The sequence below is a fragment of the Papaver somniferum genome, chromosome 10 (genome assembly GCF_003573695.1).
Source record: "Papaver somniferum cultivar HN1 chromosome 10, ASM357369v1, whole genome shotgun sequence".
In the NCBI taxonomy this organism is placed as follows: Eukaryota; Viridiplantae; Streptophyta; class Magnoliopsida; order Ranunculales; family Papaveraceae; genus Papaver; species Papaver somniferum.
In genome coordinates, this window is record NC_039367.1 from 161,860,784 (window position 1) to 161,932,872 (window position 72,089).

Consider the following 72,089-nt stretch of genomic DNA (forward strand, 5'->3'; position numbering starts at 1 on the left):
AACCGTCACACAATCCCATCGATTTAAGAACAAAGCTATCGTCATGGAGCTCAAAAGGAGCATTATTGAAATCGAAATGCACCAACTGCGTATCCTCTGAAATCTCCACCTCAACAGTCGCATGTGGACGCATCTGCACCAGAATAAAAGGCAGAGGCACACCCCCTTTACTTGCAGCAGCAGCATTCCCTGAACAACACAATTGCTTATTCTTCTGTATCAGATTCTGAAGACCTGCAAATTGCTCCCCAAGTTCTTGCAAATGTGCAGCCTTGTTTGCAATTCTATTTCTTAGGCCAAGGCGTTGAACCTTGAGCTCTTCACCGGCGCCAGCACCAGACAGTCCCCTCCATATTATCTCTTTGTTTTCATCTTTAGAAATGATATCCATTGCCATAAGAACATTCAATGCATCATACACTCTCCGTCGTATATTTTTCTCTTCAAAATTTTGTGGATTGTCAGGTGTTTGTGTTGAAAATTCAGCTACAAGCTCATCTGCAACCTCATTGTAAGTAGTTCTAACTTTGGCTTCCACTTTTTCGCACACTTTGACGCTGAATTGGCGCAGTCCTCTACCACCACCAGTGGCCTTATTATAACCACCTCCTCCTCCTGCCTGCGCTCTTTTCTTCTTCTTCCCTGAAATAGCCCCTGGAGATCCCGCATCATCAGCAGCAGCAGCTTGAATATCAAGATGATGTAACCTATTCAAGGTTTTACTGGATGGAGAAGAACCCACACTTCCGCTTGTTGACATTGATTTCCCACCTCCACCAGTTGCAGCGGCGGCGCCACCACCGGATACAGATGAACAGCCTCCTCCATTCATAAACCTCCCTTGATTTTTCCCCCAATTTTCTTGATTCGCCGCCGCTTTAATCACCATTCCTCAAATAATAACTTTATGAATCAATAATAATCTTGGATTAGGGGGAAATTGAAATTACCAAATAAACAAGTAGAAGAAGATCAAGGTAAATGAAAGATCCTAGATTGAATTTTTAGGTTTTCACTGTTCTTCATTTCTTCATTTTTGACTCTATTGAAATTGGGAAAGGACTATTGCGTTTGAGAGGAAAGAGAGAAAAAGTAAAAAGAAGAAGAGACCCCGTTTCCCCAAATTTTGACCCGTTGAAGGAGAGTGAATTCACGCCCGACCTGTCCCTTTATTTGCTGCAGTCTTTTCACAGTTTGACTCGTGATTTATAAAGAGGATACCAGTTCTACTAAGTGCTGATACCGTTTCATATAGAATAAAAAGATCTCACCGATTATGTCCGTTGGATCGATGAAATGGTATCAGCACTTAGTAGGACTGGTATCAGCACTTATAAATCATGGTTTGACTGACTGATCTATTGAGAAAAGAAATTCAATTTTCTAACCCCATTTCCTCGAGTCAAGCCCTATGTGGTTCATGATAAGGTTAAGTCTTATGGGCTAGATTGAAGGTGCTAGATTAGCAGTTAAGTGTTGCAATTAAAAAAAAAAGTGTGGCTTAAAAGGTAACAGTAGTTCAGTCTCGTACCAGTTGCTAGCATGTGAACTAGCAGTTAGATAGTTTCGCTGAATAATTCAGCCCTAAGAAAACCACCTTCTCGCGTAATGATTCAGTGCTGGGAGATTTATTTTTGAACTGACGGCTGAGATTTAAAGCGCTGACCTGAACGGTTCATCGATGGGCGGTGGTCCCAGCTGACGTGGACTGTTAATTTAGCTGTTAGATTAGCACTCCCATAAGACTTAGGCGGTTGACCTAGCTGACGTGGATTGCCAATCTAGATGCTAGATTAGCACCTCATAAGACTTAGCCTAACCCATGTGAATATCTTTGGTTTGGGGTAGTTTTTTACAGCAAGTCTGCAACCCCACCGCTTTTGGGGAGGCATACTGTTTAAAGAGTAAACAACTTTTTTTTTTTTTTTTTGACACGATTAGGTATTCGAACCTCTAACCCCTTGTTAGCAATTCAGAATTCAACATACATAAGGAACGGCAAAGCACGGGTATTATACGGATTCGTAAAAGTCTAGTTCGTTCAAAAGTGCGGGTCAACAGTTTGTAATATGTATAATTCAGAACGACATACATACGTGTATAATTTGCTTTAGAGATGTGAGTTTGGGATATAAAATTCGGCGTATATATGAAATAATATGGTTATTTGGTTTTTGGTATTCAGGTTTTGTCCAGTTTTTGAGTTTGGTCTAACATTTGTCCAGATTGGTATTTGGTACTTGGAAAAAACGTTGACCCGCGTTGACCCGTTAACTGCTGACGTGTTTAACTCTTTTGGAATTAAATTGAGCAAATACTATTTTTACTTTAACATTTGCAACATTGACTTGTTATGTCCTCCACTGTCTTCCCTACCCGGTCTTCTTCTCAAACCCCTTCTTTTCTAGCAGCAGAAACATCTCCATCATCTTCAATAATCAAATTGATGCCCGTTATAGCCACCAAATGGACCAATTTCTATACTGTTTCCTTCCCAATTTTGTTTAGTCTTCATGAACATATATGAATTATCGATTTTTCCATTTCCTTCTCATTGTCTCTTCGAGTTTAGACACAAACCAAATCCCCTTTCTCTTCTCTAATTTCAACTCGATTGAACCACAATGAAACCATAAGCTCTTGATCTCTGCAACCTTCCTGAATTCAAATCTATCATATCACTCGAAACCCCATTAGTCTTCTTTGTTCTTCTGAACTGACATCCACGGCCTTACGTCCCTCCATTTTGTTACAGCAGCTTCAGCAGAAGGACGACGAATAAATGATTGTTTCTTCCATGGTTAGATCTTTGAATGAATTTGGAAACATGGGTTTGGATGAGAACTGCTGCTGGTGATGATGGCAGAGTGATGGTGTTGAATAAAGAGCAAAAAGGGGTTTTTGTGTGGTTTGATTGAGGTGGTGGTCATGAAGTTAATTTGGCTGAGAAATACAGGTGATGGTATTCTGGGTTCAAACAAGTTAGGAGATTTGTATGGATCTACTGTGGATGAATTCAACGGGAAAAAGAAGGAGTTGGTTGAATTGCAGTTATGGACTTGATTGAGTATGATGTAGGAAATGAGTTTCGGGGGAAGAAAATCAATTAACAGTTGGGTAATTTGGGATGGGGTTTCAATTTGGGGAAGAACAATTAGGGTTCTTCTTCGACTAAACGTATTTCAGTCACGGTGTTAACTAAATAGATTTTATTTTTATTTTTCAAATATTAATTAAACAGAAGTCAAGACTTAACGGGTCAACGTGGGTCAATATTTTTTCCAAGTATCAAATACCAACCTGGACAAATGTTAGACCAAACTCAAAAATTGGACAAAACTTGAGTACCAAAAACAAAATAACCCTAAATAATAAAAACTAATTTTTAGATATATCATATAGGGGTTTTTATGATCTGAAATGAGCTAAAATTGCTATGTATAATATGTATGGAGAACATTATCAACAACTAGCGGATGGCTCAGTAGTTGAGCCTTTGCTATCGTGCTCGAGGTCGTGGGTTTAAACCCTCCCTCCTATAATATCTTTGCTTGATGAATAAGTAATGACTCAGCCTAGTCAACTGCTAACTAACTGCGTTAACTGCCAACTATCTGGCAAAATCTAAATGCCGAATTATTTGGAATCGCGAATAATTTGCAACTTATTCGGTTAGTTCAGGCGTATTACTTCGGAATGACTGGTTCGTAAAAGTTCGCGAATCATTAGCGAATAATATGCCAAGTTGTTAACTAGGCTCTAACCCGTAACTTGGGAGCTAGTCAACTGACCTACGAGAAAAAGACATTCAGTTCACTGGTTTTAACTCCACTACCCCAAGTCAAGCTCTATGTGGTTTAGGGTTCGTTTGGCATGGGTAGTAGGATGTAGTGCAGTCAACGGTGTGGTCAAGGGATGCATTCATCATAAACTTGTTTGACAGGGCTTTGAATGCATGACATACTAAGTACCGGTATTCCCTACTACCTCCAATGGGCGGAGTTGAATACCGAGGTCTAAAGGTCTGTTTTGAAAGTCGCCTTCTATTACACCATCTAACTACCTCCTTGACAAAGTTTGACTGTCATTAGAAATTTCTTCAGATATAATCATTTTCATGATTTTCTCTTTCTCGCCCCTTGTTCTTCTCTGTGAAAACTAAATCTTCTTCCTATTTCATATTCTCCCAAAATCAAGATCAATTTTATATTTATAGTTTTGTTCTTGATTGATCCAGATCCGGAAGGAGTATCTATAATTTTGCATTTTCATGTCTTCTGGAGATTAAGATCATGTCTACTGTATGTTCTTGCTTGTTATCTCTATGAAAGTTAACAATTCTTAATTCCTAGGGTTATGAATTCAGTAAAAAAAAAATGGATTTCTAGGATTTTGAATCAATACACCAGAGAGGATTTCTAAGGTTTTGAATGTATACCCAGATAGGTTTGTAGGGTTTTAAATTCAAATTAAAGATTTTCTGAGTTCTAATTTGATCTTCAACAAAATATTCCCTAAATGTAACCAACCAAAGAGTTTTGTTTTTACGAGTTGGGGATTTTCTTTTCTGATTAATTTTATTAATATTGATTAATTTGTTTTTACTGTTTTTTTTAATAATAAAGCAATAAGTGAACCTGTGTTTCATGTAACATGCCAAACAACTAAATCTACAATACCCGTGTTTCAAATGTCGTGTCATTCAATTACATGCGATTGCAACTGCACTGCATTAGCAAAAACTCGGTGCCAAACGGACCCTTATCGTAACGGAAACCCATGTAGTGGTTTATGGTAACCCACGTGATAAGTGGATATCTTTGGCTTCTGTAGTTTTCTCTGAAAAGTGATTTTCGGCTGTATATCTTCAGCTAGCCACTCAACTAGCTCTTAGGTGTCGTTACATTATTGGTTCACGGTATTCAGTCATGGACCCATCTTAGACCCTATAGGTACCCAGGGTGTAGATTTGTTGAACCAATGGTTAGAGATGGAATATTAAGAGCTAGCCAAATAGCAAGGTTGTAGTTTTTTACTATATCCCCTCGCTAATGGATGACGCCAAAAAAAACAAATCAGAATGTAAATCATCGAAACCGAATCAATTATCAAACGGCTTGGGGTGGTTTTCGTTTTAAGAAAACAATTAATTTTTAGTTTAGTTGGAGTAAAACCATAATTGCTAAAGGCTGTTACCAATTTTCTAGGGAGGGTACCAATACATATAGGACAAAACAACCTCAACCGTTGGATCCTGAATTGGTACCCGTCCCTAATAAAAGTTGTATCAGCCTTTAGCAATCGTGGAGTAAAACCTCAAACAAAACCAAAAACCATTCGTGTGAACTGTTTTGAAAAGACACTAAATATCCCTTAGATCTTGCCCTAAATATCTTACTCGATCGGTATGCAAAATCCATATTAGCATGATTGGTATTTTTGTTTTTTGTTATGCCTTTTACAACTCCGAGTTTGAGGTCTATTACTAAAATACAAAAAGGGTCATTAAAAATTATTTTCATAAAACCCCTTACCCAACTATTCTCTTACTACCCGTTTTATTTCCGATTAATTAGCGTTAATTATTCATTTTAGGTGTTAATTAACCGTGTTAGATGTGATATCAACTAATATAAATCGATCTCCAAAACATAAGATAACTGATTTTTTTTGATTTTTATTCGAAAACACTATCTAGAATCGGTTTAAGTTCATGCACTCGTAAACCGATTCTGGGCTGGTGTTTTGTATTCACGAAGGATATCAAGAATCGGTTAAAGTATGCATAGATAAAACTTGATTCTTTTAATCGGTTTTTTGGGCGTCATATATAAACCGATTGTTTCATTTTTTTAAGAAAATTTTTTCATTCATTTCAAATCTACTCCTTTTCGTAGGATTCACAAATGCAGTTAACACGTGCATCAAGACTTTAAACCCCTAGGAGACCCTAATGGACGAGTTGTAGTCTCGTGAGGGTTACATAGAGATCTACCCATAAAATCTACACAAATATTTCTAAAACTATCACCCTTCGTCGGAGGTCTGCGAGTTCAATTCACAAATGATGTGTGTTGTAGCCATAACAAATTAATCAAGATATTTCCCACTAATGAACTAGTAATATAGCGTTAGTAAGGATCGTTCCAACGACGAAACCTTCATCTCTGTTGTCTCTGGCGATGAAATCTTCATCATTAATTTATGCAGCGACAAAAACTACACTGATGATTTTTTTGACGAAGGAAACTCCATCCCTAGTTACAAGAGATTTGGGAAAATCACTTATATTTTGGAAGCACATCTTTCTAAAGAAGAACATCAAACAAAAAAGTTAGAATTTAATTCCGAGAAGAACCATTATTCCTAAAATTTAATCGAATCTAATTCATGCTTGTATTTTCCTTACTCCGTTAATCCTTCTCTTTCTCTTGTCAGATTTCTCGGTATTGTACTTTTATGGTATGATCTTGTTTCTTTGTATTCTATTTTTTTGATCTTAAACTCATTTTAACCTCGAATTACCATTAATGAAAAGGTTCCTTATTTATCAGAAAGAAAAAAAAAATATATCTGATCTCATCGCGTCAAATCCCATGAGTTACCCGACTCTGGTCATCTAGCTCTTTGCTCTCTCATACACATTAGAAATGCGCATCCTTATCCATACCCACAACACAACTAATCATTGTGTGATTCCCTAATCATTATAGATAGCAGACTAGAAAAAGATATTATAGATCATCGTTCTTTCCTCTTCTCTCTGAGAAATTTTTTCAAAGATAATTAATTACTGTTTAAAAAAAGTGTTTATAAAAAATTATTATAATTTTTTTTTTATTAAAATCATTTACCAATTTATGAATAATAATCATAAATAGAAAACCATAATTCTTATCAAACAAGACCAACTTCAGGTTTGTAGAGTTTCAGCTTACCAAAAGGGATGCAAATTGGATGACTCATGCCTTGGCAGCTTATGTTGTTGAAAACTGTGTCTCCCAAGAATGATTACTTCCCTTTTCTTCTAGTTTATTTTTCCTTTTTATTTTCTTGTTGCCAAAATAATAATCTATATTATAAAAAGAAGTGTCCTCTGTATAGTCTGTTAAATCCGACCATCTATTTCGTCGTCCCACAACTCGAATCGATCGGTTATGTTTTATATATAAAAACATATAACCATCCATCGGTTCATTTATATAAAAATATATGGATATAGCCCTCCGTGGGATCGTTGGGTATCCTGGTTTTACTAGGCTTCCGTTAATACATTGGTTTCCTAATACTCTCTGCTTGGTTTGGTGCATAAAAAGAACTTTGTGACATTCGTTTTGAATTGGGAATTTTCTCTCGGTTTCCTGCTTATGCTCCTGGTTCTATGAGAATTCTAGCCCTAGGAATTTTCTTCTTGATTTTGTCCTCATTGCGTTGTCTGATTGATTTTGTAGGTTGATGCTCGACTCTCTCGAAACTCTGGTACTGGAGATTGATCATGCAGGTATGAACCCTAGTGCTGAATCCTTTGATTGTTAACTTTGTTCAATTTTTATTACTGTATTCATCCAACAAGTTTCAGAATTCCATTATTTATACAATAATTAACTATATTTTTGAGTTTTGCGTTTAATATGAATTACCGAAATTAAGAGGATAAACCCTTATTTTAGGTTTCCCTATATTGGTACGCTTCCGTTTGTATTGAATTTCCTGCTATAAGTCTGTTTCCTAATTATAGATAAACATTAATATAGATTATTACATGAGTTCAACTAAATTCGTTACAGTATTACTCTCTCGCCCTAGAATTTTAATTTCTATGATTTTTCTTTTTTGCAGTCCTTGCGTCTCTGTTCTAATTCCTGATTACATTTTTTTTTCTTCAGGGGTTACTTTATGGTTCAGGAGGAGTTTATGCTTTTAGAGGTAATGCAGAATCACATAGATGATGAAGAGGAATAGAAGCCCTAGAATTATAATGCAGAATCACATAGATGATGAAGAGGAATGGAAGAAGGGTTTATGTATAAACCCTAGAATTATAGTCTAAGGGTTTTTTCTCTTGATTCTTCTGACTGTTCGTTTCAAGTTTATACGTTATTCATTATTTGAGGGATAAATCAATGGGCGCCTAATAAGATTCGTGAAGATTACTGTAGTTGAACATTCTACGAAAGGAGACATCAATGGTAATTTTGGTTAGCATTCAACTCCTTTCTTCATTCAATTATTTTCTTAATTCAGTTATCTTTCTGTTGGATTTTTTTTATTGCCATATGCTCTTCTGCTTGCTGGATTTTTTTTTTCTTTTTAGTATTTGGGAGCAGTTTTCCTCTCGCAATTCGAATTGATTTCACAGGTAATACATCCCCTGCTAAGAATTTAAAGAAACTTTTGATTTTTCTCTCGCATGGTCAGATTTATTATTAGGTACTTCTCTTTGTTACTTTGTTTCGTTATCCGCATAATTTACTCTTTGTTGGTCCTAGGTTCGGATCAGGCCATTACTTATAAGCGACTGACAAACTATCATTTGATTTAGAAACACCTAAAGTAGCTAAGTATCAAATCAATGCCTTCCTACCAGATTATAACAGTGAAAAAGGAACGTTAATTGATATTTCAGTGATTGCACATTTGATTGCTAAAAATACTTTTGTAGAATATAAATTGACCCATTGACCAGTTCCAAGGAATTGCATCATAAAGTACGTATTATTTGTGTTCCTCTTATCAGTTTTTCTAGTCAGCACATGCAACCACATGCCTCGCTCATGATTAAGAAAATGTTGTATACGATCCAGTAGAGATGATTAATCAAGGAAAAGGTAATATTGATGCTTACAGGTGCCACCTTGATCCCAATTTATGGAATTTATTAATTTAAATTTGTTGAAGAATTCACTTAATTGGGCAGTGCATGCGCTTTGGATTTTTTTTTTGTTTCTGCTTGACAATGTTTGTAAAGTTTTTTTCCTGTTGGTATTATGCACGTATTGTCAAGATAATTAAACCATTCATATTCAGGTGGAGTGATTGCCTTGCCCTTGGGTTGAATTTATATTCAACCAGGACAATTGCCTTGCCCTTGGGTCTCGTACTTAAATAGCTTATGTGACAATCTGGACAGTAGACCTGATCCCTTAATTACAAGATAACAGTTGTTCAAGTACAGTCACCTCTTATCGATGGAAAAGAAGAGAGAAGGTATTTTGTTCCTCTCTTGGTTATGGACATTAATAATTTTGGTTATTATTAATTAGGTTCTACGTCTGGTTCAAGGAACCGCCGATAAATTTATTACTTATTTTCAGGGATGAGTCTTGCATGGATATGACTCAGTCACATGATCTCTGATTCTCGGATCATGTAGTCAGGGTTCCTAATGTGTAGCTGATTTTTATTATTTTAAAGTTTCTAGCCATGTCTTTAACAAATTCTTCTCTTCATTCTGAACTTAGGCGAAGCAGAGACAATCGCAGTCATTGGCATGTGACAGTAAGCATTATTAAAGTGTTTCAATTTTAATTTATGCAACGGTATGTATTTTTCCTTAAAATTAATAATCATATTGAAACAGAAATTGGTGGGTATATTTGTACCAAGTACTCCACAAACAAAGAACTCCATGCGCCGTGAAAGCGCTAAAGGAAAATTCTCGCAGCCAGTCATTTATGATAGTCGTGCTTGAGGATTGGATAACTTGATTGAGAAAGCTATAGTAACAGCTCAGGAAGCATGTACTAACTACTTAGGTGTTCAGTCAGGGTCTTTCAAACTAGGCGAAGCTAGTGAGCTCCTATTCAAACCAGGTAAAGCTAATGAGCTCCTACATTGAAAGTGGAATTACCTCAATCCTTAGTCACCATAGAATACTTGCTGGAACTCCTCTCTTTATATGTTTTTGGAAATTTTGTTTCAAGGGTTTTCTCCAATATGTTAAACTGTGTATGTATATGCTTTTTCATGTTTGTAGTAGGTATATGGGTGATTATGGTTGTTCTTTGTTTTACTGCTGGGACCGATTATGGTTGCTCAATACATTGATCAACTGCTCATCTACAGAAAGTCAAATGCTCATTCTGAACATAAAAATGGAAGGTGACACAAGATGCCTGACGCCCCTGTAGTAGGAAAGGCGAAAAAACCACTCTTAACTGAACTATGTTAGTATTTGCACGTCTAATCTGTATTTCTCCTGGAAGCAGCTGTGATTGGAAATATAAATACTAACCCAGTTTAAGTTAAAAACACTGATGTAAGTGTTATATTATAGAATCATGTCATCGCTCAACTACTTCAGCTGATGTCATCTCTTCATGTACTTACAAAATTAAGTAATTTTCGGCTTAGGAAAGCAAGAAGATGACATGTTGGGGTTTTGTTGCTTTTTCTTGGTTTTTATTGCATTTTTTATACCGACTTTCTATTCTTACTTTTTTACTTACAATATTGTGGTTTTTATAATTTACTGATGGTATTGGTACGCATGGTGCTCTTTTCTTCTTTTTCTTTTACCGATTGCAGGAAAGCTCAAGGGATGTCAAATTTTTTTTACCAGAATTCGCAAAATTTGTGAAGTGGAAGAAGGAAAGAAAGTTGTTGATGATGAAGGATTCAGGGGTGCTAATGGAATTCATTGAATAATAGATTTACTCCTATCAATTCGGGCCAAAATGTGATTTACTAAATGTTGTTGTTGCTACGGAATTATGGTGCAATGCTGGAGGCAAAAACTTTCTACCTGATCGGCTAATCGAAGCAAATATATTATTGATCATGGTCGTGTGTTAGCTCTGAAAGCTAACTGCTCTATTGGATCAAGTTGTTAGGTTGTCATCTTCAGGTAAAACTCTATTTGTAGCAAAAATAAATAAATAATTGACGTGTCAATAGATAGTAGTGAAGACTTCTTATTTTGGTTAAAAGGTTAGTGTGATAGGAGGACTTAGGCCAACTCCACACCAAATCGTTTCAGAACAACGTGCAACAAATATGGAAGCCACCTCTTCCCCGGTAAAACATGTTAAAGAACCATCTTCTGGAAGGTTCAATCTTTTTATCCTTGGAACATCAACATTTCCTGTTGTAATTTATTTTCCTCGATGCCATATATAAAAAGAATTTAAGGGACCACAGTCGCGGCTGTAAGTCCAAGGCACGCTTAAGAGGCCACAACTCGGGCTGTAAGCTCCGCAATTTGACACGACCAACAAAAGGCTGTAAGCCCAACTAATTTGACAAAACCGCAAAATATTAGGGTCGCAAGCCCCATCTAACTGCAAGCCCCATCTAACTTATAGACTCGATGTTTGACGGTTCTAATCTAATCAGTTTTGTTAATAATTAAAATTTTATGGGAGAACACAAACCAGCCGACTAAAGGGCAATCATTTTGAGGCCACGACTAATTTGACACGACCAACAAAACATTAGGACAATGCTTAAGAGGTCACGGCCGAAACTTACAGCCCCGGTTAATTAGACACAACCACAAAACAGTAGGGTCGCAAGTTCCAACTAATTAACTTATAGGCATCGACCAAACAATAAAAAAAAGATTGTTTGGTAAGTCCCAACTAATTAACAAAGGGAAATCATGTTTGAAAATTCTAATCTAATCAGTTTTGTTAATGACTAAAATTTTATGGGAGAATATTGACATCGACCAAACAATAAAAAAAGATCAAAAAAAGGTTGAGCCCAGGCCGTAGGCCGGGGTGATACCTAGTATATATAAAACGAAGTGGTGTGTGTGTAGCCTTAAAAATCCGACCATCGATTTCGTAATCCCACGACGCGGATCGGTTCGTTATATGTTGTATATAGGCGTCTGTCGGATTGCGCGATTTCCGAGTTTGAATGTGTTTCCATAAGATGTAATCGCGGTTATACATCCAAAAACAAAAAAAAACAAACGTCTCTTGGGGGCTTCCTAAATCAGTCAAATCATTAAAAAATAAGTTATTTTAAAACACGGATTACCTTTTGGAATTCAAGCTCCCCGTCTTAAGAAGTTCAAAAAAACAAAAGATTCCTTATGTTTTGGTTTCCTTATTATCGGTAACAATTCCAAAAGCAACACCAGCTCATCCTATTAATAGGGCGTCTCTGATCTCAAGTTCGTCATCAGTTCTGATTTGTTCATTCATTCATCGTTTCATATCATCCGGCGGTGGGGATCGATAGTTGGGCGAGCTATATTTTTGAGCGTTGGATCCCCATAGTTTCCTGATATTGATACGGTCCCTTTGCGGACACTAATTGCGCATGGAGCGTTTCCTCATATAAATCTGTTTCCATAAGGTAGTTGTCTCCTAATTCCAATACCAAGAGATATATTAAAAGAATTTGCGACATCTCTTCTATGAGTATTCTGTTTATAACATTTGCGTATGGAGCGTTTCCTCATATAAATCTCTTTGTTGGTATACACTATTGATCTCCTTGAAATCTCAATTTACTTCTTTTTCTTACTACTGTTCTCCTACGAATCTCCGTCTCCTACCCCATACCAACGTAACCAATTGGAGTTAGAAAGCCCAAGACCTGGCCAGAGGACAAATCAGACCGCTCATTACATCTCTGTAGAATATAGCTACATTTCCAAAACTCTAACAGGAATCTGACAAACATTAATAATCTAGTTCCTTACCTAAATTTGACGAACGATTATTAACGGACAGGTCTATCCATTCATTGTATTGGTAGTAATTTGGTAACTTACCCAAATTATGGTGTTTACGATCGCAATCATAGGAACATTATGACTCCAATCGTAAAAGGAGAAGCAGAAGAGGAAAATATTAGTTATAGAAAGAATATTAATCATTCCTCCCAAATTACTGATCTTAGTATCTTACCCATAAACCAGTTGTATTATCCATGATGAAGCCTTTAAGGAAGCTGAACAACAAAATTCTTCTCTGAAATATAATTGCATCATGATAGGGAGAACGAAGATGCAGCTCAGATAATGGCCCAATGTAAGTACGTGGTCAGTCCAAACCCCTTGGAATTGTGCCAGGAGCGAATGGTCAGACAGGGTTAGCAAGTAGGCATAAAAGGGATAGAAAGAAAAAAGTGAATAAGTAAGCATCTAACTATAATGTTCCACTATTACCTGTAAGCGATGGCAATATTGTCCAATATAGCGAACTAAAAGCATAATGAGTAGTCCATCTTATATTGTGTAGGTGCTACGTTTTATAATATAATTAGTCCATCTTAATTTCCTAATCCAAGCTATATGAATTTGGCTAACTTATTTTTTAACTGATCAAGTATGAAATTTACAGTTATGGTTGAAAAGATGTACTCAAGCCAACGAGCGAGAAAACTCCGAGCAAAGTATAATTGATGAGTAAAGAAGAATTAATTGTTGAAAAGGTGTCCGAAAACGATTAATTGTTGATAAAGCGGCACCGATCAACATGGGCCACTATAATCGTTGCTCCAAAAGAATTTAAGGGCACCGATCCACCAGGACATCCATGCACCAACGAAATTATACACGCAATGTGAACTATGACTGGGTTCAAGAGTATAGCTCAGTGATATTCCATCAACATTCAGTAAGGAAGTCAGGGATTCAATCCCAGTCGCCGTGAGGATTTATAGTAGGTTAGTTGTATAGTGATTAAGCGGTGTTCGGTTTGACAGTGGGGCCAATCTAACTGGATGGGTTCATGTAGGAAACTGGGTCCGGCTTTCGCGTATAAAAAGAATGTGAACTACAACTAGGAATTGAATTTCCTTTATTATTTTATAGAGTAGGGACCTCCATGCATGATGCGTTCCAAGCTATTATGGTCCGACTAGATAAATATGTTTTGATGACTTGACTGACTAAAGACGAAACTATGACACCACTACCTAAGCATCGGGGATATAAACACCGGTTGCTACGACCTGACTAACAGAACATATGATCTGGCTAACTAAACATCAGGGTCTAAGGCCCCAACTAATTTACAGCCTGACTAAAATATTATGAGACTAAATAACAAACAAAAGTTGAAAGAAGTGATGTATGTCTAAACTGACAAATACGATCATCGGTTTCGTTATCCGACGACGGGATCGTGAGTTGGGTGAGGTGATAGACACATTTATGTGTCTATTTTCATCTCTTTTGTGTATTTTGTTAGTACCCATTTGTTCTTATTATGGTGTTTTTATGTTTGTTTAGGTGTTCTTGGAGAAAATACCCTTCTGTGGAAAGAGTTGCTCAAAAAGTGATGATTTACACCCCGGAGAAAAGTACTAAAGGCACCCCAGAAATGCACCGGAAACGTCCCAGAAATGTCCCGGAGGAACCCAGGAAAATTACTATTTCCACCCAAGAATTACTATTTCAGCCCAAATTGCTAAAGGGACACCCGTACAAGATTAGGGGGAGGCCAGTTTTCTTCCCAAATTCAAATTCCAAAATTGGCGGGAAACTTAATTATCGTCTGCATGATTTGGAGTTGAATTTTTGGACGTGTTTTTGCGAGATTCAACACCTGAAATCAATTGGGCTGGGCTTGAATTCACAGGACAGAGTTAGTACAAGCATTTTGATCGAGCAAAATGGGCAAAGTAAGCCGTGGGAGGAAATCAAAGTTAAACAGGGGAAGATATTATCGGGTGCACTGTGAGCTAAATTTATAAAGTTTGTATATGGCTTATGGAAGTATTACAAGTCATTTTCGCAGGCAGAAGAGGTGGAAAAGATCGTATCTTGGCTGACAGTGAAGAAAATAAAAAAAATATTTTCCCGAGTAAATGAGAATTATATGGAGTTATTGCGAGGGATTAAATGCTGCTGTTGGGTATAAATTAACTCCTTGGGTCGAGAAGAAGGGCTGTCGAGAGTTTTGGGAGCTAGGGAGAGCTAGAGAAGACGAAATCAGAGTTTAACAAAACTCTACTCCTGCTGCTGATGATGATGAAGAACACGAAGAACGGACCTGCCAGAGCAGTCGTTCTTCAACAGTGACAGCGACAGCGGCTCGTGGGTCGTAGTGTGGGTCTTAAAACGCTACAACGACAATTTATCTTTTTATCGTTCATCCTTTTGTAACGGTGAACAGCGCCTTTGCAACAGTTATTTCTGTTGCAATTTTTCTATTCACTTGTTTTACTCCCTTTAATCAACTTTTTGAGCTTAATACATGTATTTTGAGATTATGATTAATATGAGGAGCTAAACCCCAACACTGGGGTGATGGAGGAAGCCTTATTTCACACTTGGGTAATTATATTTAATTCTTCTCATGACTTTTGCACTAATTTTAATTAAAATTATGATTTGAAAAAATTAGTTGTCATTTGATTTGATGCGGCATGCTTAGCTTAGATGATTTGATGCCTCATGCATAACATTTACATCTAATATTTGGAGAATTTATCTTGGCAAAAATAAGAGTCAATATATTTTATATATTTACTGAGCTATAATTGTTAAAAGAATCATTATTTGAACCTTAAGAAATGAATTCGGTGGAATCCTAAACCCCAGTACCTCTTGCACCATTGTTAATATTTTTGTGTATATAATTTTTATAAATCTAAAAATCCATTACCTTCACAAGTCCGAGAGTTTGAACCTCATTACTACAACCACGAAAAATCTTTAATCATGAGGGACATTTTCGTGCGTCGGATCCCTGGTTTCCTGATTCGACTATGTTTCCGTAAATAGTTGTATTTCCTATTTCTAACCCTTAGAAGATGTATTTATAGGACGAAACCCTAAAAAATGGAACTAAACAGAGTTAGCAAAGACAATCCCGCAATGACGGCATATATATGCTAATCTATATTATCTCTCGGTCCCATGACCATCCGATCAGGTCCTCTGCTTTTGGTTACATACAAGCCAAAACAAAAAAAAATTGTTCAACAAACCTACATGTTATAAACTGGAATAAGGGACAACCATTTGGAGCATGATCTGTGCTATCCTTTGACCAACCCATATACTAAGCTCAATCTCAAGAATTTTGAATAAAATTCCATTAACAAAAACACTTCCACTTCAATTGCCATTCAAAAATTACTACACGGTGGACGTTTTTTTTTGGACGTCTGGAATTATGTTGTGGTTAAGGACAAAGCTAATCCTAAGCGCTGACTAAATTCCCTAATTTATATTAATCGTCCTTAGGCCCGACTATTTTGACTCGATCAACAAAACATTGGAATTGTTTAAGTGATCACGGCCGGGGCTTACGGCCCCGACTAATTTAGCACGACCTACAAAGCACTGGAACTGCTTAAGTGGCCATGGACGGGGCCTTAGGCCCGACTAATTTAATCGGGCCAACAAAAACTGGGAACTGCTCAAGTGGCAACAACCCCAGTTAATTTAACCGGACCAACAAAACATTGGGAACTGTTCAGGTGGCCAAAACTAATGTGACCCGACCAACAAAATACATGCACTAATTTATAGGCTAAATGGTAGATTCCAGCCAAAAATTCACAACAAATTCTAATACAAAGACTACATTGGACCGCAAATTTTTTAATCTACGGCCGAGGCCGCAGGTCGAGGACAATTTGACCCGACCAACAAAACACCAAGACAACAAGCCCAGCTAAGCACTGGGTCGTAGGTTCCGGTTATAACGACCCGGCTAACTAAACACGACATTATAACCTTGACCAACACACATGATGACTAAAATATTATGCAAGCATACAAACAGACCGACCAATCAACATAAAAAAAATCGATTGAGAGGTTGAGCCCGGGCCGTAGGCCGGAGTGATACCTAGTATATATATATATAACATGGATCGAGTATATTTGTTTACAAGAAAAAGAAAACCGTACAAACTCCATCATATAAATAGGCTTCACCTTTGGGCTTTGGGCGTATACGGCCTGGAACGAAATAGGAAAGAAAATATATATGAATGTAAGCCGTGATTGCTCACCGGTTCTCAGTTCCGGCATGTCGGTCAGGTCTGATTCTCATACCACTATACCAGTGGGACGAGCAGTCTCATACCACTGGGGCGAACAGATCTGAACAAGCTGAGACCCTAATTTTTTCTTTGTCAAAGTCTTTTCCCCCCTACCTAGATTCTGATGTTGGACGCTTGATTACTTGAAAGTAGATATATGTCGGACACAAATGCTAACCTTTCTTAGGGCCGAGTCCCATGGGTTATCCCACTTCACAAGCCCTAGTACTCACCCACACCAAAAACCAATCCCCTGCTGGTTTGGGAGGAGGAAGTCCCAGTCCTAGAGATTATTATCATACGGGATAGCCCGAGATCAGTGGGGCATATTTGTACATGGTTGTGAGGTGTTGGATATTTTCAATAACATAGATGTAGATGTAGAAAATCCTACTACTACATCCAATGGATCCCAAACAATCCAATGGATCCCAAACATACATACTGAAAATAAACAACAAAAGATGAACATGCACACAAGATATACGTGGTTCGTCATGATTATCTACGTCCACGGGGTGAAATGTTGATCTTATTACTCGATTCAAGGTATACAAGGGATGATTCTTACACACGAATTTGCTATTTTCTCACAAGGGTGTTAGTATTCTTTTCTCTCATAAAACTTGCCCCCTTTAACTCTTTACAAAGCTCTCTATTTATAAGCTCACATGATGATACACCCAAGTTACTGTGCGAATCATAGTATATCTTCTTTGATGTTCTTCTCGGGTGATGAAATGATGTTCCTCCCGAGATGTTGACCCGAGCTTGGTAAGTGTGGCTCCCGATATTTTCCTATCCGATGTGGGTTGCTTGGTATAGTATAACCCGACGTCGCCCTCTGTTCTGGTCCGATGTTATTACCCCGGGCCATACTTTGACCAGATTCTCCTCAGCTACCTTTTCAGTGCATTTATTACCCTAGCGTCCGACAGACATCTCTTCCATCACATCCGAGCTTTGTCTTTACACGTGATGGATTCACGAGTCTTTCTGGTACCTCTTTCTTTGCACCAGTCTTTAAGAAGATGATCTGGTGCCTCGCTTCTTCCTTATCATTGGTGCGACATTGCTTAAGATCACTCCACTTGGGTCTGTAGATTATTTACACCTACAATAGAAAATAAAACGGTTTTCGTTTTTGAATTACCCATATTACCCATTATCATTGGTGCGACATTGCTTAAGATCGCTTCTTAAGATCCGAGCTTTGCCATTTCGTAGATATTTTTCTCTGACTTTCACTACATATTAGAAATATTCTATGGATTCCCAAGTGGAAGCATCCATCATCAATCAGAGAGCAATCACCCATGTGTTTTTCGTCAAAAAGAAAAATTCATCTCCAAAGTCACCTTCCATGATTACTTGCTGAAAATTCATAAATTGGAAAATTCAGGCAAGTGACATGAACAACACCATCAATATAGCCAGAATATGTTCTGAAATTTCAACTAAAATATAATCATGAGAAATCATTGTTAAATATAGGAACTAGGGCTGCACATGGGACGGGACGGTACGGGTTTTTGCCTAACTCAGTACCTGTACCTCCCTATGACCGGTACTTGTACCTTGTATTTGTACCTGTACCTGTGCAGTACGGGACGGGATGGGACCTGTACCTGTTTAACTCGGTACGGGAACGGGACGGGACCGGTTCTTTACCTGTAGCATATGTAAAATTATAAGAAAAAAACGATGCAAAAAAATCTTCAAAGTTCTAAGTTCAACCACTTCAACTGTTAACACCTGAATCCATACTTAATACGCATAAGTTTAAAATGCATTTGGAATTTGACCTGAATACATATCTTCAAAGTTCTAAGTTCAATTCAAATGTTTAACACTTAAGTAGAAAAAACAGAAAGCAAAGCAATAAAACAACACTTCGGCAGTTCGGCTTTGGCACTTGACCACTTCCATAAATTTGCTTCAACAAGAAACGAACTTCATCTCCAAGCATCAAACATCCAAGACCTCTTAATGAGTCTTCGCAACCAGCTTTGAAAAATCCCTATAAATGGTCATACGACTCGGGACTTTGAATCTAGGCACCAACACTTGCATTAAGGCCCTAAACCCTTCACCTTCAACCATTCTGAATGGCACCTCATCAAGAATGATAAACATAGCAAGAGCCATTCTACACCTTTCCTGACTGTAATTATATGCATCACCGACAGTAGTTCTATCTTCAGTTGGATCTCCTTGTGCAGCTTACTGAGCGTCAGCAGAAGGTGCAGGTACAAATGTAGGGTAAATAGAGGAACCAACTTCAGTTGCAGCTCGACTTTGAGTTGTATTTGCATCCATCTGAAATGAAAAAAAGGGACAAAGGTAGTTATGTTATGCGACACAGATTTAGTTGGTCAATCGAACTATATGTGACAGAGGTAGACATGGACATAGTAAGGCACAAAAACGGATGAGAGCTCAACTGATATGCATCAACACGAATGAAATGGATTGAATTCCTACTAAATTAAACCCTATACTATAATATCATGAATCAAATGATATCATTATTTTTGTAAGATTCTTCATTGTATCTTCCATTTAAAAAAACAGTACTACACCTACTAATTGAACCGCAAATTCCTGAAAAATGCTACTACATCAAACATAATGAAATTTTACAATGAATAGAACATGGGTTGGCTCAATATATCACAATTAAAAAGATACAACCAAAATAATCTCACAACTAAGTTTAAGCATTTGTAACAACAAATTTTGATTTCTCATAACCAATCGATTTAAAAATCCAACAACAAAACCTTGAGGTCTTCTTACGAACACATGGCTATCATAATCCAAATTCTCATTCAATTCAAGAAGCCTACTCCCATAACAAGACAAAAGCAGAAACCCTAACTATTATTACCTGTTGCAGACTTGCAGTTGCAGTCTTGCAGACTTGCAGTAAATAAAAAACGAATCGATGATTAGAACTTAGTAGATGGTGATGATGAATCGATGATTAGAACTTAAAAGATGGTGATGATCAATCGATGATTAGAACTTAGAAGATGGACTGGTGCATCGACGATGGCCTCTTCTCTTCTCTTCTCTGAGAGGAAAATGAAAACCTAAGGATGAGCCGCTGAGAGAGGGAACAGGAAATGAGGAGAATACGATGGATAAAGGGTATAACCCCTACTATCAACGGCTAGGATTTAACCCTAATTTCAACGGATAGAGATCCTCGGTACTACGGGACGGGACGGGAATAGCATAGAACCGTTACTCGTACCTCCCTATGGCACGGTACCAGTTTTGGTACTTGTACCTGTCCCATCTGACCGCGGTTCCGGGACGGTACCGGTACGGTTCTTGCGGTTCCGGGACGGTTCCATGGGACGGGACGGTTCCTGTGCAGCGTTAATAGGAACCATATTTATCAATGAAAATTACAGCCTTCAAGAGATGAACACGCTTTCAAAGGCAAACAATCTGGGTTGCACAGACGCGGACGCGTAGACTCAGACACGACCCGACGCGGATGCGGACACTACAAAATTCCAAAAAACTAGTACGCAGACACTTTTATACATATTTTATTTATATATTATTTATATATATACAATTATGTATTTATACAGCAAAGTCAAGTGTTTCGATCCTACAAATTAGAAAATATTGCTACATGTGTATAAATTTCAAAAAAAAATGAGAGATTGTTTGTTTATACACGCCGAAGGTCAAGCAATCAATCACTATTAAACACATGGCACAATCAAAATGCATTGTTAGAACAACACATGCCCAACCAAGGGTATATGGGATGTCATTTCCAATTAGAAAACCCTAATAAAGACTTAAATGATTGATCTAAATGTTTGTCTTTCTTTATTTAGTTAATAATAGTAAAAATAAAGGAAGAAGTTTAAATGAAAGCGAAAAAAATGCTTTAAATCCGAGTCATCGGTGCGTCCAAACATGACGCGTGCGACATGAGTCGGACGCTGACACGACTCAAAAAACGGAGCGTCCATGCAACCCAACAAACAACACAGGAGTAATTAAAAAAGATGAACATAAGACCACATGGGGCAACTTCAATAGAAAAATAATCAATCGCCCACTACAAGAAAATGGGCATTTAGTGACAAATATTTTCTTCACAAAACCACCTTATTTTGTCGTCAAAAAGGATCTGGGGCGATTTTTTTTCGTCAGCTAATCATCGTCGTGGAAACGTTTAATGGTCATAAGAAATTATTTTAATGACGCCAAATTTTTTGTTATTGTACAACTCTTTCAACAACTACTATAATTTGTCTCCAAAAATAAAGTGAATGGCGAAAAATTATCTCATTAGAATTATTTTTGGCGAGGGAAAAACTTCCTCAATAAATTGTTTTAATGACAACTGATATTCGTTTCAATAATAAATTATGCCGACCAAATGTTTTGTTTTTATTACATACCGTAGCTACAAATATTTTCATCTCCCAAGCAACCTTTTAATGACTAATATTATTGTTTTTGAAAGTGGTTTTCGAAAAAAAAAAATTCGGCCAAAAAATAATGAATTTATGGACCAAATAATTCGCCTACAAATAAAGAAAATAGCGAGAACATATGTTGTCTTGAAATAAATGTTTTAGAGACTAATTCATTGGCCGATAGAAATAATTTCAGTCGACAAAAGTTTTCGTCTCATAACTAATGATTTTCTAAACTAAGAATTTCGATCCAAAATAAGCAGTTTTTAAGAATAATAAATTTGTCCATGAAAACAGTTTTATAAAAAAAACCTTTCGCCAGCAAATAAATTCTGAGACCAAAAAGTTTGCCTCCAAAAAAATAAAATGTAAGCGGATCTTTCGTCTCCAAATACTTTATTTATGTGAAGAGAAAAATTGTCATAATATTATGTTTATGCACACAATTATGTTCGTCTCCGAAAGATCCATTGAAAAATATTTTCATTTATACAGATAGTTTTTGTTTACAATCCAACACAACTCTCCAATCTCTTATTACATTCACAATGGATTAATAACTTCTAAGTTCTAACTGCTCACTTGTGTCGAAGCTATTGAAGTTATTGAAGAGTACTTCTAGCACCTATATATAACCGATAACATAAAACTAAGTGGCTTCAGATTTTCGAAGGTGCAGCAACAGCTGCATGAATAACCAATACTCAACAGCTGTATTCTTTGTATATCTTTCTCTGATTGTACATTTCCTATAGGTCCAGCATCCATAAGAAAATCATTATAAAATGTAGCATCAAAGACAGCAACAAGGATTTTTATGTTTGTATCCATGCTACAATTTTCAGAAAAAACAAACTATACGTAACAATAGTGTGAAGATGCAGTACTTACTTATAGGAGCACAGAGTAAAAAGCTTGTAACTCAAATTGAAAATCTGGGTGATCTTATTCGGATTATAATGCTGAACAACCATGTTCCACACTTCCACTGCATGTAGTTCATTCAATAATTGAAATTTGTGATTGGGGTCTTCACTCTCCATTAAAGTTGCAATTGAGCTTAACATGCCAGGACACATGGGCTGTGCACTGAACTAGAGGTGAAATGACATTTTTACTGGCACGACATGTAACAGCATAAGCTAAATATTTCACGGCTCCCCTGCCAGAAAAAAGACCATAAGAAATAAACACGTCAAACTCAGATGGAAAGCAATCTTAGGAAGAGTCGTGTTAAGAAAAAATGGTGCAAGGGGAGCACATATAGGAATTATCAGAGAACTTACTCGACACAGCTTGATCTTCAGCAATTTTTTTGGCACTTCTACTTCTCAAAATCAAATGAAAAAACATTAAGAATGCAACATGAAAAAAGAAAATCAATAAAAGGAAAACAAAAGAAACAAGTGTGATAATTAAACAAGTTTAATACCATCCAAAAATATAAGGAACCAGAACACAGAGGTTTCTTTTCCGCAAGAAAAAAAGTTCACTATTATAATAAAACGCTAGTTCTACGTACTGATCAATGATATTACTTCTGAACAGTTTGCTCATTTCTTGGATTTCTTTGGTGCCCTACAAACAAGATCAAGGTGAAAAGAGGACGACTATCAGTACAATGATCTTAGAATTTTTCAAAAGTAACTGAATGCAAGAGAAAAAGGAAACAAGAATAAGAAGAAACTCTTACCCGGTAGCTGCTTGAGGTGCAGGTGTGGGTGCTGCCACTTTATCGACGGGTCCCTGTTGCATATTATACCAACTTGTAGAGATCAACTCGAGGAAATAACAAGGATTCAAGACTCAACGATAGAATCTTAGTGCTTCTACTCTCTAGACTTAACTTGACCTAGAATGTCTTTTAAAATTACACTGCAGTTCTGACACAGTGCAGTAAATAATGAAATGGCAAGACTAAAATTGCTATTCCCTACATATATATCTAATATTGCTATTCCATACATGTATATCTTAATCAATTCTATGCAGAATTCACTAAAAGTCCAATTAGTTAACTACTGATTTTTATGTTCTTAACATGTATGACATGCATACATAGTTAACATTACCCAAGAAGTAATCAAGCCAGGAACAAAGATACACACATAGTGTCCGAATTTATAATAAAAATTGAAAAATGAAAATCAACAAGTTTATCAGTATCTTACCGCTTCCAAACGCTCCTCCCTCCAAGCATGCTTCCTTTCTCTGCTATCCTTGTTCTTAGCACGCTTAGCCTCAAACTGGTCAGACAAAGTCTTCTCTCTGGCCTTCTATGCCTTGGGTTTGTGAATACTTTCCATGAATACACACCTGTTCTTGAACACATTACCCTTTACCCTCAAGTACATATCATGGTACATGTGCTTGTCAATCTTCTTTGCCTCCCTGTACTTACGGAGCAACCTCCTGAGGACACGCATTCTCCTCATCCAGATAACCTTGGTAGGCAACCTAGATTCTCTGGTACCCTTCCTCTTACCTGTTCACAGAGAAACTAACAAATTGACCCATTGCTACCTCTCTACAACACATAATATGAACCAGTCATTGAATTAAAGAAATAAATAACAAAGCTAACATTTACACGATAACACCAACAATGGAATTAGATTGTTAAATTAACATAACCAGAGTGACGACCCTTGGCCTTGGCTTCATTCATACGACAAGCACGAGATCTAGAGTGAATCACTGTTGGCTTATGAATAATGTAACCATCCTTTACCAACTTTCTAATGTTTTCCCTGAACACACATACACCAAATAAAAATTTTATATGGACCATGCCTTTCCCAATGTGCATCCTCGTGCTTGGACATGAAGGTACGGCTGAAAGTTATACATAATACAATAGCCTGTCAAATTCATACATTGATTAACAATTAGATATACAAAGAGAGAAAACAAATCAACAGAAAACAAATCAACTTATCAAGTAGTTCAGTTATATACCTACGACAACCATCTGGAGTCCAATTCATAACTGTGATGGAGAGTCATGTCGAAAACGAGAACCAACTTTAGAAACAGAAGCGGAGAAATATTTTACCTGCTTGATGTAGAAAAAGAGATGGAGAAATTTGAGAAAGAGTTTCATCTTCGGGAAACCCATAATGGGAGTACGAGGGTTTTGAGGAATTTCTTGAGGCAGAACACACAACACGTTGAGACGTGTGAGAGATAAATGGGAAGATTTAGGGATTTTCTTCTAGAGCTGGCATAAAAGTAGATTTTCTGATACGTGGTGAAATTTTAGGCGGGTTGATTGGGAGGGAAGTTCGGTTTGCACAAAAATGAAGCGCCAATAGATTTTAGATGCAAAATTTAAGAGCCCATGATTAGGCCCGTCAATATTTGTCCGATATCCGGAATCCGTTTCCGAATATTCGCGATCCTATAATATTTTATCCGTTTTATCGAATATCAGATCGGATATTCTATCGGATATTTCTTCCTTAGTATATCGGAATCGGATTAGGCTCCATCAGAATTGTTAATATTAGATATCCGATAAAACAAGGACTGATTTGTAATTTACCCTAACTATATTTGATATCCAATATGAAATGTTTGACAAATTGAACTTAAATTTCAATTATGAACATGTTTTATAGAGTTTTTAACATTTTTATTGGAACCGGATATTATCGTATAAATATCCGATATTTGATAGCTTAGCATATCAGAAACGATATCTGATTTTGATATCCTATAGGATATTATCGGATATCAAATATCCGATATCTGATAGCTTAGCATATCGGAATCAATATTTGATTTTGATATGCTATAGGATATTATCGATTATCGAATATATCCAATAGCGCTTAACCTATCAAATACGGATTTCCAAATATCCGACAGATATTCTTCCATTGACATGACACCCCTACCCATAATAACCTGGCTAGTTTGGGACCTAGTCCAGTTATTTGGGGGTTGTTACTAGATGACAAAAAAGGTTTATAAGGAACAAGACTGTGACATTATATTAAGATCAGAGACTCGTATGCAGATTTTTATTTTGACCTACGTGATCTGATCTAATTTCTGATTGAGAATCCGTTTTTAAGTGAAAAAAGGTAGATTTCAATTCACTAATCAGTTTATGAGACACAAATCCAATTGTATTATAGACTATCGAGGTAATAATGCAAACTTGTGTTATGAGGAGATTATCATATTGAGCTGGACATGTGTAGGAATAATATATATGTTTTGAATAACAAGGTCGATCTGATTTTATTAGGGAATCCATTTTGAGAATGAGATTGATGAAATAGAAATAAATCTCGAGTTTCCGATTTTCTAATTCGAATTCGAAATTCCACAACGAACCAATCGATATTATTTTAGTAAGTAATAAATCTTGAGTTTCAGATAACGAAATGATAACAAACAAAATTCTGATATTCGAGGATGAACACCCGTCTGAAGATGTATTTGACATACAACAAACTGAAGATTGTCCCGTTGAATAGTAAATATAAGTTTCTGAGATCGAACTTATATCGAACAAGATTTGGATATAAGATGCATAAATATGGATTAATAAGTAATTTGCTGATCTAGCGGGGTCGATTTTATTCCTAGACGTACTCTGGTTCACATTGTTAGAGATAAACCTCTGGTGGATATTCTGATCAACCAAATATGGAAATTAGCAGATCTTGCAGTTCAATAGTATATTTAGAGATCCATTAAAGATATTTCGGGTGATCGGAGTGATGAGGAATACGATGGTTCACATTGCTAGAGATAGACCTATGGTCTACATTCTTATCAACTGTATATTAAATAAGGCAGATTTCTGGTCTAATGTTGTATTTAGGGATCCGGCATAGATATTTTTGTTAATCGGAGATCAGACGAGGCATACACTGGTTCAATTGCTAGAGATAGACCTCTGGTGTACATTTTAATCAACCAGATATAAAAAAAAAGTAGATTTTCTAATTTAATAATATATTTACAAATACAATATAGATAATTTGGCTAATCGGAGATGACACGAGGCATACAATGGTTCACAAAATAGTGGATAATCTAACAACGATCTAAATGCTTAATATGTAGACAAATTAGGAAATCTAAATGCTTAATATGTAGACAAATTAGGAAATCTAAATGCTTAATATGTAGACAAACTAGGAAATCTAAATCCACATGTTTTGCTTATTTTTTTTTCCAGAATACTATGGCATCCAAACATTTCGTATAGTGTTGCAAAGTCCGCAACTTGGTATGAGCTTTTATAGCTCCATTTGCTATGGGAATTCGAATCGGAGAAAACCCACCTATCCTAATCCTATAATTTCTCTGTCGACCACTCGATTTAAACAACAGCACCTCAATTTCATGGATGATTTCTCGCCACTAAATTAACTTGAAGTCAGACCCTCCCGGAGCTTCTTGGTTTATAGTTTCTATGTCGTTGCATCATATTTGAAGTTCGAATCGACTCAATCTATTTCGATGATGTAGCAGGCCAAGTTTAAGTCAGAACCCTGCCAAAGTTTCATGATTCATAGTTTGTTTGTCGTTATACCGAATTTGAAGTTCAAATCGATATTGAGCTTCATATTTATAGATTTCGATGATGTATCATGCAAAGTTTGAAGTCAGAACCCTCCCGGAGCTTCATGATTCATAGTTATTTAGTCGTTACAAAGAAAACACACTTTCCTTGATCCGCATGACAGTCTTAAATCAAATATCTACCGTCCAAAGATGTCCCTAATCGTTAATCTCAAGCTTCTTCGATATAATAGTCACTCGAATAGCTATAATTCGTATGTAAGTTCGGTTTCATGCAAATACGAATTCTATAGAAACATGAATGCTTATTTTATAGACTAATTAGGAAATATAAATAGACAAGCTTTTGCTTATTTATTTTTCTCCAGGATACTCTTGCATCCAGACATTTCGTATGCTCTAGTGCTGCAAAGTCGGCAACTTGGTACGAGCCTTTATAGCTCAATTCGAATCGGGGAAAACATACCTATCCTAATCCCATACACATTCTAATACTACATTTAATTTCTCCTTCGACCACTAAATTTCAACAGCCGCACCTCAATTTCATGGCTGATTTCTCGCCACCCAAATTAACTTGAACCACCTGTTAAGATCCACAGTTGCATGTGAGAAAATTCCACACATGCAATATCAATTTTGTTTTAAATGCAAAAGATAAAGCATTTATCTTGGGAGATATATGCATCAAATAGTCTGCCTACAAAAGCCAACTAAATAGTTGTACCAAAAGTCAATGGAGATGAGCTAGCTGTGACCGAAGATTATTATAGAAGACATTGATTTCAGCTATATATGTAAAAATTAGTATAGAATTTTTGTATTTTAGGGAACTAGATTATTTAGTTTTCAGCTATATATGTAAAAATTAGTATAGAATTTTTGTGTTTTAGGGAACTAGATTATTTAGTTTTTATTTCTTGACTCATCTTAAATATGTAAACATCACTGTATAAATACAAGTTCCATTTTTCTCTCCTTCTACAACGGAAGAGACAAATCCCTTTACCATCAACTTCGAGTCTTCCTCAGGTCTGTGTTGTTCTTAGTTTCTCATACTCATAAAACACCTAGCAGAACCACTAGCTTGTGATGGAATATATTCATTAACCATGAGCTAATGGATACATCCCATAGGTTGCTTCTTCTACCCCACCATAACGTGTAAAGAAAAAAAAAACTTCAGGAAGATATGGATGAACGAAAAAAATCTCTGATGCGGTTGTAACCATCAAAGAGACACTTATTTTAGTGGGTTGTTTTGAATTAGGATAACTTCTCAAATTTTGGCGGGATGCAGATCAAAAGAAAACTTCCTTTTGGCGGGATCCTTCCCGCTCAGTACTCCATTTTTCTCATCTATAAATAAAGCCCTCGGATCATTGACTTCGACTCACAAAGTTCATATACATCACCTCTGAAAGTCGGTATTGTTCTTTCCAGATTGTTGTTTAACCCTTTAATTTTCTCGATTCATTAGTAGATTCTAAAGCTTGATTGTTTATCTCAATGAGAAACAAAATTTCTCATCGTGTGATTTCTCTTTTTTACATGGATAGTTTCTTTGTGTTTGATTCAAATCTTTAAATATATATATATATGTGTGTGTGTTTTTAAGTGTTCTTATGATCTTGTATTTCTCCTTAATAATCAGGTTTACACACTACTAAGACATAATGGAACAACGTTTGGAACGTTTGGGTGCTCCAAATGATGCTGGTAAAGTTTACTAATTAGAAAAACCATATCGGCAAATGATTACAGTTGATACCGAGATGCAATTAGTTTTTTCTTGAGATGTCCGCAATGATTTCAAATATATTCATTGTTGTTTTTATAATTGGAGTATCTGCATTGGGGAAACGGAATGTCCGTGGACGATCACGTGGCATAGATCTGGATGATTGGTTCACCCAACATGGAAAAATGTCCATCAAATTCTCAGATATAGTGGGGGAACCAATCTCCACAAATAGATGCAAATTATCTACAAAATGTGGCATAATTGTTCGTGACTTTGCTCCGATGCAACATACCTCTTGGAAGAAAATTCCTGAGCAAGATAGGGTTGTTCTAATTGAACGTGCCAAGGTAGGCAGAACTCTTCCAAAAATGTGTTTTGAGATCTTTTTTTGATCCACCTGTCAAAATTTATTATGTTATTATAGGAAAAGTTCGAACTGGACACTACGCGGCCTTCTATCAAGAAATACCTAAATGATTGTATGGCTCGAAGGTACAGCAACTATAGGACTCAAATGTCAGCGCACTTCAAAAAGTGCAAAACTATTGAAGAAGCTCGCTCGAAGTCATTCGAGAACGTCTCACAAGAGAATTGGTTATGGTTATGTAATCATTTTTCTTCAATGAAATTTAAGGTTAAGCAATTGGTTCTTAATTTGTTTTCTTATTTATAAATTATAGGTTATGCATATTTATTTTAACTCTGTATTCAAATTTCAGAAGCGGTCCGCAGCAGGGACGAACAACCGGAAGCAAGTCGAGTACAACCACTGTGGGGGTTCTCGGGCGTTTCAAGTGCGCTTAGAGAAGGTATTTCTGATTAAAAATCAGTAATGTGTAAAATGTAACTATGTTGTTCTTTGTTGATATTTTCTCTTCTTCTTCCAGAAAAAACTTTTGGGTGTGCAAGCTGCCAAAATACAAACGTTTTACGATACTCACATGCATATCAAAGAGGATCAGCGTGTTTGGATATCTGAAACAGCTCACGTTCAGTATGTATGTCGAATCAACTGCGGATTACATTTCTAATTACAGATTCTTTGTGCACTTTATTTATAAATATGCAGTGGTTTAAAATGTTTTCTAAACTGTGGAGAAGGTAGTCTAGTCCAGGTTTTGAAAAAATGAATTTTTTATATTGACAAAATCAACTTACATGTTTAGGACAAAATGGTTGAGATGCATGAGCAAGGCATTGTAGCAGGAGGTACACCTGATGAAAATGAAATATACGACGAAGTTCTGCAGAGGAAATCAAAAAGACACCGTAACCGCGGGCTTTCTGATGAGGAGATGGAAGAACTCTTTGCACTCCTTGCAACCAAGGATGATAAAATCAAGCAGTGCGAAGACCAAGTTCAACAGATGAAAGAGGATGCTGCAAGTTTTCGACAAAACGTCCTTAATAAAGTACTGGCTCGTAACCCAAGTGTTGCTGCAGACTTGAATCCTATTCAGGAAGATGCTTAGTTTTTATTTTCCTAGAATCACAACCTTTGAAGTTTATTAAGAGTTTGGCTTAGGTGGATGCTTAAAAGTGTTCCTTTTCAGTTTGTTAAGTGAGTGTCTCTGGATTGTTAGTTTGTTTAGTATTTTATAAGTGTCGTGTCTTTTAAAAATTTTCAGTAATGTCAATGAATGTCTAGTTGGTTTTCAAGATATGGTGTGTTTTTTTTCCCGTAATTTCATGTTTTCCATACTTTTCTGTTTGTTAGGATTATAATTTGGTACCATGACAAGAATATTTGTTTCAAGCATGAGCTTTGGGGATTTTTTTTTTTTTTTTTTTGTAATCTGTTCATCCATCAAGTTTATCAGATACATAAGAACTGTATTTGTAATCTAGCTGTAATTTGTAATTTGAGAAGATGCCAGACACTATAATATGTTTCGAGTGATCCGATACCGGTACCCAGCTTTACATGTTTTTAGTGGACTAAAAGGTGCTTCCTTGAACTGCACTGACCAATGATAGTGACACCTCCAGTATGAAGCTCTTAGTCTTTGAATCTTGTTAAGTTTCAAATGACATGCTTCTAATGGTTCACGTCAGAACCTAAGAAACTAAATGCGTTTTTATTGTAGTTCTTATATCTTTTATTGAGATATACGAATGTTTTAGTTTGTAGTAGATTTTTTCCTGTAATGCTTTGCTCACCAATTATTATTATTTTCTCCTGTCTTGTTTTAACAACATAAGAGATACTCAATATATGAGTTACTTTATGGAGGGGACTAAAACAAAATTTCTTTAGCTATGAGGTTCTGTAGAACAAAATAAAATTTGGTAAATTTTAAGTGGATGACAGGAAAATTTGATAGCTGCCCAGTTGGAATTCAGTTTGCACTAGTGTTTCTCATAATCATAATCAATAGAGAACTTATTATTTCCTTAATGCAAGTTTAATACAAACCCAAAACATTTCCATTGATAATTTCATAAGCCTCCGTGAATTTGAATTCTCGCCCTACAGATGCAACATATCCAAAAGTTGCAGCTTCATGATCCATGTTGAATCCCCTCAATATTTTTTTATATCGTGAACAACAAAACCGTATGTCCCCGAACCTTTCTGATAGACATTGTGTCGTTCTTCCTTGATCATTACCATTTGAGCTGACAAAAAATTGAAGAACGCGATCCCAGAATACTGATGTGCTCTCTTCCATTGTAGTTTCTTCTAAGCAAACAAGATAACCCCTGCAAAGATCATTATCTTCTGTAGTTGTGAAATTCATTTCACGCTCCATTAGTTAAGAAAACAGTGTGACAAACAGGAAGATGTGTATAGAAAACATATATAAAAAGACCATACTTAAGTTTAATAGTAAACATGCTAGTTTTGGGGATCTAAGAAGGCCAAAATGTGCTGGTCTTTGGATCTATGCTACTTTGGGGGATCTATGTTAGTTTGAAAATAAAGAATGTTTCTGACACTGTACTCTCGATCCAATCTTGATTCAAATTGCGCATTATGTGCAGCAAGTTGAAGGGATAAATTCTCTGTATATCTAGAAAAACTGGTGAATGGACTCATCCTTTTTTACACCTATGCAATGGTTTATAATGTTTTCTTAACTATGGATAATGTAGTTTGGTCCAGGTTTTAAAAAAAAATGATTGTTTTCTATTGACAAAATCAACTTACATGTTCAGGACAAAATGGTCGAGATGCATGAGCAAGGCATTGTGGCAGAGGTCACACCTGATGAAATGAAATTTATGACGAAGTTCTGAAGAGGAAATTAAAAAGACAACGTAACCGCAGACTTTCTGATGAGGATAGAAGAACTCTTTGCACTCCTTGCAACGAAGGATGATAAAATCAAGCAGTGCGAAGACCAAGTTCAACATATGAAAGAGGATGCTGCAAGTTTTCCCTAAAAATCATTAAAAATATCAAGTGAAAAATCCAGAGAACAAGCTTTTAGTTCAGAAAACCCTCTTTGTGCATGGACAACTACCATGTGACGGTACTCATGAATGTTTGGCGAAGCTGAACCATATATGTGAAAAAGGCATGTATACGTTAACGACGGAATCAAGGTATATAAACATGCTACTGGGTCATTAGCTCCTAGTATATTCAGCAAGCTAAGAGGCTTGGATTATAGCGGTAAGCACTAAGCAGGAAGCAGCATATGGACATTGATAAGTCTCATGTATTCCTATAAGCATGTGTAAATTATAGGATGAGATCAAAATGAATTTATTTATGAAGATCAGGGATAGAAATATGAGGCTTATCCTCTTCTAGTATGCTGTCCAAGATGATGGTACGCGCTGAATGCTTCCGAAGCCTATTCTTATCTGGTCTCGCTGCGAGCTCTGGGGATCCTGCTGTGTGATTTAGGCTAGATAAACCTATGCGATTTCAGCAGACGTTATTCGATTGATGTGGACAGCACCATGAAGTTACCAACTCGATCTGAGATGACCTTAATCTAGTACTGGTCTGAGATGACATTTTTTTAATGATTTTCTTGATAAAAATCATTAAAAAATGTCCTTAATCTAGTACTGGCTCGCAATCCAAATGTTGAGTAGTTTCTTTCATGATTTATGTGCGAAGAAACTGATGTGAGTCACTTGGAAGAAATGGAAAAAGGTATAGTTTTGATTCTTTGTAAGTTGGAAAGAATATTTCCACCGGCATTTTTTGATGTCATCGTTCATTTGGCTATTCACTTACCCCGAGAAGCTAAACTTGTTGGTCCAGTTGGTTATAGTTGGATGTATCCTATCGAAAGGTGCTCTTAACTCTCATTACGTGTTTATTTCATATGCTTGTGTTTTCTTCTAGTGCAAGTACCTTTTTGTTGTTCATAGAAAAATCACATAGTTTTAAGAGTTGTTGTTTATATAGGTACCTTGGAACACTTAAGCGTTACGTGAAGAATAAAGCACGACCAGAGGGTTCAATAGCGGAAGCATACATTATTAATGAAGCTTTGACATTTTTCTCATTGTATTTACGTGGGATTGAAACTAAATTTAATCGCCCAGAACGAAATGATGATAATTCAGATGATAGTCAACGACGCAAGGGAAAGCTGTCTGTTTTCGCTCAGGATGTCCGTCCCTTCGGTACAAAAGCTATAAAATCACTGACTCTAGAAGAACGAGAACATATACATTGGTATATACTCAATAATTGTGACGAGGTGAAACCATATATGTAGTAAGTGCCTCATCCTATCTTGTAATAATTATTGTTATTCTGTTGTACACTAAATATTTTCATTAGCATCAAAAAGTTTTCTTATTTATCTTTGCCAATACAGTGAACATTTGAATGTGCTGAAAGCAGAATCAAATGACAACTTGCTACAGAGGCATCAAAAACTATTTCCTGTGTGGTTTCGAAATCGGGTAAGTAATTGATTTTTACAATTAATGATCCTATATAATTATTGTACTACATGTTTTAGTTGGTACTATGTGTTTTGTAGTACTCTAGTGATCAGCATACATAATTCTTGGCTAAATCCTCTTTAAGTTTTGGAACTTCCACTACAGTTTGTGCTCTGCAATGCACCAAATTCGTCTTAACTATATACTAGCGAAGTTTTTTTGGTGTTCGCAGCTTATTAATTCTTAAACATCATTTTGAATAAGATACATATTTATTCATTTCTGATTGAAACGTCCCTGCATGGGATGATCTCATTTTCTAGTTTAGTTACATTTCAAGTGGCTCTTATGTTTTAAATTGCACAATCTCGTAAGAAAAAGAAAACATATTGTTTTTAGATGCATCACTCAACAAGGAGCAACAGTGTATATGCCTTAACCCCAAGTTAAACACGAAAAAGCGAGCTAAGATGAATTCCAAGCAGAGGGCCAAATTAGGAAACATATAAAGAAAGTCCATGGCACATGTGAAAAATCAACAACACAATAAGGTTTGAATTACTAGTAAACCCCATACCAATAAAAATAAACATAAATATGAAATTATGAATGCAATCCATGCTAAAAACGTACCTTTAAGGATTCTATATCATTATTGTTTACAAATAATAATTTCATTTTCTTTATTGTTTTTTTTTTCTGAAAATGTGCAGATCGGAAAATTGTATCATGAAAAGTTTTCAGGGGTTAGTGATGAATTGCATTCGTTAGCACAGGGTGTTGAATCTCGCGCAAAATCATTTTCTGATTGTATCTATAATGGAGTTCGATTCCATACCAAACAACGCGAACTTCGTCGAACGACCCAGAATAGCGGATTGGTAGTAGATGGGGAACACAATAGTAAGCCAATTGAATTCTTCGGTAGCTTGCAAGATTTTATTGAGTTAGACTTTTTGTATGGATACCGAGTTGTGTTATTTAAATGTGATTGGTTTGACGTAACTCCTGGAAATACAAGAATTCGAAAGAAATATAGTTTGACATGTATAAATACTAATAGAATATGGTACAAGAGTGATCCTTTCGTTCTTGCATCACAATCGCAACAAGTGTTCTACCTAGATGACTATAAGCATGGAGCAAATTGGAAAGTGGTTCAGAAAATGCATCATAGACACATATGGGATGTTCCTGAAATGGATATCAATGAAGTACAACCAGAAACAGAAACAACTATCGACGAGGCATATCACCATAACAAGGAGGCTCCATTGCTATTATCCGCTGTTCAGGAAGATGATAATGAGGCAACTGTACTTTATAGAGATGTTGATGTTGAACTCGAAATCATAGATGCAGATCTTGTTCTAGCTGAGGATGTCATAGATGATGATGAGGATGAAGAGGAAGAAGACGAAACATTGTTTAACTACAACAATGATGTGGCAGAGCCTGAGGATATTGTGCCAGAAGAAGATGACTCGGATCTAGAATATTAGTTCGTTACTGTCATTTTACTTAAAACTTAATATTCATTTCTAGTTTACTTTGAAACTCACTGGATATTCATTTTATGACTAATTTTTGCTCGAACCGGTTAAGTAATTTATGGCTTTGCCTTATTATTAGTTTGATTAAATTATTCTACAATTTTGTTTGTTTTTTTAAAATATATTTTCATTGAACTGTGATTCGATTTTATTTTACAGATTGTAATATTTGTACATTAAGTCTGAAGTGATCGGTGAATGGAAAAGTATACAAAGAATTAATCATTGATGGATTATATAAAGATGTCATTGTCGATTGGGCGGAGAAGTTATATGACCTGTCTATTAATGTTGTAATAGAATGATTCAAGAATCTCTTATTAATGATAGGGAACTCGCATTAATAAGAACTGCTAAAATATTAATGAAGGGTAGGTCATGCCCTAAACTGAAATCTACCATGTTCGCCAAAACTAAACTCAAATGCTGTTGGCAACCATTTGAAACGATCATTAGGGAAGCACTCGTGTTCATGATAGATAGTAGAAATTATTTATCACTATAATGTCCAAAATTTTAGTCATTGTAAATCTATTTTCACTAGCAACTATTTTTTGTCACAAACGTATAAGTAACCCTAACAACAAGCTATTTCGTCAGCGAAAATCTTATGTTGTGTCTAAAATTCTATCACTCTAAAATATTCTTTCCAGCGATTATTCTTGTTCGTGGCAGAAAAAACACGCTAGCGTTAACATTTTGTTTTTCACCTAAAGTTTATATCGTGGCGAAGTATTTTAGATGCAAAAACAGTATGGCGACAAAATATTGTCCCGTCGCAGTTAAATGTTTTCAAGAGCCATTGGATATTGTCACCCTATATATATTTAAAGAGAAAACGAAATAGTAGTTACAAATTATTATTTTTGCGACCAACATTTATCATTGTCAGGATAAGTATAATTGGTGACTAGCGAAATTCTCCCCGAACAAATCATCAGCGACAGAGGAAATCATGACAAGTTTCGGTTGTCATCCATGCTTTCGGTGACAATTGTAAGGACAAAATATCTTTTTTTCCGCAAAAAAGATATTTATACTAACAATTCTGATATTCGTCACAAGCGAATATGTTTCATGACTAAAAAAAATTTGATGGGAAAACATTTGTCACTAAAGGCCCATTTTCTTGTAGTGGCCACACAGGAAAATGGTTGGTAACCTAGCGACAAGCTGGGCATCAACACCTTTTTGAATCGCTACACCAAGTCTATGAAAAATAAAATTGTTTATTCATAGCAGTAACATCATGACTAGTAAGACGGTTCCTCAACTTTTTTTCTTTTTTCTTTTCGTTTTTTTTTTTTTTGATAAAAAGAGAATTTCATTAGAAGAGAAAAGGGAAGGATACTAGACTTGACTAAAACATCAAGTAATACAGAAGCAAGAGCCAAATAAATACACCCAAACTGCATAATAGTACATAACATCACCCATAAGTACCTAGATACATAAACCTAACCGGCCGGTATCTCCCATAAGACATTAAGGATACCGCAATTCTCATCACAACCCTAGAACAGTGTTCCTCCACCCCGGCCTGGAACACAATTGAAGAACCAAAAAGGGCAATGATAACCATCACAACAGCTACTGAACGGCCAACAAGTTTCGCCTTCATTAGAACTTGCCTGAGCATAATCCAAAAAGACAAAGAAAAGAAAACCGTAAACAAAACCAGCACCAGATTCACGACGTTCTTCCTCTCCATCTCTTAATTGTAACTTTGGTTATTCTCTTAAGATCTTAATTTGTTGACGAATTCAAAGCTTGCAATGGCGTCCTTATATAGCACAGTTACACACCAGCGGGAATTCATTTCGAATTTCCATTTATTGTTCTACCAATTCAATAATGGTTAACGACTTTTGACTTCATTAATTGGTTTACTTTAATCACATTATTACTAATAACAGACATTATTCGCGGCACATTATCACTACGGAAAATGGGTCATTTGTCCAAATATTTTTAAATCACGGTTCAAATGGATGAGTAAAAAATAGTTTGGGTGAAATGGTCAGAAAAAAAATAGTAAGGATGAAACCAGCTTAAATTTAAAAAATAGCAAGGATGAAACTGGATACATCCTGTGTAAATTAAAAATAAGAAAAAATATTTGAAAATGGGCACAATGAAACTAGTTACATCCTGCCTATTTTTACATTTTTGTCCATTTAAACAGTATCAAAATCTAACTGTCCATTTCACCCAGAAATTATTGATTTTGACCTTTTTAACCAATTTTGTGTTATCACTAATAATACTCGCATTATTCGCGGCCTGTGATGAGGATTGATGATGCATGATTTAATTATGTATACAACACTTGGAGTCCAATTTGTGCACCCAAAAAAATATACGGGGTGCTCTTATAATTTTTCCCGACTGAAATAGCGGATGAGACCCATTTTTCACCCTAAAACTTGACTTACCGCTCGTCTTGATCGACGATGCACAACTTTGCCTAGTTTTTCTCTTCTACGTCAAATATACTTTGGTGGTGAGAAACAATTTTTCATTTTATTGAAGAGAGAAATTCAACCCCATTTCCCTGTAGTCAATGACGGACCTACAGTTGGGCTAAAGGAGGCTTTAATCCGGATAGACTTCCCAGTCCACAAGCCAATTTTTTTTTTTGTTCGACCAAGGCTTCTAGTCCGGGTCTTAAAAGAAAATTTATCTTTCCTGGATCCGTCCCTGGCTTGGACTCGTTCAAAAGGGAAACTCATGACAGTACCTCTAATTGCAGCACGTCTTTCACAGTTTGAACCATTGAAGACAGACTTCAAACCCTCTGGAATTTTTACTATCAAATCGTTGTATTCACAGTTGGTGGCGACTCACGGAATACCAAACTTCCCTTCTCATTTCACCTGGCAACATGAAATTCCTCCAAAAATTTGCTTTCTGATGTGGAGCCTGATTCATGGTAAGTTGAACACGATCGATAGGCTTCAACAAAAAGGTATGGATATTGATAACAATTGTGCTTTATGTGGAGGAGGAGAGGAATCTCAGGACCATATTTTCTTACATTGTAAAGTGGCTTATAAGATTTGGTGTAGCATAATACCAAATACAGGTTGGTGTTGGGTTGTTCCAGGTTCTATGAAAACTCTGGCGGAGATTTGGTTTACTCTCTTTTCTGGTAACTTTGTTTGGAAATTTATTCCTTCTGCAATCATCAATTCGATTTGGAGGGAAAGGAATTGTAGAAGATTTGAAGAAAACTATATTTACAAAACAGATGATGACCTTATCTATGAAACAAAAACTTCTATCCTATTATGGGCAGTGGCTGCGGGGCGCAGAGTTCATTTGAACTTCTCATATACCGTGTCTTCTAATTGGCAAGCTCTATTTCTGTAATATTTTTTTTGTTTTTTCACTTTTCGTTGTTTTTTTCTACCACTGGTAGATCTCCTGTACATTCCTTCTTCTTTTATTATTACCTCCTTTCAATCAAAAAAAAAAAAAGACAGACTTCAAACCCATTTTCCCATAGTCTGTCTCGTGTGTGACTCGTGTTGACCCACGTCACAACGTACTGGTGCAATTGCCCGAATAATAACTGCTTTCAGACGGCATTCTTCCCTGACACCATTACATCTCGTCTCGTCCCGTCAAACCCCATCAGCTGTCTCACTCTGGCCGTCTAGCTCTTTGCTCTCTCATTCACATTAGAAATGCGCACCCTTGGTCCTTAGGTTTAGTAGGGTAATTGTGGTTACCGGTGAAGGGTACGTTTTGAGAGCAGTAAGTATGCTGATTGAAATAATTAAGATTGATTGAGATGTTGGGTGCTGGGTTGCACGGACGCCCCATTTTCCGAGCCGTGTCCGCGTCGGACACGAGATGGACGTGGGACGCCGACACGCCGCGTGTCCGACGCATCAATTTGTGCGTTCTGTGCGCGTTTGATTTGGACGCACCAGTAATTCGAATTTGACACGCTTTTTCCCTTCATTTTCAGTTAAATTTCTTCCTTTATTTTTAATATTATTAACTAAATGAAGAAAGACAATCATTCAGATCAATTATTTAGGTTTTTATTAGGGTTTTGTTATTGGAAATGACATCATATATATCGGAAAAAAATTTGATCCCGGAGTGCGGGGTCATTTTTGAACTAGCAGGATTATGGCCTTCGGATTTGGTGAGATATAATGTCACTAACTAAGATTTAACCCTAGTTAATCCGTATGTTTCACAAATATTTGTTTCTTGCATTTGTCATGAACATGATATATTGTGATAATACTCCGATCGACTTATTTATCGTCGTCGTGAGAAAACCAATTACTACTGTGAAATTGTGCTAATACTATGAAATTGAATATATCGTGAGATGATGAAGACCATATGTTTTGACTTAAACATTGATCATCTTAACCTTGGCAATCTTGAGGCTGAATCGAAGAATGGTGTTCTTAGTTGGTAAACTTGGAATACATCTTCGTTCCAAATTTCATGGAATCAAGGCTATTAAAAAGGTCTACTAAAAATGGGTACTGATCATGATGATAAAAATGGAACAACCCTTTTTTTTCAGAAAATTAATCATTAACTTTTATTGATTATCACCATTGATTGATAAATCTTTTAGCCAATACGAACCAAAAATAATACGGATGATAATGCATAATATACTTAAGGAACAACAAATCAAGAGATTGTGGTCAGGTCCTTTGATTAGTTTGGCAACAAGATATTATGGCGACAAAGATTTGGGTGATTATATATTCAGCCAACAAAATCATAAGACAAAAGATTCAGTAATTAACAAGCAGAGATAATGGAGAGGAAGACGGTTATGGATGTATACACTGTGCAAAGTTTACCAATTACTCGGTGAGGTAACCAGGGTTAGTTCATAGTTAGGTGACCTCATATCTCACCAAATCCAAAGGCTATAATCCTCATAGTTCAAAAATGATCCCGCACTCCGGGATCAAAATTCTTTCCATGTATATCTTTAGTTGGGTATGTGTTCAGGATATGCATTTTGATTGTGCCATGTGTTTAATAGTGATTAATTGTTTGACCTTCGGTGTGTATTAACAAACGATATCTTTCTTTTTCTTTGAAATTTATACACATGTAGCATCATTTTCTAATTTTTAAGATCGAAACACTTGACTTTACTGTATAAATACATGATTGTATATATAAATAATATAAATAAAATATGTATATACGTGTCCGCGTCTTAGTTTTCTTAGAATTTTGTAGTGTCCACATCCCGTCGTGTCGTGTCCGCGTCGACGCGTTCGCGTCTGTGCAACCCAGGTTGGGGTAACTTTTAGTCATCTCCGAGATGAATTATTCCAGGAAAGTGAACGGTTGAGTTTTGGACCTCGGTTGTAGAGTAATAAGTAGAAATGGCGCGAGATTTCCATTCCCCCCCCCCCCCCCCAAAATCCAGTTTCAAATGAACCCGCCATAAGAAGAAATGGCGCGAAAGACCAACACCCTATTCACTGCCTTAAAAGAAAACGTTAGCATTGGGATTTTTTCTTCCATGGCAGACTAAGAACAAAGGTATAACCCAAACCCTAATTATTATTCTTTTCCATTTCTACATTAATATAGTTGATTTTGCTGGAAAATTGATTTATTATGCATGATTTTAACTTTATTTGTATTGCAGTTAGGGCTTATGGTGAGTGTTATGTATTGGGTTCTTCTTAGATTCTGGATTTTTATATGTATGAAATTCTTGTGAAAATCTATCTATGGACTAGCTCTATATTCTGTCATATCTATTCCTGGTTAATTGATGTTCTCATCAAGTAGTATTATTTGTTCTACTGGTTGCTTATGTACATATTGATGGTTTTAAGTGTAAACCTAGACATTGAAACCTGGATCAATGTATTAAGTGTGTGAACATATTAGTTGTTATTGTGTCTTCATGTCCAATTTGTTTTCGATCAATGCAATTCTTCTTTTACAGATCAAAAAAAAAAAGAAAAAAAATTCATTTGCAATCGTGTTTGGGTTTGTATGGTTCTAATGCAACATTTTTTCTGTAAGTTTGACACATTGAAATGAGAAATTCATGACTGTCCCTTTAATTGCAGGATGTTTTTCATTGTTTTGACCGACATTCATTCAATTTACTAAACCTGCTACCATTATATCTAGTCAAACCGTATCAACGGCCTCACTCTCCGGCACTTATAAGTGTAAATTGTGAACCCTTAATCAGTACCCCTACCACACACTACACAGTAGCAAAAATGGGTTCTGCAAAAGATGCGAGTGTCCTCAACATAGATAGATCAGCAAGCAAATGCAAGCCTCTTACTAAACGCAAGCGCCGTGTTCATCATCTCATTGGAAAAGTACTTTACTGTCCCAGATGCAGAGACAATGAAATTAGAGAAGCTAAGAAAGATGCTATCACAGATATTAAAGAAGCTTGGAAGGATAATATCGATACTAGCGACTTCATCATTAAGCAGCTTAAAGATGATACCTTACGTATTAGTTTTCAAGACCCATTAGATAAGCAATGGGTCATGGATGGAAAACCATGGCTACTAGGTTATCAAGGTCATCTTCTGATGCTAGATGAATGGGGTACTCTTGATAGTGACTTGTTTCAAACTTGTCCATTTTGGGTTCAGGCTCATGGTATTCCTAACAAGTTAATGTCTAAAGAATTGGGTTATGATATTGGAAAAGTTTTTGGTGCTGATCAACCATTGCAGGTTGATTTTGATGAAAATGCAAGGCCTGATTTTTTGAGGTTTAGGGTGATGGTTAATGTGCCGGAAAGAGTGAGAACTGGGTGTTGGTTAGCTCTTCCTAAGAATGATAATGATGACGATAAGCTACTGTGGGTGTGTTTTACTTACGAGGAATTACCTTATATGTGTTTCCTTTGTGGATTCATTGGTCATCATACAAATAGGTGTGATGAATATCTAGGCATGGAAGAAATCGAGGAAAAACACAACACCATCATCATCAATGGGGATGTTCTTGAGAATATAAAACCACCAGTGGTTCGTGAAGGGCAAATAATAAGAGATATGAGTATTAGAGGTTATGGGAATTGGTTGGAGGATCAATCTCAGTTTGAGGAAGGTGCAAGATACTATAATCTTGATGGTCATTTATTCTGTACTGAGGATGGATATAGAAGGGAAGGCAGAATTGTTGTGCCAAAATATAACACGAGCAAAACTTGTGGCTATGAATTAAGTGATGATGTCATTAGCGTTGTTCTCCAACCAAAGCCTTAGATTTGATGGTGTTGTTCATCAAAGTTCATGATAACTTTAATTTATTGTTTTTTTAGTCTAAAGACACATTTTGCAAAATTATGTCATGGACCAAACTTGAATATTTGTTTTCTTTTGGGGTAGTTTCTCTGCTTGATGTCATTAGGGAAGTTGGTTGGTTTAGTAATGCAAAAATGCTATCGTTAATGTAGTACTTTTGAAGGCTTTTGATTAAATGCAATCCTAGTTGATGTTTATCATTTACAAAGATGTCTTTGTTCTGTATTACTTCAATTCCATTATGGAAAATTCTTGTGTAATCTCTTGAATTTTCTATCACTAAAATGATGATTAAGCAAAAAACAAAAAAGGATTGCTGTTCAAATTAACCAATTACTCATAGATACTCATAGATTAGTGAAAATTTTTGAGTTTTCTATCAACACATAATGTACACAATAATATTATGTGAATTCTGAGTCTTATTAAGGTTTTGCTAATGATACAGAGAATTCACATGACGTTTGATTCTCAGCTTGTCCATCCTTGGTTTCCACTGTAGTAGCATTTATGTTACTTGCGAATTTATGATTTCGGTTATTACAGTCATTACAATGTATGCATTCTCTCTTTTATTCAAGTAAAAAGCTTCACTATGTTTCTTTTGCTATTCTCGTTGTTGCGCACATCTCAATTTTGGCTACAACTTGAGCATGAATTAGTTACAGGATAGCTAGGATGTCATATTGTGGGATTAATTTAGTAGTACAACAATACACTTGTGGTCCAGTCCAGTTCAACAAGAAGAAAGCTTAATTCAAACACTTGTGAAAATTTGTTACTTGAAATTTATGTTCGCTTGCTTGGCTTCTAATAATCTAATAATAAGTCTTGTATGTGAAATTTCATTGTTTTTATGCTTGTGTAGCATTCCACTGAGCTCCAACATTCGCGTTGCTAATTCTGGGCTTAGGCTGATTCCTTGTAGACTTCCGTTATCAAAGATCGACAGTAGTCCCAAAGTTGTTGATCCACATGAAGGCGCGCGGGTATAACCCATCCACAAAAATCCCGTCCAAACAAAATTGACACAAAAACCCCAAATATCCTGTCTAAACTACCCTCCCATAATTCAACCCAAAAGAACCGACAAAACCACCTCCATTCACAAAAAAACACAAAAACCTCCGCTCTCTTCCGTATCTCCTTCAAAACCAACCAGAAAATTCTCAGATCTGCTATAACTCCTTCATCCCGTAGCGAAAGTGAAAACTGATTCTCGATTTCAACTTCTTATCTTCTTCGATGATTACGTATTTCAACCATTGACGCAAAATCTGAGCTAAATCAATTCATTTTTCTGACCTAAAATTGTCTAAAAACAACAAAAATGGCGAAGGAAAAAAATCAACAGGAGAAAAAGAAAGATGATAAGGTTAGGAAAACTGCGAAACCAGCTACAAAAGGTAAGAAATCTTATCATTATTCTTCAATGGTTTATGTTTCACTTTTTTGATGTAACCAGATTTTTTGGGTTTAGGTTTCATTTGTTTTTTTGGGTTTCCAGTTTGATTTAGGTTTCATCATTTTTTGGGTTTTCAGTTTGATTTTAGGTTTCATCTGTTAGTTTTAGATTTCATTTGTTAGGTTTAGGTTTCAATTGAAAATTAATTTCAATTTTGGGTGTGTTTATTTCTTGTGTATTTTGTTGGCCTTGTTTATTTCTTATTTCTTTTTTCTTTTTGATGAAACCAAATTCGAGTTACATCATCTTCAATTAATGGTGAAAAACAGTTTTCTATTGTTGTTGGAGTAATCAGATTTTTGATGAAACCACATTTCATTTTCTGTTTCTTGATGAAACCAAAATTGGTTTCATCATATTTTTAGTTATTGGTTTACTTCTAGAGTTATTGTTTGTGGACCTAATTATTCTTATGGTTTCATCACCTATAATTGATTATGGTTTCATCATTTTTCAAGTGTATATCTTATGGTTTCATCATTACAAGTGTATATATTATGGTTTCATCATTTGTTCGTGCTTATGGTTTCATCATTACAAGTGTATATCTTATGGTTTCATCACTTTTCAATTATGCACAGTTTCATCACTTCGTTCGTGCTTATGGTTTCATCATTTGTCAAGTGTAATCTTATGGTTTCATCATTTATATTTATTATTCTCTTATGGTTTACTTTTGGTTTCACAATAGTTACAAAAAGAGATAGAGAACCGTACAGGTGTTCATTGCATCATTTGTGCGAGCTAGCAGTGGAAATTAAGGCGTTGTTAAAAAACAAGCAACTGCATTTGAAAGCTCTCAAATCATGTCCATTCTGGCGATTCTTTGAGCCGTTCTATGATGGCGTAATGAACGAAGAAGAGCTCATCAAAAAGACAAAAGCATTAATTATGTTTTTAAGTTCAATTGAAAACAGACTTGATGGTAAGCTCCCATATTGTTTCAAAATAGCAAGATCAAGGAAAATGAATCTGCGGACCATTCCCGAACACTTTGCTGTGACTTTTGGTCTACAGATGGTGAATTCTGTAGAAGCAGACGACATTGATGGAGAGCTGGTTAAAAGGGTTAACGTCTTCGTGGCCACGTATTTTCGTGTAAATAAAAAAAGACGAGAAAAACCGATACTGAAGATCGTATGCTGATAGACATATTTTTGTTTCTGATTTGTCTCGATTCTATATATTGATAGTTCTTATTCTTGTATTTATTTTGGTATTTTATCTCTTTGTAGGTGTTTTTGGAGAAATAAGCTTTTGCGGCGAAATTGGCTCAAAACGTGGCATTTGAACCTCCGTAGCAGACGTACCAGTGACATCCCAGAAATACCCCGGAGGAACCCCGAGAAAAATGTTGAAAACATCCCAAAAAAATTACTAAACGGACCCAAGGGACAAGTGTTATACGGACTCCGGAAGCGGATAAGGGGTAACCTTTCCCTTTCACGTTCAAAAACTGAAATTGGCTGGAAAAAAATGGCAGCAACGAGCGAAACTTGGTTCAAATTTCTCGCTGTTTTAGAGAGATTCAATCGCTGGAATTTGTTGGGATGGACGTGATTAAGCATAACAGGCTTGGTATGGGCACTGGAATGGATTGAATTGGGCTAGAAATTGATTTGGAGCAAAACAGGGAAAGTTTTTATACACGGGACCCTATTGAGATTATTTTTAGAAGTTCTAGAGAGACTAAAGACCTAAAAATCTTTCCAAAGATACATATCTATCTAAGGAAGAGTTTGAGACAATCGGGAAAGCTCAGAAACGCGTGGAACAATTTAGAGAAAAGATTATTGTCGTAACTGCCAAGAAAAGAAAAGAAGAGATTTCGAGAAGATTTTGGAGAGATTTAATCGGACTTTTTGATATAAATAGATTGGTTGGGTCATATAGAAGAGGATTCGAAAGTTTGGGAACCTTAGGAGAGCCATAGAAGAAGAAATCAGAGTTTGATCAAAATATTTTTCTGCTGCTGCTGCTGAAGAACACGAGGAACAAACCCTCATTGACAGTCGTTCTTCAACAGTGACAAGGACCAGCGGCTGACGGTCTTAAAACAACAACGTAGCAGCACTTTTAATTTGTCGTTCTTCTGTGACCCTTTCTGGCAGTCTTAAACTCACTGCTTTAGCACTATTTCATCTTTTAATCAAATTTTGGGCTATAACATGTATTTTGAGCAATTGATTAATATGAGGAGCTAAACCCAAATACTGGGATGACGGAGGAAGCCCTATTTCACGCATGTGGTAATTCTAATAATTCTTTTATGACTATTTGCATTGATTTTTAATCGATTTATGATTTTTATTGAATGGGTGTGATTTCGTTTGATGGTGCATGCTTGGTCTATGTATTTTTGATACATCATGCTTTTGATTTACAATCATTGCTTTTCAAAAATCTACTTTTTGGCAAAGAATAAGAGTCCATATTTTTAATATTTGATCTATAATTGATTGGAATTATTATTTGAATCACATGAATGGAATTTGGTGGAATCCTGAGTCTCAGTCTCTCTCGACATTGTGACAAACCTTTTGTATATATATTTTCTATTTTTATTTTAAGTCCAGAACCCAATCTTATCGAGTCCGAGTTGAACGAACTTTACTACCACTTTCAAAACTACATCAATTTTTGGCGCCGCCGATGCGGATTTGTATTAGGTTTTAGGTTTTAGATTTATTTTATTTATTTTAGAATTTTTGTTCTCTTTTACGCCTTTGGTATTTTTCGATTCTTTTTAGATTGGAGCGAAGCTACAAGGAAAGAAAAAAGTACTATAAAAGGAAAGCATCGCCAAAGAAGGAAAAAAGAGAGGAATCCAAAAGGAGTGAAGAAGAGGATTTTGTATATAGTTATTTTGTTTTATTTTTAGAAACTGTAAATAGGGTTTTATTTTTTGTAATTTTTCTTTTTATTTTTGGACACTTTTTGGACTTTATTTTTGGACTGGGACATTATTATTTTTAAACCCTATGGAAGGGTTGGTTTAAATAAAAACTGTGTGCAGAGAAGGACGGTGATTACGATATCGCCTCAGCCCCTCGGGTTGGTACATGACATAGGAGTCGTGGCCTGAGTCGATTTCAGCGGTTCTTCGCCCGTCTGGTACGGGAGGTAAGTTTTTCGAAACACCAGCGAATCCCCTGTCAGCGGGTTTACTGTATTCCTTCGTTTGCATATTTGCTGAGGACTTGAAAACGGCTGCTTTAATTTCCTAGTAAAGGGCAAGGACTGGCTATACAAGATAAGGGTTCGGATTTCATCACCGTTCTTTTCTTGCTCGCCTTAGGAAAACGAAACCAAACGCGAACCTAAGCCTAAAGTTTTGACTAGAACGAGACCGATAGGGTAACGAGCTTAATAGGAAAGTCGTTCGAAAAATATTGGTTACTCTTTTAAGCATACTTCGAAGTTCATGATGGTTTTTGTGAGTTGAATGCGTGACTGCGCCGCCTTGTAACCGGTGAGGCCTTGGGTATCAAAGCTCCACTGAGCTTCCCTCGCCTCGATTCAACTTACTTTGACTCGGATTGATTCCATAGGGGTTTGCTCAGATTGTAACGAGTTCCTTCTCGAAAGAATAGAAGCTGGTCTAGAAATAATCTAAGTGGAACCATCATGCTTTTCGTTTGCTAGAAAATTAGGTTTGATTTGGTTGAGTCAGCCTTATTTTGTGATTGCATAGAATCCCAAATATCTCGATAGTGCCAGCAATGGCAACTTTGAAAGCTTTGTTGAACCCAACTAGGACTACTCGTCCTTCTTGTATCAGGTTAGCCGAAACTGAAGCAACTTATGAACTTAGGCCTAGGACCCTACAGATGCTCCCAATCTTTTTAGGGAAAGAAAATGAAAACCCATACTTCCATGTTAGGGATTTTGAGGAAATTTGTAGTACCCTAAAGATTAGAGACCTTGATGATGATGCTTTGAAACTTATGTTATTTCCTTTTTCCCTGAAAGATAAAGCCAAATCGTGATAGTTTGGCTTCTGGTTCAATAGAAACATATGAACAACTTACATCTGTCTTTTTGAACAAGTTTTTCCCTAGGCACAAAACATCGTCTATTAGGACGCAAATCTGCACATTTTCTCAACAGGAGGGAGAATCGTTATATAGGTATTTGGAAAGGTTCAATGACTTCTTAGCCCAATGTCCTCATCATATTTTAGAAAAGGTTAGGCTAGTTCAAATCCTTTATGAGGGTTTAGATTATTCAACAACAACCATGGTTGAGTCTCTATGCACCGGTGGTTTTGAAAACCAAACTGTTGATGCGGCGATGGAATTTTTGAATGAAATCGCCGAAAAGACCCAGCAATGGGAATATTGTAGGGAACCCAAGAGAACCATTCTTCTAGGTGGAGGAAACGTTAATAGGGTAGAAGGAGGCTATGCATCAGATGCCAAAATTGCTGTTATAGCAAAAAGGTTAGAAGCTTTAGAATTGGGTCACACTAGTGGTAGAGTAGAGCCTTTTTGGGAATGCCAGAATAATAAAGAGCAAGCCAATGCTCTCTATAATAACACTAGGTTTTATAACCGTCAGAAGTTTGACCCATATTCAGAAACCTATAATCCTGGTTGGAGAAACCATCCGAACCTTTCATGGTCTAAGGACCAAGGTCAGTTTAGTTATTCTAATGTTCCCCCAGGTTTTGGCTATACTAAGAATACTTCAGGATCAACTCAGTTTCAGAATCAGTCTGATAAGAAAATCTTAAGTCTATAGGAAACTCTCACCTCGTTTATTCAAAATACTGAAAATATGCGTCAATTGCTTTCACAAAGCATAGAAGCTAGTAATAGGATAGGACAAGAACATAGTCAGTCCATTTCTGAATTGAAAGACCAGGTTAGTATGATCAATGAGTCACTAAGAGAAAAAGGTAAGTTCCCTAGTCAACCGATACCCAACCCTAGAGGAGTTAATGAAGTAGGTGCAAAACCATTTAATCAAGTGAATTCTGTCACAACCCTTAGGAGTGGTAAAACGGTAGACAATAAGGTAGCCATGCCTAATAGTAGACATACTGTAGATCCACCTTCTAGTTCCCAAGATGATCCCCAGAAGGAGCCAATAACTGAACAAACCGATAAAATTTCTAGTGATGCCAATGTGGTTCCAGAAAGGTCTCATTTTGTACCCAAAGCCCATATCCACAGTTGTTAGCTCCAACAAAGAGAGAGTCGACTTTCAAAGAAATACTAGAGATATTTAAGCAGGTAAACACTAACATCCCTTTATTAGAAGAAATTAGGAAAATGCCTGCTTATGCCAAGTTCCTTAAGGACCTTTGTACACGAAAGCGTAAGCTTAATGTCCATAAGAAAGCCTTTTTAGCTGGTCAGGTAAGTTCAATCCTTCTGAACCAAACAACCCCTAAGTATAAAGACCCTGGATGCCCCACCATATCTTGTGTGATCGGTAATTATTCAGTAGATAAGGCATTGCTTGACTTAGGAGCTAGTGTGAACTTACTCCCTTATCATGTATATAGCCAGCTAGGTCTTGGAAAGTTGAAACCGACTAAAATGACATTGCAATTAGCTGATAGGTATGTCAAAGTACCTCGTAGTGTCATAGAGGATATTCTGATTGAGGTTGATAAATTTATTTATCTAGTGGACTTCGTTGTTCTAGATACTCAGCCTGTTCAGGATCCTAGTGCTCAAATACCGGTGATTTTAGGTTGCCCATTTTTAGCCACAGCTAACGCTGTCATCAACTGTAGGACCGGACTTATGAACATATACTTTGGTAATATGACCACTGAACTAAATGTCTTTAATGTTAATAGACAACCTTCCGATGATTTAGAAGAAGTGAATATGATTAGCACTTTAGTTCAGGATCTAACTCAGGATAATTGGGACGAAACTTTATTTGGTGATTCCTTAGATGAACTTGATGAGGAAATTCTCTTAAGTCAGTTAGGTGACCAAACTTTTGAACTAGAAGAAGCTCTTGAGTACTTTAAAGACTCTACGGACCCTGAGATTCAAGCCATAGTGCTAGGCCTTACGGAGAGTAGTGTTGACCCTAAGTTTGGGGGTAATGAACTAGAAGAAGCTCTTGAGTATTTTAAAGACTCTGAGGATCCAGAAATTCAAGCAATAGTTATAGGTTTGTCCGAGAATACTGACTACCCTAAGTTTGGGGGTAGTAATGGTCAATTATCTCTATTAGAAGTACCTAACTTGGGATTCGAGCCTAGTGTGCCTGAGGTATTACTTGAGTCACTTCCGACTCCGCAACGGATCCTCCTGATATTTTCTAGGAGGAAATTCTAAAGACTTGTTGTTCGAATGAGTCAATTTGTCAAGACACTCATATGAAGCCCAAATGGGCACAACAGAAAAACCCAGTTGTCTTGCAGGAAACCTTGGATGAGGATGTGCTATGTCTGTTCATTTTTCTGATTTGGTGCAGTTGTCTGATAATTGTGGCAATTTTATTTGCTTCTGTTGACCCACATTTGTTTCGACTATTGATATATGATTTGAAAGGTAATTATCCATTTTGTGGTATTTGACGTCTGGCTGAAGACTTTAAATTAAGCACTTTTTGGGAGGTAACCCAATCTCATGCAACATGGTAATATCTTTCCTTATCTCTTTTGCTTCAAATGGTAACAGTTTCTCCTTGTTCAGGCTTATAATTTAATCTTTAGAACATTGAGGACAATGTTAGATTTAAGTTTGGGGGTATGGGAGAAACTTTTTAGTTGCAGTATGAATAAATAAACTCCATAACCTAGAAATTTATGTCAATTGAGGATTGCACTAACTAATCTAAGTGGATGGAAGCATTTTGATCGTAGGAGTTGAGGAACCAATCTGATTAGATGGAAACATCTAGAAGAGTCTATTCATAAAAGCACAGAGCTCAGGTGTGTTATAAATATCATGATAGTTTCACCATATCTCGTTGAGTCCTTTTCACTTCTATTTTTATTTTATTTTGTTTTTAAACCATGTTTCTCTAAGTGATAGGTGGGGCCCACGATTCAAGTTGTTACCAATGCTAGGGTGAATTAGAGTGATTGAGTTACAAAAAAAGAAAGAAAAAAAAGACCAGACCAATTAGACCAAAAAAAAAAAGGAGAAAAAAAGAAAGTGAATGAAGTCGACCACTGATACCCTTGTATATGCCAGTTGTGTTGAACTAGAATTAGGATTATCGATCACTGGTTCCCTTGTATATGCCAGTTGTGTTGATATTAGTCAGACTAGTATCTCAATCCATTATGATAGATTCATTTTGGCGGAGGCCTTCAGACAGATATGGGAAACGCCGTTCACTTAGTAAACATCAAAACCATCTATGTTTTTCTATATCCATCTTCTTGATCTATCCATGTGATTAGTTTTGACTCCGGATATTGATGTCCATAGTGCGACTATCTGAGTAGAGCTCTGTCACTTTATATGAATTTTAGTATGCTTGAGTGCAAACTCGTGTACAACAATTGGAATTTCGCATCAGGGTACTTCCTCCCGTAGTCAATAAGTATGCCAACCAAGGAGATTCTTTAGTTCCTTCCAAGGTTATGCCTAGATAGCTAGGGTCTGGAGTGTAAAGGTTTTGTGGGTATATATCTTGTAAGACCTCCGGAGACAACACTCCGCCAGTAGGGACAATTAGGGGTTTAAAGGCTTATTGCATACGCTAAATGCAATCGACGATGCCTGCGACAGTGAGTTAGGATTTTCTTTCTATTTCAGTTTTGCTCGAGGACTAGCAAATAATAAGTTTGGGGGTATTTGATAGACACATTTTTGTGTCTAATTTGTCTCCATTCTATATATTGATAGTTCTCATTCTTGTATTTATTTTGGTATTTTATCTCTTTGTAGGTGTTTTTGGAGAAATAAGCTTTTGCGGCGAAATTGGCTCAAAACGTGGCATTTGAACCTCCGTAGCAGACGTACCAGTGACATCCCAGAAATACCCCGAAGGAACCCCGAGAAAAGTGTTGAAAACATCCCAGAAAAATTACTAAACGCACCCAAGGGACAAGTGTTATACGGACTCCAGAAGCGAATAAGGGGTAACCTTTCCCCTTCACGTTCAAAAACTGAAATTGGCGCGAAAAAAATGGCAGCAACGAGTGAAACTCGGTTCGAATTTATCTGCTGTTTTAGAGAGATTCAATCGCTGGAATTTGTTGGGATGGACGAATGGATTGAATTGGGCTAGAAATCGATTTGGAGCAAAACAGGGAAAGTGTTTATACACGGGACCCTATTGAGATTATTTTTAGAAGTTCTAGAGAGACTAAAGACCTAAAAATCTTTCCAAAGATACATATCTATCTAAGGAAGAGTTTGAGACAATCGGGAAAGCTCAGAAACGCGTGGAACAATTTAGAGAAAAGATTATTGCCGTAACTTCCAAGAAAAGAAAAGAAGAGATTTCGAGAAGATTTTGGAGAGATTTAATCGGCCTTTTTGATATAAATAGATTGGTTGGGTCATATAGAAGGGGAGTCGAAAGTTTGGGAACCTTAGGAGAGCCATAGAAGAAGAAATCAGAGTTTGATCAAAATATTTTTCTGTTGCTGCTGCTGCTGAAGAACACGAGGAACAAACCCTCATTGACAGTCGTTCTTCAACAGTGACAACGACCAGCGGCTGACGGTCTTAAAACAACAGCGTAGCAGCACTTTTAATTTGTCGTTCTTCTGTGACCCTTTCTGGCAGTCTTAAACTCACTGCTTTAGCACTATTTCATCTTTTAATCAACTTTTGGGCTATAAACATGTATTTTGAGCAATTGGTTAATATGAGGAGATAAACCCAAACACTGGGATGACGGAGGAATCCCTATTTCACGCATGTGGTAATTCTAATAATTCTTTTATGACTATCATTGATTTATGATTTTTATTGAATGGGTGTGATTTCGTTTGATGGTGTATGCTTGGTCTATGTATTTTTGATACATCATGATTTTGATTTACAATCATTGATTTTCAAAAATCTACTTTTTGGAAAAGAATAAGAGTCCATATTTTAAATATTTGATCTATAATTGATTTGAATTATTATTTGAATCACAAGAATGGAATTTGGTGGAATCCTGAGTCTCAGTCTCTCTCGACATTGTGACAAACCTTTTGTATATATATTTTCTATTTTTATTTTAAGTATAGAACCCAATCTTATCGAGTCCGAGTTGAACGAACTTCACTACCACTTTCAAAACTACGTCATATGATGGAAGCTGCAAAGGATGAAACCAGAGCGGATGACTTTGTCAAGTTTTTCGTAATTTTTCTTTTAGTTTTGGTATTTGTCCCCAAAAAATGTGGGCAAACTCTGGAAGCAAAGTATAATTAGGTCATACTCTGGCAGTAAAGTATAATTAGGTCAAATGTGGGCAAACTCTGGCAGCAAAGTATAATTAGGTATGGTGCCACTTATCAAAGATTGGTAGAGCACATGTTTGAGGATAAAATTCACAACACCATCGAAGTCTACGTGGATGATATGCTAGTAAAGATCAAGGTGGCATCCAACCATATTGATGACCTTCGGGAGATCTTTCAAACTATGAGAAAATATAAGATGCGAGTGAACCCGGCTAAGTGCACCTTCTGGGTTACATCGGGTAAATTCCTGGGATACATAATCACTGATAAAGGTATAGAAGACGACACCGATAAAGTAAGGGTTGTCTTGGAAATTCCATCTCCGGTAACAATAAAAGATGTGCAGCGATTAGATAGGAACTTGGAAGTGTTAGGACGATTCCTTTCACGATCGTCGGACAAATGTAAATATTTCTTTGGGACGCTAAGAAAAGAAGAAAATTTCAAGTGGAGCGAGGAGTGTGAGGAAACATTCCAAAAGATTAAGCAACGTCTCGCGAGTCTGCCTGTATTACAAAGACCCGAGCCCGATGAAGTGCTTACCCTATATCTTGGGGCGACTGGTTATGCCATAAGCGCAGTTTTAGTCAAAAACGTTAGAGGAGAAGAAAAACTTGTGTACTTCATAAGAAAGACCATGAACCCTGCAGAGAGGAACTACACCGGAATTGAACAACTGATACTAGCTTTGGTATTTGCAACACAAAAGGTACGCACGTATTTGCAAACTCACAAGATCCGAGTACTTATAAAATCTTCTATAGAGTCAGTACTCGACAACGCAGCAATGTCGGGGGGAATTTCTAAATGGAGTGCTCAAATTAAACAATTCGATATCTTCTACGAGATGATAACAACAGTAAAAGCGTAAGAAGTGGCCGACTTCTTGGCAGATTTTCCTCTAGACGATGAAGAGGAAATTGAGGATATCCCGGGTATGAAAGAAGATCGAGAAGATCCATCCGACCTACTTGAAACATGTAGCTCGACACGGTGGGAATTATTCGTAGATGGGTTGTCCAACAAAGATGGGTCGGGCCTAGGGCTAGTCTTCACTACACCAAAGAGGAATAAGATGGTTCACTCATTCAGGCTTGAGTTTAAGGCGACAAACAATGTCACTGAATATGAGGTTGTAATACATTCATTGTGGATAATAGTAGAAATGGGGATCCAAGATGTGAGATTAACTAGCGACTCTCAGCTAGTCATTAGGCAGATCAGCGAGCAGTACGCTATACACGACCCAGTATTACAGAAGTATTGGGAGCTCGTCCAATTTTATATCGGCTAAATACCAAACATCAAGTTCCGACACATCAGCAGAAAAGATAATCGACATTCGGACACACTGGCATACATCGCCCTAATGCTAACAGACTCGAGTATTGAAGGCATCAGAATCATGAGGATCTTGATGCCATCTGTACCTGAGACAGTGGACACTAAAGCATGTGAAGATGTAACCAGGGCCGATAAGTATGAAGCTGGCGATTGGTGCAAACCTAACCACCAATATCTGGAGACGGGAGAATTACCCAAGGGACGACCCGAGATAAAAACAAAATCAAAAGAAAAGCAGTGGAATACGAATTACGAGACGGTATCCTATATAGAAAATCCTACCTGGGGACGCTATTGAGGTGTTTAAGTGGTGTTAAAACGAAAGCGCACACAAAACCTACAAGTATATAGGGCCAAGTTATAGTAAAGGGATGAGTAAGGGGAAGTCCACAGGGATGTGGTGTGTAGTGATGGTAGTTAAGCTACGAACCAAGGCAAGTAGCCAAGAGCAAGGGAGATAAATTGTAACTAAATGCAACTTATCATGAAACTAAGAGTTCAAACTAAAACAGGAAGTAAGCAATGCATGGTGATTTCAAGCACAACAGTGCAAGGCAGAGGAGGACAGTGCACTATAACTAGTGCACAGCAAGGTTTAAGTTGCACAATTTAAGCAAAAAAGTGAAGAAAAAAGTAGCTGGGCAATAAGAAAAAACAGCGAATTTCAAGTGACAGTGAAGTGAGTTTGTGGACTAAACTAAGGTTCTGAATCCACCTAGTGACCTAGCCAGATAGTGTAGTTCTAGGTTAAATCCCTATCCCTAATGGAGCTAGGTGAAGGTTCAAGCCTTCCTATGTTCCAGGGCATACATAGATGGAATGGAAGAATAATAAGCTAGTTCAACTGTTTTACTCCTAGCATTGACTGTCTTTTAACAGCACAATCAATCACAAGCAAAGTTGGACACTAATTTCCTCCATTTCTCAATCAGTTCAACTTACATGAGTTATAACCTAACATTCCACCACCTAACTGTGTACTAAGGTTTCATCTAAACCTTAGCTAATGTAACTTAGCTCATAACTAACATGTTACTAATATCATACATCTTAAAAGGTAATTGACACATAACTTCAAATTTTTACTGAACTCAAATAACTGAATTTGAAATTGGAAATAAAATTACTACAATGTTCACTGGCTAGTCCAGAGATGATTCTAACATTCACCCTTCATCTCTATTTATACCCAAAACATTCAATTAGGGTTTACAAGCATTTTCCCCAAATTTGATAAAATAAGCCCCTCTGCAATTGAGCGCTGACCCATGCTTCCACTTGCTCCTGTCAACTCGAACAACGCTCCAATTTGGTCTTATCTCCACTGTAACTGAACTCTAGCTCTGCCTTTCTTGTTTGTAGCATTTAGGGTTGATGTGTTTCTGTGATGGTCGGGGAAGAAGGTGGTGATGGAGCTCGAGGTCTGGTAATGTCGGGGCATGGTGGTGAAGGAGTTGCAGGTGATGGAAGAGAGGAAGTTTGGGGAAGAGAAAAAGAGGTCGAAAGTTTGGGGAGAAGGGAGTGTTTGGCTTGAGGTCGATGGGTTTGGAAGTTAGGGTGTTGAGCGGGTGTGGCAAGGGGTGATGATTTGCGAGGAAACACGTCGGATGTGAAGATGGTAGGTGGATCCAACGGTGAGATGGGAAGATATTGGAGCGACCGTAGGATGAGGAAATGCAGCAAAAAGGACGGCTCAAGATTGAGATGGGCGCTGCGATGTGAAGCGAGGACTTAGGAGTTTGATGTGCGATAATGGAGCGACCGTAGGATGCTGAAATGCTTCGATCTGACGGCTGAGAACCGAGGCGGGCTTGGGTTGATATATTTGCGTAATTCCTCCCGGCCTTTCACTACTTTTCTTCTCTTTTCCGCTTCGCAATTCATCCAACTTTATTTATTACCTAAAAATGCAAAATTAATTAATAAAAATATTTAATCTTGAAAACAAGGAAAATACAGAATATGGGGTAAAATGTAGAATTTAATGCACAAAGGATGAGTTAAATGCCAATAAAAATATATTGAAATATGCACTTTTTAGCACTCATCATTAAGCAAAGAAGAAGGGCACTCGATCTTGAATGAGATATATTATGGCGCCGCGGGCAACCACAGCTCGGGACGAAGTCTAGCAACCCGAGCCAAGACCATGGGATACTTTTGTCCCTACATGAACGAAGACGCAAAATATATGGCGTTAATTTGCGACGAGTGCCAAAAGTTTGGCAAGAAGATACAAGCACCTACAGTGACCTTAAACTCAGTAATTGTCCCGTGGCCTTTCGCCAAATGGGGGATCGATATCGTGGGACCATTACATGTTGGGTCGGGTCAGAGAAATTATTTGATTGTGGCTACTGATCACCAAGTGGGTGCAAGCTGCACCACTGAGGAACATTCGGGAAAAGGATGTGTTTCGTTTCTGAAAAAGAGGGGGTCTAACAATACCACCCAATATTTCGCTTAACAATCTGTATGGACTAACTCCAAAATACTTTGCTAGAGAATCAACTAGACAGTCAGACTCAATCTAAACAAACGTATCTCAAGGAGTTAATATCTCTCTCTTGATTTGATTTTTACTCAAGCTAAAAACAATAGCGAGTCTTTATCAAATACAAGGAATAACTTGGATGGTACCAAAGACCAATGTCCAAGGATCAATCAATATCAACCAAAAACCAAAGGTTGGATTTCGAATTGATGATCACGAACGCACAACCTGTATTATTTTTATTATATAAAATATAATGCGGAAAAGAAATAACACAGACACCAGAAGTTTTGTTAACGAGGAAACCGAAAATGCAGAAAAACCCCGAGACCTAGTTCAGATTGAATACACATTGTATTAAGCCACTACAGACACTAGCCTACTCCAAGCTAACTTCAGACTGGACTATAGTTGAACCCCTATCAATCTCCCACTGATACAAGGTACATTTGTACTCCTACGCTTCTGATCCCAGCAGGATACTGCGCACTTGATTCCCTTAGCTGATCTCACCCACAACCAAGAGTTGTTGTAACCCAAAATCACAGACTTGATAATAAACAGATCTGTCTCATACAGAAAAGTTTATCAAAGGATAAATCTGTCTCCCACAGATAAACCCCAGGTTTTGTTCCGTCTTAAGATATAAAATCAAGGTGAACAGGAACCAATTCATAATCCGGTCTTATATTCCCGAAGAACATCCTAGATTAATCAATCACCTCTCTACAATCCTTCCTGAATACACAAGTGGATTGTCGAGGAATCACAAACAGTGAGACGAAGATGTTTGTGACTTCTTTATCTTGCCTATCGGAGAACTCTCACGATCTCAAGCCAATCAATCGATTGTACTCGTACGATAGAATATGCAAGAAAATATCACACAACTACGATAAAAGTAGTATCGGCCTGGCTTCAAAATCCCGATGAAGTCTTTAAGTCGTTAACCTGATTTTAGAGAAGAAAATCAAAGGTTAACGGAGATCGACTCTAGAGAGTGCACTAGTAGCACACAAACGTGTGGGTATTAGGTTTGCTCAATGCTAGATGTCTCCTTTATATAGCCTTTAAATCAGGGTTTTTCCTTAGGTACCAAGAAATCCTTATTCACCGTTAGATGAAAACCTGATTTAGATTCAAGCTAATATTTCTCAACCGTTAGATCGAAAACTTAGCTTGTCACACACACTTGGGTAAACGTTTACTGGGTTCGTGAAAATCATGCCCAAACGTGTACTTTCATGTTGGTTTAACATAGTAACCCAAAAGGTCAATCATATGAGCATTTCATATTAACCTTGTTCTTCTTCACTATAACTAGTTCAATTGACTCAAATGAACTAGTTAGAGAGTTGTTCAATTGATATGAGATCTTATGTAACTACACAAGACACAATTGAAACAAAGATGATTCGATTCGATTGAATCGTCTCATGAACATTATAGCCACAGTTTGCATAAAGCATTCCTTAGTAATTTAATGTTTCTTGTTCAGAGCACATCTTTAGATCATAACCTCTTAAGTTCACAAACAAGTTCGCGGACTTAAGTTAATCGGTTGAGTTTTTCAAACTCAGCACAAATTCTCGGTTCGAGAACTTCCGCCAGTTCGTGGACTGAGTTCGCGGACTAAGCACACAAACGAGTTTTGGAAAATCCAGCAGAAATTCTCGGTCGAGAACTTCCGACAGTTCGCGGACTTGGCAAGCCAATTCCACAATCCTCCCGATTTCTCTTGATCAACAAAGTTCGAAAACGTCGGTTTAAGGAATACATGGGTATGTAATCTAAAATCTCATTTCAATCATTGAGACATCCTCAAAGGACGCTATGTAGCCGTTATTCACAGACCGATTCACGTCAGAGCAATTCTCAAAGTGATTGAAACTTTCATGACTTTCGTCACTAGGTGAAGATAAACCTGATTAAAGCGAAACGCTTTACCAACACACGATTTCGAGATAAAAGATAACCAATGAATGCTCAGCTCTAAATGTCAAGTGTGTATGATCTAGTCTATATATCATACGACTTTTGTCTCATAAGAAGTAGGAGATAGAATAGATAGACTTTTGAGTGATAGATAAGTTCAAGTCTCCACATACCTTTTTGTTGATGAAGTTCCACGGTTCCTTGTATAGATCTTCGTCGTTGTATGATGAATCGCCATGAAGTGCTTGAGCTTACCTACACTTTTCCTATCCTAGTCCGGGAGTTAGCTATGTAGGCTAGAAATCAAGACTCATAGTTTTGATCACTAACATTGACAAACATGCTTGAGATAGAGACGCATGTGAGGTTGACCGAGCTATGCTCTAACAGTCTCCCCCTTTGTCAATTTTAGTGACAAAACTATTAATACATATGGAATACGAAAAAGATAAACTTTAGTGGCTCCTATTCCATAGTCTAATCTTCAACGTTCCCTGACATCTTCGTCCTTCCAAGTACTCCAATGATCCCAAAGGTTGTCAGTTTAGCATCATCGTTGTTGAAGATCCGTAGCTATAACAATGAGAGAAATCGAGAGTCTCGATCATTATTATACAGTGTCATAGTACTATCATGTAACATAAAAGTCCAATTGTATCATGACTTCAACAATAATACTATGGTGATATGTATCACTCCCCCTTAGTCAATACTCTATCTTGATCATGGAAACCACTCCCCCTTACACAATGATCCTAAAACCATATGTATTTGTAGTGTGAACTACAATATTTCTCCCCCTTTTTGTCAATAAAAAAGGTACAAGAACGGGATCATAATGAAATTTCCACAAGATATATTTCATAGACTAAAAGAAAAAATACATACCAACTTAATTTAGATGCAATCATAAAGCCGAAGCTAAATGCATTCATCAAGGAGTTTAAAGATACAAGATAACCCCTATAAAATTCCATAGCCGCACTCCCCGCAAGATATTACCATTAAGCACAAGTTCAAAAGAACTCTCCCCCATTTGATGTCATTCCCCAAAGAAGAACAAGAGCGACCTTAATTTTCGAAAGAAAAGAAGGATTTTTTATTGGATATCAAAAACCATGAGAATGATTTTCTATATCCAAAACTCAACCAAATTAACCACAAGTAAACCCATGATTAATTTAACTGGAATACACAACTAAATCAAACCACAAAAGTGATCAATTTAATTGAAGGTGCTCAACATAAGTAAACTTACGGAGCAATGACTAAGGTAATCATACGGAGACGACTAACTTAATCGTTCACATACTCAACATAAGGAAAACCTTACGGAATATGCGACTATATTAACCGATAGAACATGATTAGTATAGCCGTTCATATACTCAACACAAGAATTTGTGGAATATATGAAAACTCAACTAGACTAATTACAAGAGAACCTATAATTAATCCAATTGGAATACCAATAACCAAACTAATCACCGAAGTAATCAATTCAATTATTTTGGGCTCAACATAAGAGAACTTATGGAACCCCGACTAAGTTCATCATAGAAGATGACAACCTTAACCATACATGTACTCAACATAAGAAAGAAAACTTATGGATTACAAACTAAATAACAAACTAGTTGATTAGTTTAGTTCCTAATGCTCAACATATAGCATCTTATGGAACAACCAACAAGCCGATAAGAAAAATCGACTTAGTTGTATCGTGCTCAACATAATACACACAATGGAGCTTTCACGGTAAAACTTAATGAAGTGGATCAATGAAGATCAATACCGTGGATAACATACAAGGATCTATTCAATTTTCCATCATAACGATATAATAGACTTTATCCCTGTCAAACAAAAGATTTTATCCTATTTTCCATCAAATACATGATTGTATAGGCATAACTTTTGTAATTGTCAAAAGTCCATTCGTTCTTTCATCAATACGAATACTAATTCAAAGCACTAGTTATTCTTCCAACTAATCCAAAAAAAAGACATCCTAGGCGATAATGCCTTTGAGAAATTCAGCATCATTCCCGAACTCCTTGTTGTCAACAGCCATTGGAACATACGGTTCACAAAGATAGGAGTTTATATCAACGAACTGTCTTGACTGATTATGTCGTACAAGGGCTCTCTGAATTTCTAAGGACTTTGACACAAAAGCCTTTATTTCACGAATCTCCTTTCTTACTTCCTTCAACTCATCAAGAACATCGGAAAACTTCTGAGAGTTAGAAGGTACAACCCTTTGTTTTCTTGTCCTCTTTATTTTCAAGGACCTAGAACCAGGAGATTTCTGTTTTTCCTTGATTGATGGCTTAACAATCATATTGACATCTTTTCTCTCCATAATCACAATGCTTAGAGAACAGTTATACCAATTGATTTTTGTGGATGGAATTCACAATCTCGTAAGAAGTCTTGAGATATAAAGGATATCAAGGAGGAAAAAGGAATGTAAGGTTCGAAACCTATAAACAGGTGCGTGGTCGTTCAACTCCAAACCCTTTGAAGAGTAGAATTGTCGATATTAACCCTTTCTTTGATAGACAGAAAACAACAAACCTAAGAAAACACTTCTTTCCTAAAGCATGTGTGTTTATGATCTTGTCTCTTTTGAACAGGCACAGAAGACAAGATTTCCCAAACAAAAGTTTGTGCTGTGGTGAACAACAATTTGTCCACCATTTTCCTCAAGAGAGGAATCTTCAGACTTCTATCCATCAAAACGATTCGACCATACTTTCTTTTCAAATGGTCTTACTCTATCCTTGGAAACCTACTTCTTAGACGAAGATAAGATCCTACATACCTCAGCGGTAATCTGAACAAGTTTCAACTTTCTTGCTAATCGATCTGCTCTTCGTTGGAGTTTGCTGGCGTGCCTTGTTTGGTGCTTGTATTTGTAACACCTTGATAGTTTGTGTCCCTTCATCGAACAAAACGAGCACGTCGAACTTGGATAGTATTCATGCATCTGAGATGTGCAAGCAGCTAGACATACAGTAGATCCTGAAACATTACTGACAGGGTTTCCAGTTAGAGAATCTTCTGTCCTGACTGGGTTTCCTTCTTCTACGAACCCATTGAGGTTGATATATGTATTGCTACAAGTATCAAAATCGATGTTTTCACCAAGGATCCCTACACTTGATTTCCTATCTTCATCGGAATCATAGGTTTCAGACATTTCATCAAGTGTTACGGCTAGACCTTTGTTCTCAGTGTATTTTCTACGATTTGAGCATTCGTTAGCAAAATGGCCAAAACCTTTACACTTAAAGCACCGAGGCATGTCCTCGTCATCAGCCTCGTCAGCAACCCTTTTTTAGGAGGTATGCGACCGCGAGGTTTGTCTGATGATCTAGGTTTGTCTCTCGAAAACCGTTTTCTTCTCTTCAACAGAAGATCCCTAAACTGTCTTGTGATCAAGGAGACCGACTTGTCAAGGTCTTCATCTGAAAAATCATTCTCAGACTGATCATCCTCAGAGACATGAACACTTTTACCTTTGGAAAGTAATTTAATGCTCTTCTGTGCTTTAAAAGCAACATCCTTACCGACTTTGGATGTACGCTCATGATCAAAGATCTTTAGCTTCCCAACCAAGGTGTATCTGGAAATATTATTGAGGTTATTTCCTTCAACGATGGCATGCTTCTTAGACTCGTATCTAGATGGCAGCGATCTGAGAATTTTCATCACAATGTCCTTTTCAGGAATAGTCTTACCCGATGCAAAAGATGCATTAACAATTTAAGACACTTTGTGATTGAACTCATCAAATGTTTCTTCATTTGCCATTCGAAGGTTCTCCCAATCAGAATTAAGGTTTTGAAGCGTAGCTTCCTTTTCACTAGTGTTTCCTTCAAATACGGTTTCTAAGATATCCCAAGCATCTTTAGACCTAGTGCAATTAGACATATGGTGTTGAAGACTTGGGGAAATGGCATGTATGATAGCATTTAACCCTTCAGAATTCTGCTTTGTAGCAAGAATCTCGACAACATTATATTCACCAATATTCTTGGGAACAGTTCTGTTTCCAGCTGCAACAACAGGCGCATCATAACCATTCACCACATATACCCATGATTGAAAATCACGCGATTGAAGAAAAGCTCGCGTAACAATTTTCCACCACAAGTAATTGGAGTCATCGAAAACTGGTGGTACGTTAATAGAGATAGCACCTCTGTCCATAGAGTCAGATCGCTTACAAACACAGACTTATTAGGTATTAAACGTGTTTGCCTGCTCTGATACCAATTTAAAAAGCGGGGGTCTAACAACACCACCCAATATTTCGCTTAGCAATCTGTATGAACTAACTCCGAAATACTTTGCTAGAGAATCAACTAGACAGTCAGACTCAATCTAAACAAAAGTATCTCAAGGAGTTAATATCTATCTCTTGATTTGATTTTTACTCAAGCTAAAATCAATAGCGAGTCTTTATCAAATCAAGGAATAACTTGGACGGTACCTGATAGACACATTTTTGTGTCTAATTTGTCCCGATTCTATATATTAACAGTGCCCATTTTTTTACTTATTATGGTATTTTATGTGTGTGTAGGTATTTTTGGCCAATAAACATTTTTGGAAAAATCGGCTCTAAAAGTTGATAAAGGCATCCAAAGGAAGCGATTTTGGAACCCACACTTTGGATAAGGGCCACCTAGGGCATCCCAAGGCAGGTTATAAAGGCGCCCACACTCTGGATAGGGGCACCCCCTCTTCAAAATTCAAATTATCAAAAATGGCGGGAAAACTTGGCAAACACGCTGTTGAATTTGGACGTGAATTTTCGGGCAGTTTCAAAGAGATTCAATAGCCGAAATTGGTTTGTATGAACTCTAGAAGACATTACAAGCCCAGTACAATCAATTAGACCCGGAAAATTGGGCTGGAATACCCTTGAGAAGCAAAGAAAGGGAAAACATAGTACGTGTTCTCTGTTGGGTTTTTAGAATATTTTTGAGAGATTTCTGGAGGACTTTGATGCTGGATTAACATGTACATGGTCCTATTCAAGATTATGGAAGAGTTTGGTAGCTATTTTATAGCTAACAGCACGTGAAAAAGCTCAATAGAAGCGATTATCGTTTCAACTGCATGAGAAGAAGAAAAAGAATAATCGCATATTTAGTCGAGATTTATGGATCTGTTGGGCTATATAAGTGTTGGTTTACGTCAAAGAAAAGTTTAGAAAAGTTTAAAGAGAAATAGGAGAGAGTTCAGAGCCGAAACGAGGAAGATAGCATTGATTGTTGCTGCTGCTGCTGCTGCTGTTCAAGGAGGAAGACGAAGAACGAAGAACAGACGCTTCTGGAGCGTCGTTCTTCAATAGTACCTACAACAGAGTAACTGTGTCGTTATTTTGCTGCAGTGCAGAAGTATCGTTTACAGGCAGTGTTATTCGAACATTGTAACAGTGACGCTGTAACATTTATACAGCGCTGCAAAAATTCTGTTAAACACCATATCATCAATAAAAACATCTATTAAGCCATTTTGATCAAGTTTTTGAAATGAGGATCTAAACCCCTTAGCCAAGGCGACGGAGGAAGCCATTGTTTCATATTTATTGGTATAATTCTAACTTTATTATTTATTTGCAATATTTTTACATGATTATTTGCATGGAATTTATATTGGATAATTGATTTTTATTGAATAATTGTGATTCCTTTTGATGGAGCATGCTTAATTTAAGACTTTTGATGTTTCATGCTTGGTGTTTACATTTATTAATTCAAAAATCTACAAAAGGCATAAATTAGAATCACTCTAAAAGAAAAATTGCATGAATATTAATTATTAGAATTTATCAAATAATGGGTCAATGGTGGAATCCAAGTCTTGGTGTTTTTCTCTATAACTTTGAACAACTCTTTTTATTTGCTTGTTTAATTTAAATCTAAAAATTGTTTTCTTCACAAGTCTGAAAAGACCCCCTTTTACCACTACAACTACAATCACTATTGATTTCACATCAAATTTTTGGCACCGCCGACGCGGATTAGTGTTTAGGTAGCATTTTTTTTTAGATTTATTTTTTATTTATTTATTACTATTATTTTTATTTGTTCCTCTTTACGTTTCTTTGGATGTGTCTTTGATTTGCAGGTTTGAAGTTGGATACTAAGGACTTGGAACAAAGTTTAAAGCTAAAAGAGAAGAAAAAGAAGACAATTTTTGTTTTAGGATTTAGTTTTATTATTATTTTTAGAATTGTATTAGGAAATATTTTGTAATTTACTTTTTCTTTTGCACTTTATTTTTGGACTTTTGGACTATGAACTTTGGACATTTTTTTTAATTTTTTTTTAAACCCTACGGAAGGGTGGTTTAAATATAACTGTGTGCAGGGAAGGACGGCGATTACGATATCGTCTCGGCCCCTCGGATTTGTACACGACATAGGAGTCGTGGCCCGAGTCGATTTCAGCGGTTCTTCGCCCGTCTGGTACGGGAGGTAAACTTCTAAACACCCGCGAATCTCCAGCAAGCGGGTTTACCGTTTTCCTTAAGGTGAATATATGTTGAGGACTTGAATATGGATGCTTTAATTTTCTAGTAAAGGGCAAGGACTGGCCATACAAGATAAGGGTTCGGATTTCATCACCGTTCTCTTTTTGCCCGCCTTAGGAAAACGAAACCAAACGCGAACCTAAGCCTAAAATTTTGAATAGAACGAGACCTATAGGGTAACGAGCTTAATAGGACAGTCGTTCGAAAAATATTGGTTACTCTTTTGAGCATACTTCGAAGTTCAGGATGGTTTCTGTGAGTTGAATGCGTTACTGCACCGCCTTGAATACCGGTGAGGCCTTCGGTATCAAAGCTCCACTGAGCTTCCCTCGCCTCTATTCAACTCACTTTAACTCGTACTGATTTCAGAGAATTTGCTCAGATTGCAACGAATTCCTTTTCGAAGGATTAGAAGCTGGTCTAGAAACAATCTAAGTGGAGCCATCATGCTTTTTGTTTGCTAGAAATTTTTAGGTTTGATTTGGTGGAGTCGGCCTGCTGTGTGTTTGCTTAGAACCTCCCTTCCTTAGGATTTTTATTTTTGCATGCCAATAGCGCTCGATTCCTTTATGGAGAGTGCTTGGAAAAGAGATAATTTTGGTCGTTTGATTAGTGACGAGCCTAAAAGATCTTTTTGTGGAAGCGGGGAGCTCGAAGACTCTTCTTTTGAGAGCCTCGTATTTGGAAACTTCAGTTTTGAGAATCTGTCTCTTCGTGAGGAAAGTACCCCTAGTATTTCTGCTGTGCCACCGATGGCAACTTTGAAAGATTACATGTTCCCAACTAGGTCCAACCGAGCTTCGTGCATTAAATTGCCAGCCACTACGGCTAATTTCGAGATAAGACCTAGTATTCTTCAGATGATCCCTATATACTTAGGAAAAGATGATGAGAACCCTTATTTCCATATTAGGGACTTTGAGGAAATTTGTGGAACAATTAGGATAAAGGACCTTACCGATGAAGTCTTGAAACTTAAGATGTTTCCCTTTTCTTTGAGAGACAAATCCAAGATCTGGCTGAACAACCTAGCGTCTGAATCCATAGAAACATGGCAGGAACTTATCGCTGCCTTCTATATGAAGTTCTACCCTAAGCATAAAACTGCAGCTGTTAGGCAGAACATTAGTACTAGTGTGCAACCAGAGGGAGAGTCTCTTTATAGATTTTTAGAGAGATTCAATGATCTTCTATCCCAGTGTCATCACCATGGATTTGATAAGATGAAACTTGTAGAGATTATTTATAATGGTTTGGACTATTCGACCAAAGCTATGGTCGAATCTATGTGCGCTGGTGAGTTCACTAGTAAAAATGCTGAAGATGCTTTTACCTTCTTAGGAGTTATCGCTGAAAAATCCCAACAGTGGGAGTCTTGTGTTGAACCCCCTAAAAGACTCTTGGTCAATAGAAGTAGCACCAATGTGGTATATACAACTTTTGGTTCAGATTCTAAGTTTGCTGCTTTATCTAGAAGGTTAGAAGCTTTGGAATTGAATCAGCCTAAAAATAAGTCCCTTGTTGAACCTAATAGAGCCTCCCAAGTCTCTAGTTGTGGAATAGAGCCCGATAACTCATTCTGGGAAGGTCAGGTTAGTGAAGAGCAAGCTCATGCTTTCTATAACAATGCTAGGTTTGAAAACCGTCAGAAGTTTGACCCCTACTCAGAGACCTACAACCCTGGTTGGAGAAACCATCCTAATTTCTCTTGGTCTAAGGGCCAGAGTCAAGGACAGTCTAGCAATTCTCAGCCTCCCCCAGGTTTTGCTTTTAAGAACTCTTCAGGTCAAACCCAGTTTCAGAACACTTCTGAGAAAAAGATATCTACCTTAAAAGAAACTCTCACTATGTTAGCAAATAACCATGACATGCTATAAAAAAACCACCTTAGCTTTCAACAAGAAACTAGGCAAGAGTTGAAGAATAATTCCCAGAGTCTTTCCAAATTAGAACTTCAAGTAAGACAAATAGCTAAGTTTATAAGTGAGAGAGAAAATGGAAGGTTCCCTAGTCATACTGATCCTAACCCCAAAGGAGAGAAATCGTACAATCATGTGAATGCTGTCACAACCCTGAGGAGTGGAAAGAAGGTTGACAACAAGGTTTCCATGCCTGATAGTGAACGTGTTGTAGTTCACCCTGCTGAGCCAGAGAATGAAGAGACTGATAGAGTCTCTAAAGAGACCAATGAGGGTCCTGTTGAGCCTGTTTTTGTCCCCAGAGCCCCATTTCCCTGGTTATTGGCACCAACAAAAAATGAATCAAACTTTAATGACATAATGGAGGTTTTTAACAAAGTTACCATAAACCTTCCGTTACTAGAAGCAATTAGGAAAGTACCAGCTTATTTCAAGTTCCTTAAGGATCTTTATACACGAAATCGTAAGCTTAATGTCCATAAGAAAGCCTTTTTAGCTGGTCAAGTAAGTTCAATTCTTCTGAACCAAACACTCCCTAAGTACAAGGACCCTGGATTCCCTACCATATATTGTGCAATTGGTAATCAAATGGTCGATAAGGCATTACTTGACTTAGGAGCTAGTGTTAATTTACTCCCGTATCATGTATACACCCAGCTAGGTCTTGGTAAGCTGAAACCGACCAACATGACACTACAATTAGCTGATAGGTCTGTCAAAGTCCCTCGTGGTATCATAGAGGATGTTCTAATTGAGGTTGATAAGTTTGTTTATCCAGTTGATTTTGTTGTTCTAGACACCCAGCCAGTTCAGGACCCAAGTGCTCACGTCCCGGTGATTTTAGGTCGCCCATTCTTAGCCACATCTAATGCTATCATCAATTGTAGGACTAGACTCATGAACATATCCTTTGGTAATATGACCACTGAACTGAATGTTTTTAATGTTACTACACAACCTTCCAATGATTTAGAGGAAGTGAATATGATTAGCACTTTATTTCAAATTCAGGATAATTGGGATGACACTTTATTTAATGATTGTTTGGATGCATTTGATGATACAATCTTATTAAGACATATAGGTGAACCGACTGTAGAACTACAAGAAGCTCTTGAGCATTTCAAGGACTCCGAAGATTCAGAAATCCAAGCAATAATTAAAGGTTTGACTGAGAGTAGTGAAAACCCTATGTTTGGGGGTAGTAATGATTCTTGTGATAGTCAAGTATCCCCATTGGAAGTCCCTAACTTGGGACTCGAGCCTAGTGAGGTATTCCCTGAGTCTATTCAGACTCCACAACCCGATCCTCCTGATACTGTCCAGGAGAAAATCCATATGTTAGAGGCCCGTTTTTCGGATGAATCTGTTTGCCGAAACACTCATATGAAGCCCAATTGGGCACTCCAGATAAATCCAGTTGTCTTGCGAGAAACTTTAGATCAGGTTGTGCTCTTTCTGCTAATTTGTCTGATCTTGACCATTTGTCTCCTATTAGTGGCAGTTCTATTTGGTCTTATGGACCCACAATTGTTTCGACTATTGGTATACGACTTTGGAAGGTGAAAATTCTTTTTGAGGTATTTGATGTCTAGCTAATGACTATAAATTTAGCATTTACTGGGAGGCTCCCGCGTTCTTGTGATACGGTAATATCCTTCCTTATTTCTTTTCCCTCCAGTGGTAACATTTTCTCCTTGTATGTGCTTTAATTTCATAAATAGAAACATTGAGGACAATGTTAGATTTAAGTTTTGGGGTGGGGAAGAAACACTTTTTGGCTTTTAGTTGCAATAAATAAACTCCAGAGCTTAGAAATTTATGCCTATTGAGGATAGCACTAACCAATCTAAGTGGATGAAAACATTTCTTCTTTAGGAGTTGAGGAACCAATCTGACTAGATGAAAACATCTATAGAGTCTATTCATAAAAACACAGAGCTAAGGTGTTAGAAATAACATGATAGTTTCGCCATATCTTGTCGAGTCCTTTTCACTTTATATTTTTAATTTTCTTTTATTTCAAGTGATTTGGTGGGGCACACGATTCAAGTTGTTACCTTTGCTAGGGTGAAATAGAGTGACTGAGTATTGAAAAAAAAAATTATTATTATTAAAAAAAAAAAGTTATGAAAAAAAAAAAAAAAAAATTAGACCAGACCATTTGACCAAACGGAATAAAATTAAATAACGTCGACCACTGGAACCCTTGTATGTGCCAGTTGCGTTGACCTAGTGTTAGGATTATCGAACACTGGTTCCCTTGTATATGCCAGTGATTTGATACTAGTCAGACTATCTCAGTGATTTAGGACAGTATTATTTTGGCAAAGGCCTTCAGACAGATATGGGAAACACCGTTCACTTTTCAACCATCTACATTTGTCTTTTTCCATCTTCTTAATATTTTCATGTGATTAGTCTGACTCCGAGTATGATGTCCATCGTGAAACTATCTTAGTAGAGCTCTGTCACTTATATGAATTTTAGTATGCTTGAGTGTAAACTCGTGTACATCAATTGGAATTTCGCATCAGGGTTCTTCCTCTTAGAGTCAATAATTGTATGCCAACCAAGGATATTCTTTAGTGCTTTCCAAGGTTCTGCGTAAATAGATAGGGTCTGGAGTAAAGGTTTTGTGGGTAAACCTCTGGTAAACCCTCCCGGGATTAACTCGGTCATTAGGGACACCTAGTGAGTTAGGATTTTATTTTGTAGTTTTAATTTGCTCGGTCCTAGCAAATAATAAGTTTGGGGGTATTTGATAGACACATTTTTGTGTCTAATTTGTCCCGATTCTATATATTGACAGTGCCCATTTTTTTACTTATTATGGTGTTTTATGTGTGTGTAGGTATTTTTGGCCAATAAACATTTTTGGAAAAATCGGCTCTAAAAGTTGATAAAGGCATCCAAAGGAAGCGATTTTGGCACCCACAATTTGGATAAGGGCCACCTAGGGCATCCCAATGAAGGTTATAAAGGCGCCCACACTCTGGATAGGGGCACCCCTTCTTCAAAATTCAAATTATCAAAAATGGCGGGAAAACTAGGCAAACACGCTGTTGAATTTGGACTTGAATTTTCGGGCAGTTTCAAAGAGATTCAATGGCAGAAATTGGTTTGTATGAACTCTAGAAGACATTACAAGCCCAGTACAATCAATTGGACCCGGAAAATTGGGCTGGAATACCCGTGAGAAGCAAAGAAAGGGAAAACATAGTACGTGTTCTCTGTTGGGTTTTTAGAATATTTTTGAGAGATTTCTGGAGGACTTTGATGCTGGATTAACATGTACATGGTCCTATTCAAGATTATGGAAGAGTTTGGTAGCTATTTTATAGCTAACAGCACGTGAAAAAGCTCAACAGAAGCGATTATCGTTTCAACTGCATGAGAAGAAGAAAAAGAATAATCGCATATTTAGTCGAGATTTATGGATCTGTTGGGCTATATAAGTGTTGGTTTACGTCAAAGAAAAGTTTAGAAAAGTTTAGAGAGAAAGAGGAGAGAGTTCAGAGCCGAAACGAGGAAGATACCATTGATTGTTGCTGCTGCTGGTGCTGTTCAAGGAGGAAGACGAAGAACGAAGAACAGACGCTTCTGGAGCGTCGATCTTCAATAGTACCTACAGCAGAGTAACTGTGTCGTTATTTTGCTGCAGTGCAGAAGTATCGTTTACAGGCAGTCTTATTCGAACATTGTAACAGTGACGCTGTAACATTTATACAGCGTTGCAAAAATTCTGTTAAACACCATATCATCAATAAAAACATCTATTAAGCCATTTTGATCAAGTTTTTGAAATGAGGAGGTAAACCCCTTAGCCAAGGCGACGGAGGAAGCCATTGTTTCATATTTATTGGTATAATTCTAACTTTATTATTTATTTGTAATATTTTTACATGATTATTTGCATGGAATTTATATTGGATAATTGATTTTTATTGAATAATTGTGATTCTTTTTGATGGAGCATGCTTAATTTAAGACTTTTGATGTTTCATACTTGGTGTTTACATTTATTAATTCAAAAATCTACAAAAGGCATAAATTAGAATCACTCTAAAAGAAAAATTGCATGAATATTAATTATTAGAATTTATCAAATAATGGGTCAATGGTGGAATCCAAGTCTTGGTGTTTTTATCAATAACTTTGAACAACTCTTTTTATTTGCTTGTTTAATTTAAATCTAAAAATTGTTTTCTTCACAAGTCTGAAAAGACCCCTTTTTACCACTACAACTACAATCACTATTGATTTCACATCATTACCAAAGACCAATGTCCAAGGATCAATCAATATCAATCAACAACCAAAGGTTGGATTTCCAATTGATGATCACGAACGCACAACCTGTATTATTTTTATTATATAAAATATAATGCGGAAAAAAAATAACACAGACACCATAAGTTTTGTTAACGAGGAAATCGCAAATGCAGAAAAACCCCGCGACCTAGTCCAGATTGAATACACACTCTATTAAGCCGCTACAGACACTAGCCTACTCCAAGATAACTTCGGAATGGACTATAGCTGAACCCCTATCAATCTCCCACTGATACAAGGTACAATTGTAC

At 36.9% G+C, this 72,089-nt stretch overlaps 1 protein-coding gene and 2 long non-coding RNA genes across 3 annotated transcripts in view; all 3 read right to left on the bottom strand.

Annotated features, from left to right (window-relative positions):
- The window catches only part of LOC113316742 (transcription factor-like protein DPB), a 981-nt gene extending 92 nt beyond the window's left edge, over positions 1-889 (bottom strand). The window contains exon 1 of the mRNA XM_026564887.1: positions 1-889. This exon is cut by the window's left edge and continues 92 nt beyond it. Coding sequence (XP_026420672.1) covers positions 1-889 — 889 coding nt within the window.
- A 21,997-nt stretch (positions 890-22,886) lies between these two features.
- On the bottom strand, positions 22,887-23,708 carry LOC113317166. Its single transcript, XR_003343300.1, has 3 exons — positions 23,585-23,708; positions 23,107-23,159; positions 22,887-22,991 (listed from the first exon to the last, which is right to left on the bottom strand). It is a non-coding gene; the product is annotated as an uncharacterized LOC113317166 (long non-coding RNA).
- A 7,298-nt stretch (positions 23,709-31,006) lies between these two features.
- LOC113317752 lies at positions 31,007-32,777 on the bottom strand. The gene is made up of 2 exons (XR_003343979.1): positions 31,853-32,777; positions 31,007-31,404 (listed from the first exon to the last, which is right to left on the bottom strand). It is a non-coding gene; the product is annotated as an uncharacterized LOC113317752 (long non-coding RNA).
- Positions 32,778-72,089: the final 39,312 nt, after the last annotated feature.